This window comes from Lytechinus variegatus, chromosome 1 (genome assembly GCF_018143015.1).
Source record: "Lytechinus variegatus isolate NC3 chromosome 1, Lvar_3.0, whole genome shotgun sequence".
NCBI classification, from domain to species: domain Eukaryota; kingdom Metazoa; phylum Echinodermata; class Echinoidea; order Temnopleuroida; family Toxopneustidae; genus Lytechinus; species Lytechinus variegatus.
In genome coordinates this window covers 26,247,699-26,319,787 of record NC_054740.1, presented here as the reverse complement: position 1 = coordinate 26,319,787, position 72,089 = coordinate 26,247,699, and the positions used below count along the sequence as shown (strand labels likewise).

General features: G+C 36.1%; 4 protein-coding genes across 5 annotated transcripts; 2 read left to right on the top strand and 2 right to left on the bottom strand.

Annotated features, from left to right (window-relative positions):
* Positions 1-1,952: 1,952 nt before the first annotated feature.
* LOC121406352 (coelenterazine h 2-monooxygenase-like) lies at positions 1,953-9,170 on the bottom strand. Its single transcript, XM_041597389.1, has 3 exons — positions 8,568-9,170; positions 7,832-7,907; positions 1,953-2,997 (listed from the first exon to the last, which is right to left on the bottom strand). Exons 1-3 carry the CDS (start codon positions 8,997-8,999, stop codon positions 2,483-2,485), a joined length of 1,023 nt encoding a protein of 340 aa, XP_041453323.1. The 5' UTR covers positions 9,000-9,170; the 3' UTR covers positions 1,953-2,482.
* Positions 9,171-10,568: 1,398 nt separating this feature from the next.
* Positions 10,569-14,210, top strand: LOC121410240 (coelenterazine h 2-monooxygenase-like). The gene is made up of 3 exons (XM_041602183.1): positions 10,569-11,235; positions 11,818-11,893; positions 12,816-14,210. Exons 1-3 carry the CDS (start codon positions 10,774-10,776, stop codon positions 13,328-13,330), a joined length of 1,053 nt encoding a protein of 350 aa, XP_041458117.1. The 5' UTR covers positions 10,569-10,773; the 3' UTR covers positions 13,331-14,210.
* Positions 14,211-18,234: 4,024 nt separating this feature from the next.
* On the bottom strand, positions 18,235-51,965 carry LOC121410226 (ATP-dependent DNA helicase DDX11-like). Of its 2 annotated transcripts, none has more exons than XM_041602168.1 (22): positions 51,868-51,965; positions 44,722-44,982; positions 42,923-43,041; positions 41,586-41,676; positions 40,138-40,224; positions 39,459-39,665; positions 38,290-38,488; positions 34,978-35,183; positions 32,653-32,805; positions 31,879-31,925; positions 30,852-31,047; positions 29,878-29,916; positions 28,743-28,887; positions 28,209-28,325; positions 27,152-27,337; positions 25,789-25,892; positions 22,778-22,996; positions 22,292-22,398; positions 21,421-21,505; positions 20,223-20,298; positions 19,095-19,249; positions 18,235-18,298 (listed from the first exon to the last, which is right to left on the bottom strand). In XM_041602168.1, exons 2-22 carry the CDS (start codon positions 44,944-44,946, stop codon positions 18,263-18,265), a joined length of 2,799 nt encoding a protein of 932 aa, XP_041458102.1. In that variant the 5' UTR covers positions 44,947-44,982; positions 51,868-51,965; the 3' UTR covers positions 18,235-18,262. The 2 variants fall into 2 exon arrangements, with proteins under 2 accessions (XP_041458102.1, XP_041458107.1); XM_041602173.1 differs by having other exon boundaries at positions 41,586-41,673.
* A 4,044-nt stretch (positions 51,966-56,009) lies between these two features.
* LOC121410218 (inhibitor of growth protein 1-like) lies at positions 56,010-59,555 on the top strand. Its single transcript, XM_041602157.1, has 2 exons — positions 56,010-56,278; positions 58,726-59,555. The coding sequence occupies exons 1-2, from the start codon at positions 56,146-56,148 to the stop codon at positions 59,355-59,357; spliced, it is 765 nt and encodes a 254-aa protein (XP_041458091.1). The 5' UTR covers positions 56,010-56,145; the 3' UTR covers positions 59,358-59,555.
* Positions 59,556-72,089: the final 12,534 nt, after the last annotated feature.

Genomic DNA, 72,089 nt, shown 5'->3' with positions numbered 1-72,089 from the left:
TCCAGCTATTATTGTTATTATCATTATCATTATTAGTCTAATGAATAAAAACATCTTGGCAAGATACCTACTGTAAATATTTTCCTCGGGTGGAATCTATGTAGACAAATCAAGTCCAAGCAAAACAAATGCACCCTTATGTATTATAAGCCAGAAATACGGAGATAATACAGTCCAGTTCATGTCAATTTGGCAGAGCTCCCAATAATTATTGAATTTTTTTGTGTCAAGCTTAGCAGGATGTGTACCTGGAGAGAAGAGAAGTGATATTGCAGACAAGGGCATTGAGGTTGCAGAAGAAATCGCAACGGATATTTTTTTTTCTTTCTTTCTTTCTTTATTTATTCCTTTTTCTTGTCTTTTCGATCCCTCTCCTTTCTTCCATTGTCTCCTTTTCTCGTTTCTCTTTTCTATCCCTTTTCATTTCGAATAAGTATAACAGAGCATTTAGGACTGATTGGCAGTGAATAGATTTTTTTTATTTAATAGGCCTATATTTATGTTTGGATATAAAATTTGTTGAAGTGCAACTGCTTATGTCTTATTAAAATGCATTTCAAAAAAGCTGAAAATGTTCAAAAACATATGCTAGTAATTTAAAAATTACAAAAACAGCACTTGGGATAAATTCCACACTGTTATGTCACTGGGTCAGAGATGACTCGGAATGGCGTTAGCTGGTGCACGTGTCAGCTCTTATTTGCAGAGGTAAAATGACGGCTAAAATGAATATGACTAGAAATGATCAATTGAGAATGAGTATATACAGTCAAAGTAAATAGGAAATATATCACTCTGACTCAGAATCGAGTTGATTCTTATCTCTGACGCTATGCAGAGTCAAATATCTGGGATCGACAATAATATTTCATATTTTGACATTAAAAAAACGCAAATATATTACAGTTTATGCCAAACTTGCATCGACAAGTATTCTGCAAATCATTCTTTTCAAATTAAACTGAGAACTTTGATTTTACATGCGATATTGATTTCTTATAAAATGCGTGTAAGTCTTTCTCCTCTCTTTCTAAAAGAGTAATGTCATCAATACCTCAGTCCCTTGTTGTTCAAATCAAAAATATATGTGCATGACTAGACTCGTCCTATATGTCAAAAACTTACATAGTTACGGCTTGTGTGCTAGGCACTTTATAGAAAATAAAAACGAGATACCAAAACCTTGTAGATATAAGGAATCAAATACATCAATGAAAAAAGTTCTTTGGAATATCTACTAGAAGATGCCCCCGTAAATTCCACTTCAGATTCATTATGTTTAGTTCACATAATTATGTTAAAGTTACAAGAGATTCTGTCTAACACGTCGAAGTCGGTTTTTCACAAGTCGAATAATCGCCGAACTTTAAGCAATATTTGAGAATAGATTATTAAAAAAAAATGTGTTGCCGCATCTTCTAAAGTAAAATATGCCATAATCGAAAGATTATATATATATATATATATATATATATATATATATATATATATATATATATATATATATATATATATATATATATACAGATATATATAAGTAGCTGGACCACTCGGCAGAACAGTTGTGCTGCCGTGGTGCCAACGAGATTCGACTTAGGAGTCGCCAGTCCAACATGGGGAACCAGATTCTCACGATATTGCTTTGCATGTGTTTAAGATTCTTTATCAATTTGACTTGGAATATGATCAATTTCGTTCCGCAAGTAAAAAGTTTTGTTCTAGGTGTATCTAAATTCAATTACGTCTCCGACACTACGAAAGGGGAGATGGGATTGATCTATCAAGGTAATGTGTTTGAATCATACCACCTCAGTATGCATACATATTAGAAGCTTGCATGACATCTAGCTAGCTGAACATTTTCATACAGAGGAAATTATTTTTATATACACTGTAGAAAATTTATCCTTAAAATAAAAGAAGTTCCTGCAGCAGTGTCTCGAGAACACCTGTAATCATACCAGATTGCGTAATCTTACAGGAAATTGGTATTTGGTGTATGGAACCTTACAAATTTCCTGTAAGAAAACATTCTTTTCCCACTTTTTAACAAACCTGTTCAGGTAAATTGCAGAAAAATTCCTGTTTTATGAATTTACAGAATGATTCTGTTTAATATTGCTTTCTGCAAAATCTTTTTTTCCCTGTAAAATCAGGGTTTCTTTGAACAGTGTAGCTGGAATCATGGTTCAGAAAAAAAGAAGAGTTTCATAGGCTATATGAGGCGACATCTACATAGTCTTTTCTTAGATTGAACAAACTTCAAAAATTGTTTTATGCTATGTACAGTCCCACCGACGAACCTACTCCAAACCGACTGATGGCATGCCATTGGAAATTACGCAATTTAGCATAGTCGGTCTGGAGTCGATATTATTGGTATGGTGGTAGCGTTATCAAGCATAGATATAAAATAGCCCAGTTTTTAGGGGGGATGTATGTAAGTTTGCTACATTCTATAATTCATTTCCAAGCTATAAATCTATTCATAAATTTCTGATAAGAATTCCTTGATGTGATCCCCTATCTGGATGGGAGAGTCTTCTTGGAGGAAATGGTGGCCCTCGCACCTGACCTTCTTCTGGTTGGGCCAATCTTCGGTGATCCTTTCGATCCAGTCACTGAAGAATCCAGGAGTGGCCAGGATGCAGAGTTTGGGTAGATCCGCCGAGTCCTTGAGGAAAGCGTTGTAGGCCGTAGCTCTGACGATCATTTCGTCCGGGCCATCACCCAAGATGGGGATCTCGCGAGGCCATGTCAGGGTCGGACGTCGGTCCTCCCCGGGGTTCTTGAAGGGCTGGCGGTAGGCATCCATCTCCTCAACCCGCAGCTTCCGGATGACGGCGAAAGGGAGGAGCTGTTCCACAAACATGTTCTGCTTCAGGACCATCTCTTCACCGGCCTCGGAGCGGATACCCTGGAAGGTTTCCCGCAAGCTGTCGTCGAAGAGCTCCCACCCTGGAAGGGCTTGTATGAGACTCTCCATATGCACCAGACCTAAAGGAAAGGACAATGTTCACAATTACAATCGGATATTACTACTCATAGTTTGGCGGTGACTTTGCTCAAAGACAACCCCTCGATCCCTGGATATAATAAAGTCCATCAGAATAATTGTTATAGAAATAATGTATGTTCTGACATAATTGACTAAATGTAGTGTCCATAAAACTTCATTAAAATGTCCGTTATTCACATGTTATTTTATTTCATTTTTTATTTAATATAAATTTATGTTAATAAAGTTGGTTGTGAACCCGGGCTGTAAATTCATATTTTGACTCTTGGTGGTTAATATACGCACTTGGTACCCAAAACAAATGTGAAAAGTTATATTTTTAAAATAAAAAATGTTCACAAATCTCACCAAAATTGTGTACTAAATTCTTCAACTCCCTTAAAAAATTAAAAAGTGTTCCAATGACAAACTCAGTTTGTTCGCTCCCTCAATTTAGAGTTTCTTTTAAAAAAAGTTACACGTCTCCCCCCCCCCATCCTCTAAAAAAAGATCTGCATATACGGCCATGAGTAAATTATCTTTTTATGTGAATCTCTCTCCTGCATTCTTCCTCCGCTAAGGTCGGAGATCAACGGCGCTGTTCGAAGGGCCGCTATTCATTTAAGGCTCTCATTGATGCAATCATGAAGTACTGAGTAAGTTTTGACGAGTTGTGTGGAGGTTGCGTAAGAAGTATAGAATAAGCGTATGTAATTGGGCTTTTGTGTTGCTGCTAATACGCTCCGGAGGTAGAAAAAGGACCGAATCAAGAAATAAACATCCTCTTTTAGATATTTTAATTTGATATGGAACTTGAAAAGCCCATGTGTAACCCCCCCCCCCCCCCAGTGGCGGACCGTGACCCCGAGGAGACAAAGCATTGGGGGGGCACGGCATTGTTCACACACAATGCAGTGCCCCCCAATGCTTTGTCTCCTCCGGGTCACGGTCCGCTACTGCCCTCCCCCCCCCTCCCGGGAAACCAGACGTCCACCACAGTCTGGCGACTGGCTAACCCTTTTTCTGTTCGAGATGTGACCAGGATATTACGTTATATATTGCCATTCAGCAAAAAGGGATTTCCCCGCAATTGAGAAGTTGTATATTTGTATTAGAGAGAGTGCCGTGTATTTTTGCGAATTATCTCCCCAATAAAGTGCCAAGAATCGCCGGCGGAACAAACTGGTCGTGTTTTGAAGCCCGGTTAACTTAGGTCATGGTCTAACTCTGTGCTGAAATTATAGACAGCCAAGAATGTCATAACTTTGTTTTTAAAAAAAACTGTGCATTTCATTTTTTGGTTGCAATCCTTTATGTTTGGATTTGAAATCAATAAAAATAAACTTGAAACTTGAAACTTTTGTCTATTTCCAAACAGTGGCGAAACTGTGGGAGGGGGACGGGGTACGTGCCCCCCATCGACTTGCAAAAAAAAACGGGAGAAAAGGGGGAAAGAGGGAGAAAGAAAGAGAAACGTAGTGGGGAAGAAAAAATTATTGCATAATTTGTTATTATATTACATAAGAGATATTTTTTCATAACTTTATGACAAATAATTTGCTTAGGGCTTATGTGTTTACACTCCTGGTGCTCGCATTGTCTGTTAAATGAGATAAATAATCATGTTCAAGGGGATAGAATGGCACTAAAACATCCCGTTTTCACACTTCTAGCTTATTATTAAATGTAGTTGCATATGCTTTTTTATGACCACGTAAAGTGGTTGCCTCCATTTTAGGTATGAATGTAAAACATTTCCAGTCCGTGCTTACGTTTGCAGCAGTGAATTGCTGAGATATTTATGCTCTTCATGAATTCTTGAATAAAACAGTTTTCAGGGGCCGCGGGAGCGGGGGGGAGTTGGCTTCAGACCCCCCCCCCTTTCAAATTTTTTTTCAAAAAACGTATAAATGACCATATGATTGTGATTTTTACATGGTCAGCCCCCCCCCCCCAATTTGAAAACCGTTCCGCGGCCCTGGTTCTTAAAGTGTCCCCTTTTCGGGTCTGAATATCAACAATTTTCAGCTCGCGCTTCGCTCTCGCATCATTTCGGTTAATAAAATACGTGTGGTCTTCATGAATTTCAAAAACAAGCATTAGAATGCATCTCTTCATGTCTGAATATCAAAATAAAATGTTAAGCTCACTTCAATGTCTTAGTGAGATGCGTATCATGTTCATGGCTACAAAAAGTTCTTCATGTGTTAATGTGTATTCTAATATATATATATATATATATATATATATATATATATATATATATATATATATATATATATATATATATCCGCACGCGATTAAAACTCGCATTAGATGACTATGGTGAAAAATGAACTCGCATGCTCGTCATGAATTCCGAAAAATAGTCCTTACAATGTTCGTTTGGGGTGGTGTCTTTATTCATTTCATTTATTCAATTTAATTAATTTCATTTATTTATTTATTTATTCATTTATCCAACAAAATTTATAATGCAATAATTACAATAAATAAAACATAACATCAGAAATATAAATGACGTAAATATTCAAATGAATCAAATATAAAGAATATACCTCTGATACAGAAGACGATATTTCCAATTTTATAATAACAATATGCAAGATATGTTGGGAAAATGGACTGGCCCACTGAAAAGCAAAGCTTGTAAAGTGTGGACCGCTCAAGAAGAAAAAAAAGTATATCACTTAATCTATATGGGCCAAAGGAAGCAGCAATACAAAATAGATAATGAAATAAAGATATAAAAAATTATTACAGTAAAGGAAATTAATATTAAAAGGTGAGCAGAGACAAAAAAGACACGAAGACAAAACAAAACAACAACAACAACAAAAATAAGACACACAAAACAACAGAGTAAAAATAAACAAACATTGCTGCACAAACTGCTAAAATCAGAAAAAAGGAGAAATGGAGAAAGAGAAAGGCAAAGAGAGTGAGTGAGAGAGAGAGGGAGAGAGAGGATGAGAGAAGTGTAGTCAATCTAACACAATCACCGAGGGTAATCTGTAAACAGGTAAACATTAAATGAACAAACAAATTTTAGAGGTAAAGGAATCAATGTGAGGTGGTAAGACTGTAACAAAATGAATTCTAATTTTCTTTTAAATGAATTAAGAGAAGAAAAACTTGATATCTGGGTGAAGAGAGTTCAAAAATGTTGGGCCCCTATATATAAATGTATTTTGAGCGAACAGCGTTCTAAGCATAGGCAAATAAAGATCATCGCGACGTCTAATAGAGTAATTGTGTGAGGAGCTGTTTTTTAAGAACCTGTCATGAAAAATAAGAGGAAGCATATTATTATTGTATTGGTACATAAATTGCCCAAGCTGGAGTAGGTAAAGATCACCGATCTTCAAAATTTTGTTTTCGTAAAAAATAGGATCAGTGTGGAAACACACATGGGAAGAAAAAACAAGTCGAAGTGCTTTCTTTTGCAGCAATAAAATCCTGGTAAGTAAAGTTTGATGAGTGTTTCCCAATATAAGAAGACCGTAAAGAAGATATGGTAATACTAAAGAAGAGTATAGTGTGAGTAAGAAAGCTAGTCGACAGGAGGAACATTCTTAATTTATTCATGACACAATATTACGAGAAATTGTTTTGCAAATATTGTCAATATGACACTTCCAAGAAAGTTTATTGTCTACAGTGACACCTAAAAATCAATATTCGATACACATTCCCATTGAAAATTATCAAACTTAATACTATTAGGTAATGAATTTAAGATGTTACTATACAACATGTATTTTGTTTTTTTCTTCAATATTAAGAGAAAGTTTGTTACTTCTAATTCATTCGAGTAATTTTAGGCAGTTCTTGATTGATTGTTTGAACAAGAGAGTGTGGGTCTTTATCAGAAAAAAATAAATCGGTGTCATCAGCAAAGATTATGAAAGACAACATATCAGATGATCTGCAAAAATCGTTATTATATATTGGGAAAAAATAGGTCCCAAAAGGCTTCCTTGTGGCACACCGCAATTAATGTCCTATAAGTTGGAAGAATGGTCATTTAGTGAAACAATTTGTTTTCGATTGGAAAGGTAATTCCTGAACCACTCCAAAGCCTTGCCACGTATACCATAATGAAAAAGTTTGCTAAGTAATATTTCGTGGTTGATTGTATCAAAGGCCTTGGATAGGTCAAGGAATATACCAACCATATGAGAAGATTTATCTAAGACATGAGCTACCTTTTAAATGAATGACAAAAGAGCATGAACGGTACTGTGTTTTTCTTTAAAGCCGAATTGAAAATTTGAGAATATATCATGTTCTTTTAAGAAAGTGAAAGTTCGAACATATGTGATTTTTCTAAAATTTTTGAAAAACACGGTAGTAAAAAGAGATTGGACGATAATTATTAACACTCAGCCTGTCCCCCTTTTTATACAATGGGATAACTTTAGCGATTTTCATAGAATCAGGAACTTGCCCGTTAGTTAAATATGAATTAAAAATATGAACTAGGGGAATAACAATGAATGGAATAATTGCTTTTACTATAATATTATTAATATCGTCATATCCAGAGCTTTTCTTGTTGCCTAAGTTAGAAATAATGTCCATAACTCCATGAATATGCGTTGGATTTAAAAAGAGCTATAAAAAAGCTTTAGCTATACATTAGGCACTTTACAGTTTTATGATTATATGTTGGGTCCCCATGCCTCTGTATTTAGGGGCACCTAAACCATTTATTATAATGATAGATATTTTAAAATATGTATTTGTGAAGTGATTTGTAATTAATTCACTAAGAAAGAATTTTAATTAAATTGAATTGTATAGAATTGAAAATAAGTGTAATTTGCTGACCTTCTAGTCTATTCCTGTGTTCATTGGACCAGTGAAATCCCAGGCCTGAACCCCAGTCATGGCACACTATGCTTACCTGAAAAAAGAAAGATTAATGATTTTATATAGGTGAACTACTCTCGTTTTTTTTTTTTGATTGCCAACAATTGGTGTCATAAACTTTTCGTAGGCGAGTGCTAAAACTTTCCCCCATGTTCATTAGTCATAAAAGTTGTGTTATATAATTATTTGCATGTTTTAAATAAAATCATCAAAAACAGCAATCATGGCAATTAGTTTCCCCGTCACATAATCTACAGAAAATCGACAACATCGGCTTAAATGTTAGTGTAGCATCCATATCAGAAAATATAAACATAAGAGTTGCATTTTTATACCATTATATTTAATTCAGCGTGCAAAGGGAGCGAAGGGAGCGAAGTGCATGTACTATTGACCTTTTGTACTTCCTTCCTTTAAGGAAACTCATTACTCGTTTAAATGACAGTTCAAACGCATGCGGTCATTTTAGCAACTGTATGAATAGAGTAAATTAGATAAATAGTAAAAGGAAGATAGTTATGTACTTATTTGTTAAAAACAACATTTTAATCTTGTAATAGCAATGGTATATTGTCCCCACAGTCCCCTTTGTTTTTTAAATTTATGAGGACAAAACTATTTCTTCCCCACCCCTATTTCTTAAAGCCATAGCAGGGTGTTAAATCTACCCCCTTTAAAAAGTCGCGTGAAGTACCTTTTCTGGTAAGTTGACGGTATCAAACCAAGCAGATAGATATCGGTAGTGATCAACAAAACGGTAGGAATGGTTGGCGAGCTTGTTCGAGCGTCCCTGACCAATAAGATCAGGCGCAAGACACCGAGCGACGGGTTCCACGCGAGGTATAATATTCCTCCACAGGTATGAAGACGTCGGGTTACCATGAAGGAATATAACTGCGTGTTTATTGCCACTGGTTTTTACAGCATCCGAGTCGTAATACGACATCTTCTCACCCAAGACCTCGGCTGTCTGACATTTTCCCCACCACTCGTCGGCCGTTACAAGCGGTGGTAAGGTGGACTGAGACCGTGATGAGACAACTGTGGCAACTCTCTTTACCCTGGTAGCCACATTCTTGTATCCAAACAAGGTTTGCAGACGACTTACTGCACAACGGACCGCCATCTTAGCAATTTAATCAAGAACAGATCATACTTCTTTCCCGGCGTCAAGGGTATTGGGACCTTTAGACCTAGCTTTCTAGTATGTTTGGTATATAAATATTATCATATGGGACGTGAATGTTGCTGTATCAATATTTGCATCTATTGTAGAATAAAACGGTATAGCTGAGGTAATCGGGAAAGTGGCAATGATGTATAATGACATGTTTATATTTCAATGACAGTATTACGAGAGGGAGCTCGAGATTGCGCGTTGGGGCGATGTATTCAAGAGAGGTGGCTACGGGGGTGGCTACCAAGAGAAGGGTGTTTAGGTGAGAGGGCGGATGGAGGTAGCTTGATAACATCGAATAATTCTATCTTAATAACCTATTCTAGTTAGGGAGGGAGCAAGGGGCGGCGGAGCGAATTTAGAAGTGAGGGTGGGCAGAGAGGAAAAAGGGCATTTTTTATTTCGAAAAGGACACTATCTTAAAAAAAGAAAAACAGTAGTGAACCGAAATTTTTGAGGAGGCTAGATGAGTCATACACGTAAAATTATAAGAAGCTGCGAGCGAGCAAAAATGTTGACATTCTTAAAACGAAAATGCAATTTTAAAAATATCATATTTCACCCTTCTCTCCTTCCTTTTCTTCCTTTTTTTTTGGGGGGGGGTCGTAATTTTTTTTCGGGGGGGGGGGGCTATAGCCCCCCATCAGTATGTCACTGCCGCTTACAGCTACCCCACTCACATGACTAATGAAACTTAAGGCACGTAGGATTATTTGTACAAGTTTTTTTTTTTCTTGATAAGTTGTAATTACTAAAAATATGTGTTTCTTGTTTCCAAGGGATACTGTTAACACGTAACCGGTCCTTAAAGGGGGCACAGAACACGTTCGTAATAGGCACATTCCCTGGCTAAAAAGGGGCACTGATTCGAGAAGGAGCACTAGAGGTAAGAGAGCAATTATTTCTCACACATTAAACGGGTCCTCCTCAACCACCCCCCCCCCCCCTCAGGTTCGCCGCCCCTGGAGGGAGCGTAATCAAAGTTTATAATTCATTTAGAACATACTTCCGTAGCAATTTTCGGCCAGTGGCAGTACCGAGGGAGGAGGGGGTTGGGGGCCCGGTTTAAAGAGGGAATACTGCAAAAGTACAAATGCCTCTCTGATCAGATCCATCCCAAATTGCCTCACCCCCCCCCCACTTGCTCCAACCCCCTATTTTTTTTTTAATTCCTGCACCGCGCTTGCACCAGCTGTTTCCTGCCAAGCGAAAAGAGGGTCAAAATGCAAGAAATATATATATATATATATAGGTGGGAGGGGGCAGCAGGTACGTACGGATTTGGGAAAAAAATGAAGTATATAGCTATAGTGGGCTGATCGAACCCCCCCCCCCCCCCCCCCCCCCCCCCCCCCCCCCGATCACAGATTTGATCATAGGTATTCGTACGATGATTTAGAACATTACACAGTAAGATATTCCAATAGTCTCAATATTAGCATCAAATTCTACTACATTTTATTCTGAAATCGGGTCGCAGACCAGTCGTAAGGTGTTGTGGGTCGCCTTTATTCTTGCTGAAGTCCGGACAGTCGCTCTGTATTTTGCCTTTTATTTTAAGCTCCAAGATACCTTACAATTTGGACATTGACCTGCATGTAAACAACGAAGTACGATTCGATGGGGAATTGATCAATTGTTGATTTAATTCGGGGACAGTGCTTGGCTAGACTTATACCCTGGATATCCAGATATAGACGTGATATTATATTGCTGCTGAATCATGCTTAGAAAAATGGCGTTCAGTTCTATAGGAAGACTGCAGACCGACGTTGGCCATTTCAAACTCGTGCAGCAGACGTCGACCAGTACCAGCGGACAGCTCGTCGCAAGGCCCGCCGCAGCTATGGCGTCGCGCAACCAGTCAACGATACCCCTGGTTACAGCAGATGATTGGTGGGGAAAGTGCACGAAAGTCGACGTTTTAGGGGAAAAGATGTCATATTATGATTCGGATCCCCAAAATAGCAACAACAAGCATGCATTAGTCTTCCTTCATGGCAACCCGACGTCGTCATATTTGTGGAGAAATGTTATTCCTCGCGTGGAACCCATCGCTCGATGTCTTGCACTAGATCTTATTGGTCAGGGACGCTCCAACAAGCTCACTAACCATTCTTATCGTTTTGTTGATCACTACCGTTATCTATCTGCTTGGTTTGATTCTGTCAACTTACCAGAAAAGGTATAGAAATGAAAGAAACCTGCCAGCTGTGATAAGAGTTTTGTTTAAATAATGACTCTTTAACCATGAATTATTAATATAAATTTAATTTCATTCCATTTGATTTTTCAAGTACCTTTTGCTGTATATACCCAGTTGTTGTGTCCAGAGGATCAATTTAAGAAAGTCATTAGAAAAAAATTACAAGCGATCTTTCATCAATTATTAGTCAAAATGTTAGGAAATAGAACAAAATACAAGATGATTACAACTAATTCATATCTTAGTGTAATCCAAAGACCCTAAAGAGAAGGCTTCAAAAATATGAAATGTCCAAACACCAGACCCCCATCCTAACTTAAGAATAACTTTTCCAGTTAGATCATTTGCAATAACAAATAAAAAATTGATGAGAAATACAAGTTGAAGTAAATGAATACTGCTAAATGATGACTTCATATTCATGTAACTCTGAATCTATTAAATGGAAATGATTACATAGTCATAGGCAGATTTTTTTACACATTTTTAATATCTTTTTTGATTTGATGATTCAAATGATACATTTAGTAAAGAAATTCCATATGTCATTTTGTTGGGCAGGTTGGCATAGTAGGTCATGATTGGGGCTCTGCACTAGGATTCCATTGGTGTAAGGAACACAGAGAAAGAGTTGAAGGTAAGTTGATTAGTATTGGAGTTCACTTTGAAAATAATTCAATTTTTAAAAAATTGAAGGTTTGATTAAATTCCATAGTCCTGAATTTTTAGAAAGTAAAGTTTTGATTTTTTTATGTCATAGACAAGTAGCTCCTCCATTTGTTGTGTGATACTAATCATCCCTGAGCATTTTCTAAAAAAGTTAAGAGTAATTTCATTTGGGGACATATACATAGGACATAATACCCCCCCTTCTATACAAAACCTACATGTATATTTACTGACATGTGTCATGTACCATTGATATATAGATTAATTTGTATGACATGACACATGGAAGCTACTCTTACATGACCTCTTTAAAAATTCTATGATATATTTTCATTAACACTTAAATATTTTTCTCTTCTGTTCTGCTCTTATCAAAACCAACTTATTGTCAGGATGAATTTCCCCCTTCAAAATCACTCTGAGAATGGGCTTGCTAAGACAAAATCTGCAGTTTTAAAATCTTTTGCCAAGGATGAGTATTGCAGCTGCCCTAAATTTTTTGTTCATTGTGATTTTTCTTAATAAGGAAACAAATTGTGATTTTGCCATTGTCATTGTCTTAAGTGTAACAAATCATTTTTTTACTATTTTATTATTTTTTTTTTTTTGGGGGGGGGCTCATACCAAATCTGATGCTTTGGATTGAAATTCAAATCAAAATAATAAAATGGACTTTGGTATGTTGGAAAAGGGAATGAAAGTATTTTCTTTCCACCAGGTAGATGTTAGATTATCATTAGTACGTAAACTTTCCTTGTAGGAATTACTAGTTTTTAATATGCCGAAACTTATTATCTATATCTGCTCTAGATTCTGTTGATGTTGTCCATTTACATAGTAAGCATTTCATTGTTTTTGGCAAGGCTTTTTCATTATTATTTTTTCTGTAGGTCTAGTCCATATGGAGAGCGTGGTGGGCCCTGTCCCGGGATGGGATCGATTCCCAGATATGGCCCGAGACTTCTTCCAGGCTCTGCGCTCAGAGGCTGGCGAGGACTTGGTGCTGCAAAAGAACTACTTTGTGGAGCTTCTCCTGCCCAGGGCTATCATGCGCGAGCTACGTCCCGAGGAGATGGATGCATACCGCGAGCCGTTCAAGAACCCTGGTGAAGATCGGCGCCCCACCCTCACCTGGCCACGGCAGATTCCAATCATTGGCGATGGCCCGGATGATGTGATTGAGATAGCTAAAGCGTACAACTCCTGGCTCAGGGAGTCTGCCGATTTGCCCAAGCTCTTCATCAGTGCAGTTCCAGGATTCTTTAGCGAAGGGATCAAGAAGGGAACTGCTAAATGGCCAAACCAAAAGACTGTTGAAGCCGAGGGTTTGCATTTCCTACAAGAGGATTCACCTATCCAGATCGGAGATCATGTCAAAGATTTCTTGTCTAGTATTTATAATTGAAACTCCATTCTTGGGATTTCTTAATTCTACAACTCTCTTCAAAATATCAATTGCCTGTATTCTGACTTTGCTTTATGGTATAAACCTTTATACAATTATGGATCATACATGTACCATGAGAAATCGGCTATTATTTATTCATATACTGTTTAAAAATTCAAACTTTTATTTCCATGATTCAATCATCTTGATTTGTTTCAGATTACCTTCAAGTCCATGTGTATAAACTTGGAGACTGATACATCTCCTATAATTAGCATATGGTTCAGCTTCCTTAGGAAACCAAGCACTGCAGATACAAGAAACCTGTACATGCTCAGCTGTGCATGAATACATACTTTTTTTATCCATTTTGCAGCTGATCTTTTTCTGTGATTGGATGATTTAAAAGCAGATTTTCTTTCATGAAATATATGTACAGAGTCAAAAGAGGCCTAAGCTTTCGATCCTAGCAGAATCTTCTTCGGAGGCAAAATGACCAATGAAATATATGTACTTGTGAATGTGAGTCTTACTATTCATCTAGTAAGATTCTAATATATAAGACTTAGAGATATTTTTTTTCTGTCATCATCATGTTAAAATATTAAATCATTTGAGTATTTTGTTTTTATAAATGTGCATATTATTGATTGCTCATTCACCATTCCTTTTAGTTTGGAAAGTCATAACCGAGGAATCTGTGTAGAAGGTTGTAAATCCTACTCTCAGGGCAAGATGACCAATACTTCCAGAAACACTTTTCAGTTGAAAAAAAAGTATACAAGCTGATATAAAAATCCTCCCAAATGAGAGGGGGTACATATTTTCACTCTCTCTGTTTTTATATGCATGCGCTATTTGTAATTTTGGCAAAACAATAAGTTACTTATATCTTTTTCTTCTTAAAAACAAACTTAGCTTCAAGCAGGATACATGTATTTTCTTGTGTTCCAAATAATTCTGAAACATTTTGTTCTGAAGAAAAAAAAAGTTAACTTGTATCTATTTTGTCCTATTCTAGTATTTTTAAATAGAAAATATGGATCAGTTGAATCAGATTGCCATTAAAATGCCTTTTTAATAAATGTGATTATGTAAATGTAATAATTTTGATTCACCTGTATTTTTTGTTTTCTGTTTCACTTCATTTTTTTTAGATCGATAATATGGTATCCCCCCCCCCTTTTTTAAAATAGAAAGCCCATCAGCCTTTATCAAAGAAATACACACACCAAAATTAGCCATGTTGTGTTATTGATAAACAGTTAATTAATTATTGAACAAATTTTGTTGAGAAACACATAGGTTATCAGCTCCCAGCTCTTGACCTTTACCTTTGAAAATAAACACTTCAAATTTGTATTAAGTTGGTATGCCAATGATTACTTATCTTTTAATTCATTGTTAGACACAGGAAAGGATTTTATTTTGAAATATATCATAACGATATAATTATTCAAAACCGAAGAATATTTGCCAATTAGTGTCCATTATTGAATTTTATACATGTACCTTCTAGCTTCTCAGCTATTTTATTCTTGCTTAATATTTTCCCCACTTCTCAAATGCATAAGGGCGTACAATCTGTGTAATGCACTATAAACAAATCAAGGCTTGTAATAAATTACGGTATGTGCTATTATCACCATCATCATCATTATTGTAAAATGCATGATTAGATACCTAATTAATAGAAAAGTCAATTAAAAATAATTGAAAATGAGTGAAACGCCTCTGGCTGTCTAGCCTGCATTACGTGATTCCATATAGCAGCAGTGCTGACTTTGAAAGCAGCTATCTAATAATTATTCCCAAAAGAAAACACTCATAATAAAATACTATGTCCATTGACCCAACTTGACCTTTGACTATGATCATGTGACCTAAAGATGTGTGCAAAACAATCAAACTTGATTACCCTTATATCTATGTTTCATGAACCACATGTGTAGATCCATAAACTTTTAAAGTTCTGATGCCAATTCAACAGATACCCCCAACTCAGCCAAAGTTCATTGACCTTTGTCTTTGTGATGACATTTCAAAGTTGGAAGTTGCAATAAGAATAATCCTAATGGATGAAGTGATGTCAACATTTGAAAGTCAGCAAGTCATATTTTTGTCCTACTTCAAAAGGAGAGAGATATATTCCGCAAGGTTTTCCTGACAATGTTAATATTCCGCATTTATATAGCTCTTAATACATCGGAACAACGTCTCTAAGCGCTTTACAGACATATTATTACCCCGGTCATCCGATCCTTGCATGCCCGCATACAGTGTATGCACCTTCTCCACTCCCTGGGGAGCATTCCAACAAGAGTTCAAAGACTCAATTGCTAGGCATACTACATGGGCTTTCGCATCCTACCGGGTACCCATTTAACACCTGGATGGAGAGTGGCAAAGTGTGGATTAACGCCTTGCCAAAGGCCATGGTGGGATTCGAACACACGTTCCTCTGATTACAAGGCGAGAGTCAGAACCTCTAAACCACGACACTTCTATGTTGGTTGTTAACATAAAATCTGAACCTAGTCAGCTTTTTGTAATGTCCTTTTAACTTCGATAAGGATATTTCACAACATTCAAAATATGAAGCATCATTCATTGATCAATTTGGCAAGGATTTCAGGTCACATAAGGTCAAAGTCCATTTAAGGTCAATGAACTTTGACCATGCATCATTAACAAAAACTTGCCAAAAAGTTTCAGATTTTTTTCTTTTTACAGTTAAGAGACCTTATTTAGTTAATAAGAGCAAATTTCTTATTTCATGCACAACTTAGCATAATTAATTAGTAATGATATTTTTTGAAGAATTTGATCATACAGTATTGTATATTATACCATGGCAATTGCGCATTGGACAGCCGAAAATCTTCTGCGTGGCAGCTCTGGAATAGGGCACTATATTACAGCACACATTGGAAAAATAAAGCGTAAAGGCATTCGAAAATATATAAGGTCTATGAAAGAAGCATGAAGGCCAGTCAACATGGCATCCAAGAGACCGTGGTTTTCATGGGATCATACCTGGATTTCCCATGAATCGTGGTATGGATTCCATTTCCATTTCAATCTTTTACTTCTTATTTCATCAAATATATCTCATGAAAAAAAACAATACTTTTACATTATAAATGGAATACATCATACAGCAATAGCAGCATGAATATAGAAAATCAACATTGATACACATCTATACACTGCTTTACAGAAAACACATGTTCTTTAATAGGTGCAATAATAAACAGACTTTCACAAGTTGCTAAGTCACTTTGCAAGTTTTTTCTATCACTATCTCTCTTTCAATCTCTTTTCTTCTCTCATTTTCTTTTTTAATATCACTCCATTTTATCCTCCCTTCCATACCATCTTTCTTTCTCTTCAACTTTCCATTTTTAATCCTTCTTCACTATGATCATTCAGGGAAGAATTTCATGTAACATGATTTTCACTTAATTTGTTACAAGTTACTGAAATCCTTGCATCTGACTGGTGGCTCAGAGCAAAATTGTCAATGAAATACTCCACTGTGTATATCATTTGCTCCATATTTATCAACTTGTGTCTTTAATCAGCAAGCCATGTTTTTGTACTCAAATGAATTTTATGAATTTTATAAGAGACTCTCTTGAACATATCCAAACAAGTAAACATTTTGGAAAAAGCCAGGAAGACACTTATTCAAAATATTTATTATTTATAGTTTAATTCTTTCATTTTCAATAGAATCACATAATCATGTTGAAATAAATAAAAATACCTGCTCTACATTTACATATATTCATTGCTTCCAGCAATCAGAAATACAAGATGAAAACATTTTTTTCTTTCCAAAATACATGTAGAGGAAAGCTTATTACAAAGACATTTGATGTCAGTTTACAAAATAAAGATAATACACGTATACTGCAATACAGTTCTCGTAACAAATTTGGTATACCTTATCACTGAGCTACATGCAGTTATATCCCAGGTAGATAGCTTCATTATCACTTTATTAAACTGTCAGTAATGTTGAATAAAAAAAACTGTGGAAATCACCCTTTCACCCCACCCATCTTACAAATTTTTGGGTGATCCTACACTGAATCCCCAACAAAAACTTAGAACTTTCCTGAACTATGGCAAGAAAAAAAAGACACCCCAATAATTAACTCTGTTTAGGAATAATTTGCATATTAGATACGACTCAATATGAAAACATATTGGGAGGTAACAGCCAACTTTTACTTAGCGTTCAGTCAACCCATTCTTTAATAATAAATTATTACATTTATGCAGCAAAAAGTGGTCCAATAGATTGGTTACCATTTCTTCATACCTCAACATATTCACTATTACGATACTCATCACACATTGCGCTACTCTCCAAACATTGCAACATTCAAACCATGCGCTGCATAACCCCCCCCCCCTCCCTCCACTGATTAGGTCACAAATGAACAAGAAAAGAAATCAGTCTGAGACTGCATGTTACTTGAATGATTGACATGGAGAATAAAATTAAAGGATTACATGTATACTTCAAATGCACCAACAATAAATGCCTACTTTTCCCAAAATGGCGCAGGCCACAAGTGAGAACAGGAAAAAAAAGTATTACACTAAGAAGAAGGAATCCCAAGTGGAGGACCAGGGTTCGAAGGACTAAGGTTCGAAATCCCTTTGGATAGGATAGTATCACAGTGAATCCCTGATCAAGAACTATTCAGTATTTTAAAGGCTGAAAATCAGTATTCTGGTAAGAAAATCAGTATTTTCACAGAAATACCATAGGACAACACATAAACTGAAACTTTAGAAATCAGTACTTTGCATGAATTACTGAAAGCTAGTACTACTTCACATCTCTGTATCACCTGTGTCTAAACACAATAGACACAAGAGCTAAAGTTTTTCTCTGGCCTGTCCCAATTTGAAACACCGGTACTCCAGTCTGTATTATTCCTGCTTGTCTGGTCTCTTGTCCACAAAGAACTATTAGAAATATAAACACAAGAAAAAAAAAATATTTCAGACGAACAGTACAAAGAGAGCGTATGAAAATACCACCTGTCCATGTACACCACCAATTTGGTTTCCTTTGAATAATATTCCCCCATTAAAACATTCTATCAAACAAGCTTTTGTGAAAACCTGTATAGAAGGACCACCTAGTCACGAAGACCACCTTTCTTCTCTCCCTTGGGTGTTCTTGAAAAAATGTATGGACGTCTATGGGAAGATTACGAAATTCTCTCAACCCTGTTGATAGATGCAAAGGCAGCACCAAAGCATAATTACTTTAATTTTTCAATGAAGGAAAATAAACATATGTATAATCTCTACTTCTTCTGTTCATTGGGGCAATGGCAGGGCCAAATCATAATCACTCTTTTCAAAATATAGGAAAATGAATAGAAAATGTATCATTGTTGTCAATCTGAGAATCCAAGGAGATCAAGAAAGTTGCGTAGAATAAAAAAATTATCCCCATCCTGTTGATAGAGGCAAAGGCAGGACCAGAGCATGATTACTTTTTCAATGAGAAAAATGAATATAAAAATTATAATTGTTGCCAATTTGAGGGTTAAAAATTCTTGACCTCATGAAATCTTTGTGGGCCCTGTATCTGTATGGGTAGAGTAATAAAAAATCTCTGTAGGCCTACCCTGTTGCTAGATGGGCAGGCAGGATTAAAGTTTAATTAATTTACTTTTCCATTGTAGGTTAATCAATAAAAATACAATGACTGTTGTCAATTTGAGGATCAAGAAATAGGAATTCTCCTCACCCTGTTGATGGAGGCAAAGGCAGGACCGAAGCGAGGGGCGATCTGTAGCCTCTCCGAGATCCATCCAGGGAGCTTGGAGCATATGGAGGGTCTGGTGTAGCGATGGTCCAAGAGCAGGATCGTGGCATAGTCTCCCTTGTGGCGTATAGCTCGACCTGGAGTAGGGTTGGGTGATGATGGCAGTGATTAGGTCTTGCTTTTGCCATTGGTCTGATAGAGACCTCCATACATGTATGTACACACTTTGGTTCATGTTCCTGATTAATCTTCATTTTTCTTTTTCTTTTGCAGTTTCCCATTTGAATAGCTCATGTCTCATGAATGTCAGGTTTATTTTTCTTATTGAAACTTACTTCTGTACTTTTCGGTGTTATTTGAAGTATGGGAGTTTGATTTTTTATATCAAATATTAACATTTTTTATCAAATAATAACAACACAGTGCAATGCATTATTGGTAACTAGGTGTGCACTTGTTTATAAAAAAAATCTTTACATTTTAAAATACCTTTTTTAAAACATTTGTTGATGTTGCTGTAAGGAGTACATACATTTATCTTCCCTTTTTGCTTCAATGTTAAAATATCCTTTGGGCAGTTTGAAACATTATCACCACTCCTGCCTGGGAGCTCCCCCCCCCCCTTTAGAGCTATTGCTCAAAGCATCAAGCGAAAGCCCCGCCACCGTCCCTGGGCCTTGTTAAGGTTAAAGTGATTGGTTAACATTGGTTTGACTTTTAAAAAATCTGAGCTAGAAGGTCACACTTGTCACCTGTGTCTGTGATATGTTACAAAAATGATGCCCAGAAAAAATGCATTCGAAAATAATTATTAAGTGCTTCAAAAATTGAAATATAAAGTGACCGGAAACACCATCTTGATTTCATCCCATACACTTATGTGTACTATTTAGGTGTCTATAAGACGCCTATTTACAAAATTGGGGTTTGCCTTGTAGTTTTAGCTTTTCATTCCCAATAATGGTTGTTTTCAGGGTTTATTAGTTCTAATACATGCACTTGTACACATGTTTCATCTTGGTTTGAGAATTTTTTAAATCGGCTGCTCACAAAGTTAAACAATACCTTTAACTTTCAGTCACTTCTTCATGTAACCTATACTATACCCACCTATAGACTGGTTGACGGCTTTCATACAGAGGTTATCATAGTGGACCTGGCCAGCACTCCGACCATTGATTTGTGGCTGTAAAAAAAATAAAAAAATAAACTATCAATAAAAGAACTTCAAGTTATGTAATAATAATATAGCATTTATGAGGCACCGGTTTTCTAGTTGCCTATTTTACGGTGCACCATGTGCAAGCTCTGGCATGCACATTACTCTTGTGATATTTGAACCACAGATTTTTCACAACCAGTAATCAGTGCTCGTCAGAACCATAAATCACTTTACTAACCAGCATTGAATAAAGTATAGCAACAACCCATCTACTTGTGCTGATTTTTTTCCAACTAGTATGAAAATAATTTTCCAAATGTTCACGTTCTGAGAACCTGGGTTTTTTATCCCCCTGAATCCCTGCAGAAAGGTGTTTGGTACTAAAATTTCTACCCCCCTAATACAAACAAATATGATTAAATGGCATGTTTCTGTAATAATGTGTAATGCAGTCTGCATACCCAGACTAGTAGTCCCCTAGTAACAAGCCGACATTCCATCTCTGTGAGATGCCCCATCATATACCAGTATGCCTTATATTATGCAGAGCTGCCAACCTGAATATGATCATTTCAGTATTATAAAAGCTGATAATCAGTATTTTGGTGAGGAAATCAGTACTTTTAAAGAAATACCTTAGAGCACTACATAAAACTGGAACTTTAGAAATCAGTATTTTGCATGAAACCATCAGTATTTTTCTCATTTTTCAGTACTAAATACGGAAAATCAGTACTACTTGGCAGCTCTGATTATGTAACATGCCTCTGTGAGGAACCACGGTAAACCCCTCACAACTTAAACAATAGGATGCCTGTATTCCATGAGATGCTGAATCATCAACCCACTTGCTACTGAGAGTTGAGTGAATAAACATCTAAATTACAAACCTCTTGTCTCTCGTTTCATTTGTAATCTGCCTGTATACAAGAACCCAAAAATATCACAGTTTCTTTTCCCCAATGTAGGAATATTCCTATTTAGAAACAGTTGGCAGGGAGGGTTTCTAACATAAAACTGTAATTTTAGCAGTTGGGGAACACAAAAATCCATGATTTCTGAATGCCTTTTCCATGTTCTCAAGTTTCAAACATCCATATGTCTGAATGCAGAATTTACATGTAGAAGAATGACCCTAAATCTTACCATATTTGCATTGAGATAGTCCATTTTCTCTTTCAGTTCTGGGGACTTGATGTTAGCATAAGGAAGACCCACCATCACGATGCATCTGGAAAATGTTAAAAGATTAGAGCATTTAATTCACAACAAAGCTGAATTTTCATCACAATTACTGTTTTGTGCTGTATGAATTTGATTTGCTTTGTAGCAGTGTCCTGTCTTTGCTTTTTACAGTAAATACTTAGTTCTAGGTGACCAATTACGACATCTCTTTCAATTGTGCTTGAATTCAACATCATGAATTATCATCTATATAGAGTGTTCTAGCGATGCATCAAAAACACGTTATTTGGTCTGCATCAATTGCCTGTGCAGTATCAGAACGTATCCCTGAAAAGGACCAAAATCCAACGAAAATCCCATTGGCTCCTGTACAAAGTTTGCTATTGAATATGAGAACTTATTCAACAGTTTACTGCTCATGCGTGAAATATACAACGCGTACAGCAATGAAAGTAATGGGCTGCACAGCATAGAGCACAACTATGCTTAAAATGAGCTATACAGAAAATCGCATATGTCGACACCAATCCTATAAAGTGATGATGGCATAATGTGATAAGTGATCTATGACTTGTTCAATCAAACTGCTCCCTCTTTTTGTTTGGGGGAGGGGGTGGGATAGATGACAATACTTATATTGGATGGCTTTATTTCATGAAATACCACAAATATTCCACTCATTACGGCCAATATTCCAGTCATCTGTGAATCGTGGAATATTTTCCAGAACTCTTGGAATATTTTGGGTATTGCATTCTGAGTAAGCCCTCCAATATCATATAATCATCTTGGATTAAACCTTTAAATGAGTGACAAAACTAGCCAATCTCACCTTCCTAGATTGTCAGAGAAATTAATGCCCTCGCTCATCTTTCCACCGACGACACAGAATAAAATTGCTCCGTTCAGGCCTGATAGTGTACATCCACTACAAGCTTTCTGTAGTACAAATAAAAACAGGGAGAAATGAATAAATGGAACGAAAAGAATAAAGGGAATGGACACACAAAAAAAGCAAGATATGTGGACAGAATTGAGAGCAGACAAGGAAAATAGAGTACTGTCCCAGGAACTGGGGCCCGTTGAAGAAAGAGTTGCAATCAATCGCAACTCTAAAAATCTTGATTTTCAACCAATCAACAGCGCGCATTTGGGACTTGCGATTGATTTTTTGGTTTGCGTTTAAAGAAAACTCTTTCTGCAACGGGCCCCTGGTCCAACTGATTAGCCTTCCTTAGTACTGTTATCACTGTAATCAATCACAAATATCAACCCTGAGATCAAATGCAACAATTGTGTAACAGGGCCCTAATTGTACCTGGATGGTTGCAGAGTACTGTCCCAGGACCTGGTCCACCTGATTAGCCTTCCTTGGTTCCCTGAAGATCTTCTTACGATGGCCTAGCCTGGTCAGGACACCCTGGGATTCCCAGTACTGGTAGATCTGCTTCTCGTAGTCGTAGGAAGGGAAGAAACAGACCACACCCCCTGGTGTGATGTTGGAGATGTTGACCAGGACACGCCCTACTTCATCCATCTGGCGGGTGAGAAAGACGGGGAGACAAGGAGAGAGAGAGAGAATAATAGAGAGAAGATTGATAAGTTAAGGCTCCGTTACATCAACAGGGTCTCAGAACCCTGGGAATGATTTTTTTCACTAGGGGTGCTGATGTAAATATGAAAAAAAGGGGGTTTCATTATTCACTAAAAAATAGGCGTCATTTTCATTCCCCTTTTTCCAATTTTTGCACACCTTCCATTTGGTGCCTATGGAGAATAATACACACAGCACCCCCGCTTCCCAGGGCCATGCAGGGTCTTTGCTTTGTGTGTGATTTGCTATCTACAGGTCACCCGCATTGAAAGTAGCACGCATCTTGCACGAGGTTGGCTCCAGGAGTGCTTGCAAGTCTAATTTGCCCCGTAGAAAAGTTTGAACATGCTCAAAACACTTGTGATGAGCTGCAGGCGACTGCTCATTACTCACCCGCAAGGCTTGCATGGAACAGTGAGACAGGGTCTAAGCACATGTTTCTTCATTACCATAGAACTGGCAGTTCATCTAAACAAGAATTCACATTACATTTTAATTTGACCAAATATAATGTAATTCCATCAAAAAATAATATAAATGAATACCAATACTGAGAAATAATTCTTCTGTAGGAGAATTATCATTTTGTGAGCTTAGTTCTATCCACACAGAACAGTAGTTCAAAGCACTTACATCGTTGTATAAACTTTTTTAACACCATGATTCAATTTCAATTTCGATTAATTTGCTCATACAAAAACACTACTTAATACAAAGTATCATATTCACAAAATAGAAAAACAATAACAACAAATACAAATAAACACTGGATTGAATATGAGAGGGACAGCAAGAAAGGAACAAGCCTTGTGATTAGCTGACCCTATAACATAAAAGAATTATACAAAGACTTCAATAACGATAGAAAAAAAATCACTAAACTACAGCGTAAAGGGGGGGGGGGTGATCACACAAATACATAGGAGTATTACCTTTGCAGATTCACACAATTATAAATGAGTCAATTACACATTTGTGTGCCAGCTCATAGCAAGCTCCAATCAATCGTGTGCACTCTTGTTTACACTGGTTAATATCTCCTACATTAGAAACAACAGAGTATATTCACACATTTATTTTTGAACTAGTTATTTGAAAATAATCTTCTATTTTCCTTCACTCTCTCCTTGTCATTACATCACTCCACATTTCCTTCAATGCCAACCCAGGCTCTTCCAACATGCCAATCAATTTCAAACACTCTCTCAAATAAAACGGACTGACAAATATATTCATATTGTTTACATTCACATTTCATAATGGTTAAATATCTCAGTTGTATTGGAATATTTCAAATAATTCTTTTTTTTCCAGAGAGGGGAGGGAATGATTCATCAGCTGTAATCTGACAACAGGCAACATACACAACGAAAACATCAAGATGTTTAGGAATATAATGCAGCCCGCATATGCCTGTACTTGCATGTCTGATGTGCATAACAGTGAAACTCTACATGTACAATATCAAAGAATAAAGACAATCAACAAGTCATCTTATTTCTATGGCTGTCGTATTGCAACAAAAGAAAAAAAAACACCAACACATCCTTGTGATGTTCCAAATTCCTTGCAAAGCAAAATGTTGACAATGACCTGGGTCCCGTCTTACAAAGAGTTACGATTGATCCGATCAAACTCAATTCCATGAATATCCATCATTTTCATAATATCTTATACAAGAAATTTGAACAATGTCCTTTGCTAACAAAGATTACCAAACTGAATTTTCAATAAAACTATTAGATAATGAATGTATGAATATACATCATAGTATTTTAAACAAACATGCATAATAAATGTTGATATTGCTGGCTTTCCATAGTTGTGGTTGGTTGGATCAATCGCAACTCTTCGTAAGATGAGGCCCTGGGATATCAAAGTGGAGATGATTCCATTGTTTAGGTTGATTGATGGGATGCTTTGATGTCTCTTCCCTTTTGACCTTTTTTTCCTCAACAAACCATAGACATTCTAAGCTTTTCTTTGTTAATATGAATGTATGGGGTATCAAACTAATGCTTATAACTAATATCTTTCTAATGGTTTTGGTTTGAAGATAATTCTTTACTGGTAAATAAGACAATTTAGAGGGGAAAAAACATTGCAATATGAAAATCAAACAATATGTATTATTGTAGTCAATGCAATCAATCATAGCAAAATGTTCTGCAATCATTGGTAAGCTTTGTGTTACAGGCCCCTGAAAATGTTCAAGTATATTTCACAGTATTTCCATTCATTTCCTGATTCCTATTTCCTCAAAACTTATTGAGGTGGTATTTAAAAAGCTGCCAACCTGAACATGAACATTTCAGTATTTTTAAAGCAGAAAACCAGTATTTTGGCGAGGAAATCAGTATTTTCAAAGAAATACCATAGGACAACACATATAAATGAAACTTGAGAAATCAGTATTTTGCATGAAACCATCAGTATTCTTCTCATTTCTCAGTACTAAATACAGAAAATCAGTACTACTTGGCAGCTCTGTATTTATCACTATTTTCAGGTCTTTACCACTAGTATTTTTAACTACGGACAACCCTGAAAATGTATATCCATAAAATAAAATAGCACAGGCATTTTTTTTAAGTGGCACATAAAAAGAGTTAATAAAACATACATTTATGTAACAAGTTTAACATTTTACCTTGGTCATGCTGAGAACCAACAATATCATCAAACCAACAAAACTTGTAAAGAAATTTTTGAAAAAGACTTGTCCTGAAGCTTACCATCTGAGGTTGGTCTCTATGCTGATATGTGAAGTCTAATTCTAACCCTGTTGGTCCTTTGGATAGGGAGATTGGTAATAGGTGATCAGGAGGGATCACATGACCTGGAAAATAAAGATACAATACATGTAGCTATTTCTGGTTCATTCCTATGAGATGTAATTTTTATGAGATACAAGTATTTTATTTGTCCATGAAGGTAGGTTCTCTATAAATGGCTATAACACTTACATTTTTGTCTTCAAAAAGTGAAAATTAACTTATCTAATAGAGTATTTCTTCTTTGTCATACTGCCAAAATTTAAAGTTAAATTAAAGTAGTGTTGTTATTTGTAAGAAAATTCTTTGTCGATATATCGCTAAAAATATCTTAACGATATCGATAACTATCGAAAAAAAGAATATAATCAATACGCATTTTTAATACATTGATTAAATAATAGCAATGTAACAATACTTGTGTTGGTCAAAATTAGTATCTGCCACTGTACCAAGAACGTTTTAAAATCTTCGTTCATCGAATGTTAACAATTACATATCTTTTTTTAACAAACATATTTAGCACAAATACATCCTCACCTTTCACATTATTAGCATTATTTTAGGGTTGCATGAAGTTTTATTAATTATTTTGGAGATTTTTGGACCTCGTTCTGAGCAGTCAACGACTTTCGCCTATCCACCATTTCGAAATCGTGCTACACATCTTTGAACTTAGAGGGCAGCAATACACGGCCAAGTGCTGCTTTCTATGTTAGTTGGTACTTGTTTTTGGTTGATACGATCGAGAGGAGTCCCAATGTTTGGATTGTCATGATTATAGCAAAGTGAGATCGGGTTTGCGGCTAGGAAGTACTCGTATTTTGAGGTTTTGGAATAAATTCTGTAGCTGTTCCGTGCATTTTGAGGAAAAATATGTTTTTCATGATTTCCCTTATCAAAAGCCACTTTAAAAAAGAAGTTTCCATGAATTCCATCCGATTTCTGCAATCGCAAAAAATCACTGTCATGTCCGTACATAATAGCAGGTATTATTGACAATGAGAGAGAGAGGTCATCGATATCACTCAGTAGCAAAAAAAAAAACAATTATCAACAAGACTACCGATAAAAAAGTGATTCACAACAATACTACATAAAATAAAACTCAAGATACAAGTTTGATTTTTGTGCAAAAATCTGATCTGAAGTTATAAGTGACTCTTGCAGGTACATGTAAATATTAACATTTCTGACAAATGACGACTGACGATAGACAGATGCCATTTGGAACCATTAGTCTCCCTTATATCTAAGAATGGCAAGACAAAATAAAAAAGAAAACCTGTTTTCACAGCAGAGAGGTGGTTAACGAGAAACTTACCGCATGAGAATTCTAAGATTCTTTCCGGTTGGACCCCTGCACAGACAAGAAGCTGATGTTTGAATTCTTCTACAGGTTGCATGGTTCCTCCGGCAACGATAATGGCCCTAGCCTCCTTCACCACATCGGTGAAGTGAACGGCAGGGTTGAGCAGCTGAAACCTCAAGCTGCACTGGCTCAGGAGTTCTAGAGAGAGAGCAATAGACGGGAAGGTGCGACAAGAACATGAAAGAAGCCAAAGATGAGTGGAATGTGGTAAAAAAAAATATTTATACTACTACTACTACTACTACTACTACTGCTACTAATGCTACTACTACTACTACTACTACTACTACTACTACTACTACTACTACTACTGCTACTACTACTACTACTACTACTACTACTACTACTACTACTACTACTACTACTACTACTACTGCTGCTGCTGCTGCTGGTGCTACTACTACTACTACTAAAACTACAAATTATAATATCAATACTGATATCCCGTACTACTAATAATAATCATGATAATATTACTACTACTTCTAATAATAATGGCAATCAAAATATTTCACACTTGTATAACACAATTCACATTGATATATTCATATCATCTGAAAATGAAAACAATTCATACAGTAATGATGGTGATTCTGATGATAGTGATGAAATTTAGGATGATGTCATGAATGATGAAAATATGACAATAATGATGGTACTCCTGACAGCGATGTCAACAATAATGATGAGTACATTTCACAGCAATGATTTGATTATAATGATGAAACCAGAGTTGAGAAATGATGACGACGATGGTGAGGATGATGATGAAGATGATGATGGTGGTGGTGACATGATGATGATGATGATACTGATGAGGATGATGAGGTAATAATGATGATGATGATAATGAAAAAGATAATCTGGAGAGCGTTTCATCAACATTTCGGTCTGACATCTTGTCCAATCTGATATTTTTTTCATTTAGATTTAAAAGCACAGTTCCTATGGTCAGATGATGATATGGGTAAAGTGGTTATGCCTGCTGGTAGAACTCAATATATAATACCTTTTTTGTGCACAACGATTCGTCCATCCTTATTTGCATTGGTTAGGGCTAGTAAGAACCCCTCTATGTGCATCAGCGGCGAAGAAAAAACATGGTTCTCCTCATCACCTGACTTTTCTGGAAAGAAAAACATTGAAAAAAAAACAGAATCACTTCCAATTATACATGTACTAAGAAAAATGATATGATAGACATGATTATCTGCACCACCTGACTTAATGCAAGGAGCATTGAAAAAACAAGTACATACACAAAAAACTCCACTGCCTAAATCTTTAATGTTTGACTTGGGATCAACACCAAAAGTCAACAAGATTTTCAAAAAATTAACATGTACGTATTTGGGTCTTGAGCTTGATTTTTTCTTAGTTGCATTTACATGTAAGCGCAAAAGCGTTCTGTGCCTCTTTTGATTTCGTAATGTCATACACTGCTATCATTATACACATTCATACTGTAGCAACTAATTGAGCATGGAATACAAAAAAACACATGAATTAGAGATACCATTTTCAACCAATGATTGTTAAATACCTGGAGTAGTTTGCTTATTTTGGGTTGGAGCCTGTCCTCTTTGGCTAATCTGATGTAGAAACTGCGTCATGCCTGACCCCTTTGGTTTCTCAGCTTGATGAACTTTGACAGATGAAGGCTGGTATCGCTCCACAAAGCCATTTAACTAAAGAGAAAACAGTTATATACATGTTCGTAACCATCATCGATCATCATCTTTTACATGTACTTCATTTAGAATTTTTCACTCTTATGAAGGGTTAATAGCTCTCACGCCATGATGACATTACCTCCTTCCACTTCTTTCTGTCTTGAGCATCTTCCTCGTTCAGACAGAGCTGCTAACCTGAACAAGAACATTTCAGTAATGTATTTTTAAAGCTGGAAATCAGTATTTTGGTGAGGAAATCAGTATTTCCAAGGAAATAGCATAGGACAACACATAAACTGAAACTTAAGAAATCAGTATTTTGCATGAAACCATCAGTATTCTTCTCCTTTTTCAGTACTAAATACTGAAAATCAGTACTACTTGGCAGCTCTGTTCATACCTTATGTACCTTACTATTTTCCTTCTTTACCATATCTTTCCACGTAATCTGAAGTCTCCCTTTACCCCTTACATGTACTTCATCCACTTCCAGATCTTTTCACAGGTTCATCATCTTCCCTTCTCAACAGAAGGTCCATCCATCTCAAACAAGTTCAGAGGCCCGAATTCACAAAGGTGGTTTTGAAAACCCATGGTTGAGTCCATGGTTTATGCAGATTTCCTGTACAAATTAGGCTTAATTTAGCGCGTATCGGGCACATGTATAAAACATGTCCAATGCTGATGCGCACTTTTGTCACAGTGCGCTGTATTGACGCCCGTTACCATGGTTAGATACACTATTTCATTAATGAGTCCACTGTTTGAAGAGTGGACTCATGAATAAAAACAGTGGACTCATGAATAAAATAGCGTGGATCTTCATAATAATGATATGGGAGCTGTTCATACATGTACCTGACATCTTCAAAAATCCCTTACTTTATACTAATCACAGAAGGGTTTTGAACAAACCTTAAGTTTTTCTCTAATTTTCTCTCATCACGCAGGACCATCCTCCCATTTAACTGACAATTTGACAGGATACTGAAATGAGAAACTCACCTTTCTGGATATTTGACTCTTTTGGCAATACCTTTGCAGCTATGGAATAAATGACAAAACAAAATGAAACAGAAATAATTAGATATCCTGAAAGCTCATTTGTTACATTGTTATCAATTATTCCTTCTAAAAATCCAGCAGTATTCATGATTGTTGTTTTTTTTACATTCCACAATTTAATTATTTCTTAAGCTGGTGTAGGTTTTTAAGGTCTATTTTCTCATGAAAATCTTTTACTTTGATTTCAAGCACATTGTATAATCTCATCCACTACATGTATATTGATGGAGAAAAATGAATCAAAGTTCACATAAATATAAGGGAAGAATAATGTAAGAGAATTATAATCCCAAAAGAACAGGGGTAAAACAAACTTCACATGTCAAAAATACCCTTTCTTTTTATCTTCAGCTTTACGTTGGGCTTAAACACCCTGCCCAATGATTACAAGGTGACAGTCAGAACCAATTCATCACAACTCTTCCACAGTCAAACATGACGTACAAGACCTGTACAAGATCCTGAAAAAGATTTCCACGATCAAAACTTGTACAAGATTAAGTACAATTGCCAAACTCGAGGCATTATTTCAGACTAGTGGGTCCTGTAACACAAAGGTTAGCGATTGATCGTACACTTGATTTTCATGATTGATGGTACATTGTAGTCATTGGAATAAGTAGTAGAAAATTGCTGTATGATCATTGCTAAGCTTTGTGTTATGGGGCCCAGGGTCCTATTGCAAAGAGATATGTTATAGTCTACAAATACAAAATTTCTTTCAGACGTTTACTTACTTTTTCAGCTCTATACTTACTTTTTTTAATCAGACTCAAGCATTTCAATAGCTATAAAAGGTTATTGCAAGTTTGTTATTATAACACGTTTCATGAGAAGGGCCCAAAGAATATATAAAACCTATGTTAATAAGATCTTCTGATTATCCAAGAGAATGGACTTGCAAAATAACCAACCTTGAAGAGATTGATGTTATCCATCTGAGTCTCAAAGAGAAAGTTATTGATGGTGAAGAGGGAGGTGGAGCCAGATCCACTCATTTTCTGGGAGTCTGGAGACGAGTCTACTCTCCCTCCAAGACGGCGGACCCAGCTGGAGAGGATCTGAAGGAGCTGCTTGATGTACATCAGGTTCTTAGCCAGGAGCCGGCTCCTGTAGAGATAGGATAGGAAGGTGATTCTGTTCAATTTAAGGTGAATTCTTATCCAAGTATGTGGATCGTGTAGTAGGCGCCCTGACATAGGCGCATTACTTTGATAGTCTTGAAGCAAACATTTAGTACATACACAACACTGTAAAGGGACAAGGTGAACTACATTTTGTTTAAGGGAAATTTTTACAAATATCAACCCAGCATACACAGTTCTAATAAATTGAATATCATTTGGGAGGGACAGTATAGCCTTTGCTTTGTGCCAGGTGGGCGTTTCATGAAGCTGTTCGTAATGTTACACTTGACTTCACACACGACTGGAACATGTTCTTATATAGGGATATATTATTTGGCTCAAGAAAGGGCCATAGTCTTGCATACATGTGTTTTCATGACTTATGAACAGCTTTATGAAACACCCACCAGGGGCCAGTAACACAAAGCTTAGCAATCAACCATAGAACATTTTTCTACGATTGATTGCATTGACTTCAATGTACAATCAATCATGAAAATCAAGTGTACGATTAAACGGTAACCTTCGTGTTACGCGACCCTGGCTGCAAATTTTACCAGTCATGGAGTAAGAATCATTGTGAGAAAATGCATATTTTAAGACGTTTGTGTGGTCATTTATTAGTACTACCAAATGTTTCAATGATCATGAATTATTTCTTATTTTTTCCTTGACATGAGACGACACGCTGCAGTTTGATATATACGAGTTCAAGCACTTCACTTGGTATCACCCATTTTGCAAAACAATTTTAAAATACATGCACAAAGCGCCCCCATTTTAGAAAAGTGAAATAAGAAAAAAAAATACTTACTTAAACTTCTGCATGTATTGACTCAATTGTGAATGAGCTCGGCAAAGCTATAATTGGGGAGAGAGAAAAGTAGACAATGAAATGAAATTTGAAAGAAATGTAAGTGTCTGCTATCATTCTCCCCCTCCCCCCCCCCAAAGAAAAAAAACACTTTCACTCTCCAATTCTCTCCCTCTCTGTCTCTCACATCTTCAATCAATCTGCAGATAATCTATCCATCTCTTTCTCCACTCTCTTTACCTCAACATTCTACACAAAATGTTGCTGATCTCTGTTGGTAAATTTTCATGCAGAGTTTTCTTGCACCATGTCAGACAACAAATAAAATAATGATAATATATAATATACAAACATGATAATAATAATACAAGTAGCTGGATTTATAAAGCACTTTTTACCTGAGGATACAAAGCAATGCTATTGTTAACCAGGCACTCAAGCATTCAAGGAATTTCTTTCTACCGGGTACCCATTTACCTCACCTGCGTTGAGTGCATCACAATGTAGGTAAATTTCTTGAAGTAAAAAAAAATTCCATGGATGTGAATCGAACCCACATCCCTCAGATTGAAAGGCAAGAGTCCTAACCACTAGAACACAATGCCCCCACATGTCATCTCATAACATTTCTGATTCTCCATGCATCATTTTTTAATGTGCTCTTTGTTTCCTGAACATGTAGGCATGTTCTGTATCCCGAATTATGACAATGATGGATTTCCAGAATTGATAGGATCTAACACGAGTCTTTGTGGGACAGGTCCCAGGACTCACCTGTGCCCCTGTAACTTCTATACTATGGACATTGCAGATGGTTTCTATCAAGTTGTGAGCTTCATCGACGATAACAATGTTGCCTTTGAGGTTGATACGGCATGCCTCTCTTGTTGACTTGTGCAAGAGGATGTTGTAAGGCAGGACAACCAACTGTTCAAATATTAATGACAAAAGATGGGCAATTACAAAAAAGGCAATGCAATGCAGATATCAAGAGTTTAGATAATAATAAACAAGTGGAACGCCTCTGGCAGTCTCTCCTGCATTCCACCTTTGATATAGCAGTGCAGTGCTGACTTCGAAAAAAAATCTATTGAATAATCATTCACCAAAATACACCATATGGTAATGAAATACTACATGTCCATTTACCTAAAACGAGTTTTGATCATGTGACCTACAACATATGCAAAGCAATCATTCGTACTTGATTATCCTTATGTCTGTTTCATGAACGATATCCATAAACTTTAAAGTTATGATGACAATTCCACAAATACCCCCAACATTACCAAAGTTTGACCCTAAATGACCTTTGACCTTGGCCATGTGACCTGAATCTCACCCAGGATGTTCATGAACTAACTCAATAAAATATATAAGTTATGATGACAATTCAAGAAATAACCCCAGAATTGCCAGTTCATTGACGCTAAGTGACCTTTGACATTGATCATGTGACCAGAAATTCAGGCAGGATCTTCAATGATACACCATTACCCTTACATCTTAGTTTCAAGAACTAGGTCCATATACTTTCTAAGGTATTTCAAAAACTTAACCTTGGTTAAGCTTTCGATATTGATTCCCCCAACATGGTCTAAGTACATTGAGCCTAAATGACCTTTGACCTTGGTCATGTGATCTAAAACTCAGACAGGATCTTCACTTGCTTACCCTTATGTCCAAGTTTCATGAACTAGGTAAATTTACTTTTCTTAAGCTATGATGACATTTCAAAAACTTAACCTCGGAAAAGCAGCGCATATAAAGTATAGTCTCACTTTGCTATACAGGAAGGACAAAAAGTAGACTTTAGGCAAGTAGGCTACCATAGGTAGCCTACTTGTTCATTTTTGTTCAAGGTATTTATCGTTACCTCCTCAACAATGGAAATGTTAATAAATGACATGAGGTAACGTACTAGTAAATGATTTCAAATGCCTGATATCAACATGAAAACAATTTGTTCATCATACATTCCACCTGTCAATCAAATTTTGAAATCTACTCTTAGGACGAAACAGGCAAAAGAAATTATTTCTGAGAGAGTTTTTGAAATGCATATTAAAGCTGTCAACATAAAGGAATCCAGTCCATAGTTTGGCCTTTGTATTGACTACCCTGCTCAACACACCAAAGTAGGCCAATTTAGGTTGTGAGTTTTCAATAGTTTGAAAAATCAGTTTCATGTAACCATGTTTAGCTAACCGGAAAGAGCAATTCTTCTGCTTTATACTGACAAACTTTGAAGTTTGTAAACAATTATATAAGCCTTGATACAATATTACTTTTTACAGACTGCATGGAAGTTTCAATGAGATTACACAGTATGCTCGTCTCATGCTTGAATGAACCCCTACTTCTTCGAACACTATTTGGTCATTATTGTTTTATACAGCTCTCAATGAATACCTTCAACATTCATTCAAATACTAGAGTGGGATATTATTCATCAATTTGTCAAGTTACATAATTATCCTTTTAAAATCAAGGATGGGCCTTTTCAAGCTCAGTACAAACTTTGAAATTCATTTTGGGTGACTTAATGTTGGTGTTGGGATGACAGGTCACAAATTCTGAAATCAAATCTTGCATTTCATGGAATAAATTATGTCAGAATAGACCAGTTCGTAGTTACTTCAGGACAATTTTGGTCAAATGACCTTTCATTTCTTTCATTATGATAGGCAGATTTCAAAACAAGATATTACGTATGCATGCCTTACATAGCAGGATGAAGAAATTGAATAGACCAGGTGACTAGAAAAGCACACCAATGAACACTTTTTGAAGGTATCTGGTGCATTCCTACCGTGATTGCATATCATAGCATGCTGCACAATGTACTTGGCAAACTGTGAAATACCAGTCGTTTGTGGACGCATTGTTGTTTTTGTGGATGTAAATGAAAACCACTATTCAAACGAATTTATGAATAATCAAGACATCAAAGTTGGTGCTTATCTCATTAGATTTTAAACCACCATGTCACTTTAGTATAAATGACTTTCCTCTGATCATGCTTAGAATATTTTGATCATGCGCAGAAAGGAACTACGAACTGGCATATTCCTAGATGACAAGGAGAATCACACAGACCTGAGCACTTGGGACGGCATAACGGGTACCATAGTAGGGACAGGCCTTCAATTCCTTCCCGACCTCCACCAACTGTTCCATGTCCATGACCTCAATGGCCACCCTGTCCTTGTAGAGACTTAGCGGACCTTGGCTGAAGTGAGGGCAGGCTTTGGACTGCTTGGAGCGTTTACGTTTGGGTTGGGTGGAATCGGCATCCTTTTTGCCTGCAGCGGGGGATGGCAATGAGAATAAAAATAGATTAAAAAACCTTGCATGTTTCAAGATACAATCATGCAAACAAACAAAAGTCGAGTCTTTTGTGCGTATTATGATAAGGAAGCGTGATAGCTCAGTCAGTAGAGCTGGCTTTCAGATTACGGAGACCCGAGTTTGATTCCAACTTGGTGCACTAGTGCCCTTTGGTAAGGCATTAATCTTTATTACCAGGTCCCTTGGAGAGAACCTTAAGCCGTCGGTACTCTGGTTGCTTGCTTACAAGCATTCATGCTTTCTTAATAGTAATTCTTTGAACATGGATGCACATATTTCGTCTACCTGCAAAAGTGCTTTCTATCACTTGAGATATCATAGCAAAGATTCGCAGATTCCTCTCTGAACCAGATGCTGCAAAAGTCATCCATGCCCTTGTCACGTCGTGAGTGGACTACTGTAATGCCCTGCTTGCTGGTCTACCACATTGCTTCGGCCTCAAGACTACAAAGAATACTCAACAACGCTGCCCGAGTTTTTAAAGGAGTGGGCAAATACGAACATATTACTCCAACCCTAAAAGAACTCCACTGGCTTCCTGTGTCGAGAAGAATTGAAAACAAGATCCTGACATTAGTGTTCAAAGCTCTTCACGATGCAGCACCTACCTACATTAAGGATCTTCTTGTCGTCAAGCAGTGCCACTATTCTTTACGATCTTCCACATCTACCACCCTTGTGATTCCGCGTAGCAGGACCAAGCATTATGGAGATCGGGCTTTTAGCTATGTGGCCCCAGTTATGTGGAATAGACTGCCAAGTACTATCAGGAATATGAACACTCTTAAGACATTCCAATCAAGAGTCAAATATTACCTATTTTTACAATCATATTAGTGAAGGCCATGTCTTTTCCTCATATGAATGTTATGTTTGATGATTTTAATTGTGATTATTTCCAATGTTTTTGTTTGTTTAATATGTAGCGCCTTGAGTAATGATCCATTAGAAAGTGCGCATTAGAAATACTTATTATTATTATAATATAATCAGGTAATAACACCATTTTACCACCAATGCGAAAAAAGTAAAATGATAAACCATCCTCATCTCAAAATTATGGCCAGTCAAAATAACAAGTCATGAGTACCAGACATTAGCAAATTTTCCTGTTGGCTAGCTATAAAAGTAAATGACTGGTCAAGTAATAGATTTCAGCTAATCATATCACCATTTTCTGATTAGCTTCAAAGCTGAATTCGGGTTCTGGTATAGAAATCAAAATTCGATAGCAAATGAATGGAAGCAATCCTAAAGTGTTTATCATATGCAAGAATGCTTTAAACATCAAAACTTGAATTTAAATAGCCCAGGCTTGCTTGAATGAAATAACATTCATTTTGTTACCACATGCTTTTTCTCATGTAGCTAGCACAGAAAACAATATGTGGGACCACACTATAAACCAAGGCTCCACATTAACTTTTTTTGGTGGTGGCCCGTTCGGGCCACCAAAACCTTCAAATAATTTTTTTTGGTGGCCCACTAATAAGGTTTGGTGGCCCGAAAAATATAAAGAAAAACATTAATTAAAAATGAATAAAACACCAGGTTGTGTAGATTTTTAATCTTCGTATAGACACATACTCATAATGGTAAAGTAAATAAATAGTGCATATACATGTATCAAACTCAGATAGATTTACAAAACAATGATTTTTCCTTTCTTCCTTTTTGATTGTAAAACCTAGATTATGCAGGCCCCAAATCCAGTTTATTTTCTCTTTTCCAGCATATTATAGCAGGAGAAAATCACATGCTGCAGAATTAGAACAATGTGTAAAAGGGGGAAATAAACAAAAATAATTTTAGAATAGTATATTGAAAAAAGAAAACAAAAATTGTAAAAATGAATATGGTAAGTGAAATAAACAGAAGAAAAAATGAAGAAAGAAAAAACAAAGAACAGGTCATAAAAAAATTTGAGAAAAAACAAAAGAAAATTTAAGAAAAATAAATAAAACAAAATTATCAAAAATGGGGAAAATTATTATTATTCAGTAGAAACATGTTCTTTAATCAGGCATTTTCAATGGGAAGGGGTATAAATGGTTTAATCACTGAAAAAAATGAAAGAAAAAAATAAAATGGCAAAAGTTATCTGGAAAAAACAGTGAGAAAATTCCTTCCCTATATTTGACAAAATGATGGAAAAAAAATCACATGTCATATCAATGAAATGCCTTCCCAAAGTATTTACTTCCTTAAGAGTGGTTTAAGAAGTCATTTGTAAACAAGAAAGAAAGAGCGGCCTATTTATTTTTGGCTCAAAGAGACACAGCTTCGAAATAAACCAAATATCAACATACATACAAATGTGTTTTATGTGTATTAATGCATTTGGAAATCGGTCTTTTTGAGTCAAAAGAGAGGTCATAATTCCTCCTTTTAATGCTTGCAATTAATCAGGTTTCAGTAATATGGACTGTAGAAGGGCATTTCATTGGTGTAAAATGTGACTTTGACGTAGATTTCCAAAGCTCTGGGGAAGATTTCTTAGCAGTAACATTTCGTATCGCAGCTCCCTGGGTCTGAATAGTCTGCTCGTGCACAGCTAGCTGCATTGGTTTCATGCATGCAAAGCTCAGCCAGACAGCCGGCGTGGCCGGCTGAATAATAGTTACTGTATGCTAGCGGTAGGCCTACATACTGTCATGACTATGCAATCTTTGTGTGTGTGTATTTGTGTGTAGATTAACAAAAAAGGCGCATGACGAATTGGCTTGCAATTTTAACTGTAGAAGGTTGATAAATGCATGCAAAATCGGGAGAAAAATTGCGCTACTTTGAAAATTATTGGTTGCCCGATTCGGGCCACCAAAACTTAACATTTTTTCAATAATGGTTGCCCGAGATGATTTATTGGTGGCCCGGGCCACCGCTAATGTCGAGCCTTGTATAAACAGATGTGAATTTTTTCCTAAAAATTTAATTTGCTCAATATACTGTCATTATTCATCATTTTCCTGAAAATTCTTTGGGAAGATATAATTAATTTTTAGTTTTTATGACTCTGAGAACATTTCATTTTCGGTCATTACAATTACCAGACAATTATACCTGATTTTTTCTTGGACTGCATCTCCAGACAGCGATCATTGATGAGCGTCATGGAGCGAAGCTTCTTCACAGCTTCATTGATGCACAGATTCTGTCTTGACCCTAAGGTCACGACCTTAACATCATCTTGGTAAGGGCTCTTCTGAACCTCATGGACAAACTGACTCAGCTGAGAGTGTGTTCTGCTGCAGTAGAAAATCTGTAATAATAAATTACAGCCCGTTTTTAGCTTTCGGTCATTGCTTCCACTCTTCCTAAAATCCAGGAAATTCCGAGAAGTTTTGCTATTTTCCAAGATAATTTCAAGACGCATTTACTTACGATTATTTTGGATGTTCTATTTGTTATTTTCTTATGTAATTTGTTTGTCTGTTAGTGAAAATGAAGGGACTACCCTGTAAAAATAAATGAATGAATGAATAAAAAAAATAAATAAAGTGAGAAATTCCAGAAAGCCATCACTTCCGACAATATTATTTTCTGAATACTATGCTCGCTTGCTTTGCTCGCTTGCCATGCTTTTGCGCGCTATATGTCTTTGGTCATGATTTCGCTCCTCAAAATGGCTCATTACCGTACTGGGCCCCTATATTTCATCCTTTTCAGTCGGAACAGATGTGTGTAGAAGAGAAGTATAACATCTTATAAAAGACTGGAGAACATTTGTAAAATTCTGAGATATTTAGTAAAATTCCAGGTTTTGTTTTGAAAAGTGGAAGCACTGGCTTTGGTACATACCCAAAATCTGTCTATCACTATGCAATTCTTTTTTTTTTGCAGAATAAATTTTGCAAGTTTACATGAAAATTTGTTTTGATCCAGTGAGACAAAATAGTACTTTTGTTTTCAAGAAATAAAATTTAAGAATATTAGCTTATCTGAAAGAATAATTATTCATTATAATGTCAAAATTTCAAGTTAGAAAACAAGCTACAAGTGAGGGCTATTCTTCATCAATTTTAACCGGTTATATCATTTCAAAGCTTGGGATAAGTTTTGGTTCAAACTCAATAGAAATTTTACAATGTATTTTGGACAACTTATTAATGGTTTTGAAGAGTCTGGCCCCTAGTAGCAACAAAATATACCTCAAAAAAATTTCATGATTAAATCCATATTTAACATAAAATCTGCAAAAAGAATAGTTTGAGGTCTGTACAACAGTGCACCTTCGTTAACTCTTCAGGCTCCTCATTCTCATCTTTGTCTTCATCTTCCGATTCAGTATTATCCACGTCACTCTGGTAGTCAGCCACCAAATGATCGTCGACATCGTCCTCTTCCCCAGGAGATGCTTCCTTGATGCCTTGTCGTGCAGGATCTTGTCCGTCTGGGTCTTTGTCTGGTCCCAAGGAGTCATCGGTGGTTGATAATCTCTAACATTAATGCATTCATGGAAGAGGATAAGATAAGATTTTATTCAACTCTGTCGACCCCGATCAGGAGTATGAGAGTCTCAACAAGAAAATATTTACAATAATGAATATGCATATAAAAATGAACACATTTACAAAAATGAATTTGCATATAAAAAGAAAATAAGTGTCGTGGCATGATGCCGACTCCAATATACGATGATGATAAATGATGACTGGTGGAAGAATATCAAACTTTGAATTTGAAAAATGTTCAGATTTGGGCCATTGTCGATAAATGTAAATCCATAATGAGTACATTTGATTGCAGATTTCTTAAAAACATGAAAGTGAACTGGAAGTTTGTCTATTCTTAGTTTCAACACTGTACGTGTACCATGGCCTTACAATGTACATTATTGTTTGAAGCACAAAATTCAAACAGGCCGTATCCACTGAGGGGAAGGGGGAAGGAAGGGATTATAAGTCTTACCTTGCGTTTGAATGAAGCTCGTTGACGAAGTTCACTCTTTAATTTATCCAGTTTTGCCTCCCTTTTCAGTTTCTTTTCTCTCTCTTCCTATTTAAGATTGGTTGGAACACAATACAAAAGAGAAACTGTATTTCATTGTTTTAGCAGTCCACCAGCCTCCGCCAAAAAATTCTCAGGCGGTCATACACCTGTACATCAAAAAACAATCTGTAATGATTCACCCCTAGTTCTAGCACAAATAAACATTTTCAATTGTGACTTGTACAGATATATATAAACAGACATTGTACAACTCTATTCATCTTTCCAATGGAACCAAATATCTTTAATTTATTCAATTTTATGCATGAAACTAGTAGTATTGTGATAGAAAAGTACTAAAACTTCATTTGATTGCTATTATTTTGGTGCTTCAATTGAGAAAAAGGGTACAGTACAAAACCGGAAACACAAATGGAAATTATAAATGCCAGGATAGATTTACCCTCCAATCTTTGGGATAATTTTTCTGTGACTACACATCTTTTCTTGCTGAAGATACATTTTGTTTAAATCTACATAATATCCTCTAACTGGTTTATGACATCAAGGCCTAGTCTCACAAAGAGTTGTAATTGATTGGCCTATTATTATTATTATCAACTACAAGTATGGGGAGCCAGCAATCCCAACATCTAAAATGCACACGTCTGTCCAAAATGTCTTTCAAACTATTATCTATATTCATGCATGCATAATTTTCTTTGAGACAATTCAATATTGCATATTTGCATGACAATGTTAAACATTGATGGATTTCACAGTAAAGTTTGATTGGATCAAATCACATATTATTGCAAGGAGAGACCCTGAAGGGTGTTTCAACAACATTTGTCATCCAACAAAGTGTCGGTACTGAAACTTTTGTATAGTATCCTCATTGAGTTACCTGAATCTAAACTGAAATGTGGCGGTGGGGGGGGGTAATTCTTGTAACTGTATTTGAATTTCCTCTTATTGCAATGCTGATTGATATCTAGATGAATTAACATTAATACCTACATTGTACTCGTGTACCATCATCTCTTTTATTCTACATATTTACTTATGATTATTTTGGATGTTCTGTTTGTTATTTCCTTATGTAATTTGTTTGTTTATTATATTGTCAATTATTGTTTACTGGGCCCCCTGGAAAACAGTTCAAGACTACTGATGGGACTACATGTACCCTGTATAAATAAAACGAAATAAATAAATGTATAAATGAATGAATGAATGAATGAATAAATAAATAAATAAACAAATAAATAAATATGACAACCTCTGATTGTCTAAGTAGCAGTTACTTTGCTACCTATCAAATGAAACGTGCTTCATCTAATAATACACCTGACAAGTCCTTCCATTAACTGCCCCCTGTACTGTTTCAGAGTTTCATAAAATAAAGCAAATAATGCAGGTACTACCATGAGCTTGGTTGTTTTCTCCATCTGCTCTCGCTTCGAATCAAACTCCATCACCCAGTCAGGGGCTCCAGATGACTGCTTTCTATTGCTGCTTTGGAGAGGATGTGGGAAAAGGGAGAAAGCGAGAAAAGAATGAGAAATAGAGAGGTAATCATGCATGTACTTGGTTTCTCATGAACATTGCTGATTGGCCTACAAACACGTTGTCTACTACCACTTTGTCTTCAGCCAGTTGTCTGGGGTCAAGTTCGTCTAACCATTTTGTCTAATTGCTACTTGGTCTTGTTACCAGTTTCACCCGATTCCCATTGATGCTACATGTACAACCACTTGCACAAACACCAATTAGTCTGTATGATTAAGAGGGTTTATGAACCAAATTTTTCATTTGACAAAGTAAAAATGGTAGACAAGTCGAAATTACATGTAGACCAGGTTCAGGTAGGTTTTAGATCAAGCGAGGACCAAGTGCAGTCCAGACAAAATGATGACTCTTAATCCATGACTATTACGTTAAACACCATGATTACCTGGCTAACCCTGCTCTTTTGCAGGGTAGGAGAGTTCTGTAAGTACTATTGGTGGGGTTAGCCTACTTTGCAAAAGTGTTGTGAGCACAGTAAAAGGACAAAACTTCATCCCAAACTAAAGATGGGGCGGCCATGGGGCTCATCTATAGTAAGAACTCAAAGAATAAGAACAAAGACAGTTTGAGAAAAATCAGACAAATAATGAGAAAGTTATGAGCATTTGAATATTGCAATCACTAATGCAATGGAGATCATTCTATTGGCAATGCGACAAGGATGTGTGATGTCACATGTGAACAACTTTCCATTTGATGGACTCTAAAATACCCTCAAAATGTCTCTTTTTGCTTGTTCGTATGATGATACTAACTCTTTATCCATGATATATTCTTTAAAAATCTGTATTACATGCCCTCCTATAGAAAGAACACATGATTTATTGCTAGATGTGATAAAAGAGGCAATTTAAATGAAATATATACTGAATTAATGCGGAAAGTTGTTCACAAGTGACATCACACATCTTTGCCGCATTGCCATTTTGAGGATCTCCATAGCATTAGTGATCACAATATTCAAATGCTCATAATTTTCCCATTATTTGTCCGATTTTTCTCAAACTTTCGTTGATCTGTTTCTTTGATTTTTCTTTTTTCACACAATCTATCTTGTTCCAAAGGTTTCATTCTCCTTTAAGGAAAGTGTGACTCGTGAGAAAAAGGTAGTTGTATCTCAATAGATGTGCTATTAAAATCCCTATCATCATCGTTTTTATTATCACAATCAAAGGGGGGGGGGGGGATTCACCTTTCTTCGGGCATTTCAATCTCCTGCTGTTCCATCAGTTCTTCCAGCTCCCTCTGTTTTTGTTTCTCATGATCCATCAGCCATTTCAGTGCTCCACAAATAAGGCTCAGTGACTTTCCCTATAAAAGGTACATAGAACACAGGGGTGTGACCACAGATGGAAATAGCTGAAAATTCAAAAATAGGACACACAGAAAAAAACAAGTGGAATGCCTCTGGCCGTCTCACCTGCATCACGCGGTTCAATATAGCAGCAGTGCTGACTTTGCATACTACTCTAACTCACACAAGATGTTCAGTGATACATGGTTACTCTTATGTCCTCTTTTTATGAACTAGACCAATAAACTTACAGAGATATGATGGTTATTCAACAAAAAACCCCAACATGGCCAAAGTTCATTGACCTTACATGACCTTTGACCTTGATCATGTGACCTGAAACTGGAACAGGATGTTCAGTGATACTTGATTACTCTTATGTACAAGTTTCATGAATCAGATCCATAAACTTTCAAAGTTATGATGGTAATTCAACAGATACACCCAATTCGGCTAAAGTTCATTGACCTTTGACCTTGGACATGTGACCTGAAACACGCACAGGATGTTCAGTGATACTTGGTTACTCTAATGTCCAAGTTTAACGAACTAGACCAATAAACTTTCAAAGTTATGATGGTAATTCAACAGATACCCCCGATTCGGCCAAAGTTCATTGACCCTAAATGACCTTTGACCTTAATCATGAGACCTGAAACTTGCACAAAATGTTCAGTGATGCTTGATTACTATTATGTCCAAGTTTCATGAATCAGATCCATAAACTTTCAAAGTTATGATGGGAATTCAACAGATATCCCCAATTCGGCCAAAGTTCATTGACCCTAAATGACCTTTGACCTTGATCATGTGACCTGAAACTTGCACAAAATGTTCAGTGATGCTTGATTACTATTATGTCCAAGTTTCATGAATCAGATCCATAAACTTTCAAAGTTATGATGGGAATTCAACAGATATCCCCAATTCGTCCAAAGTTCATTGACCCTAAATGACCTTTGACCTTGGTCATGTGACATGAAACTCATGCAGGATGTTCATTGATACTTGATTAACCTTATGTCCAAGTTTCATGAACTAGGTCCATATATTTTCTAAGTTATGATGACATTTCAAAAACTTAACCTCAGGTTAAGATTTCGATGTTGATTCCTCCAACATGGTCTAAGTTCATTGACCCTAAATGACCTTTGACCTTGGTCATGTGACATGAAACTCTAATAGGATGTTCAGTAATACTTGATTAACCTTATGGCCAAGTTTTATTAACTAGGTCCATATACTTTCTAAGTTATGATGTCATTTCAAAAACTTAACCTCAGGTTAAGATTTGATGTTGACGCCGCCGCCGTCGCCGTCGGAAAAGCGGCGCCTATAGTCTCACTTTGCTTCGCAGGTGAGACAAAAACTGAAAAAATCAGCTGAATCCTACTTTGTTAATTCCTCTACTTCACAATTAGTTATATTTATTGATTTTTCTTAGATAAATGGAAAGCTGTCTTTTACCACTTGTCAGAATTGAATCATAAAGATGCCAATTTGAGAGTCTTTATCTCATTTTTTAAACATCCACAATTGTCTTATTCTTTGTCTGATTTCTTGAATAAAATATTACCAAATACCGTAGTTTGTTTTGTTTTTTGTTCTTACTTTAATTTTATTACTTTCCTGCTCTCATACAATTTATAACCAAAGTAGGATTCCCCTCTAAGAGTTAAGGACCAATTTCAGCTTACAGTTCCAGTAGGACTTTCGAAGATACCAATCTTGCCACCATCTAGGGCCTCATACAGGTGCTTCATGAAGTCCTCTTGTATTGGGTAAGGTGGAAAAGGAAATGGAAAGGCAATTCCATCTTCTCTGCCATCCTGCCCTTCCCTTTCTTGGGCAGGATTCACTTCTTGGTCAAACTTCAGTTCTGGTACAGACTTTATTTCTGAATGTGATGATTCATCCATCATCTGTTAGTATCAAACAATATCATCCAGATGATAGATCTGTGTCAGAAAATAAAATAAGGAGTGTCAATACTTGGAATTGACTAGTGACAGGGGAGTCCCCCTGGAAAATAATAAGAATTCAGAAGAAAATGACAAACACATTCAAATAGTTTACTTAAAGTGTTGATACAAACCAGAATGTACTTAGCACAGCTTGCATAGCAGTCCTTTCTTTGTCAAAGTGAGAAAATGTTATTTTACATCACTATTTTCACTAGTAGATCTAGATAGTTTAATAAAAACAACTGATCTGAAACTATGTAAAAAAAATATATTATAAAACACAGAGCTACCAAGTCTCATGCATTGTGCGTGAGACTCACGCATTCAGGGTCCGTCTCACGATCTCACGCATGGCACCCATTTTCCTCACGCATCGGGTCCCAACAGAAAAAAAAGAGAAAAAATAGCATTATTCGCCAGATTAAACGACTGGCCGACCGCCTTCGCGTCTAGCTAGCCCGGCACGTGAGACGAATCGAGAGTGCAGTCAGCGCACAGCTATACTTGATACGATGAATCGCGTGCGTGCATCGCTTGGTTTTGAAGCCCATATCTCATGCGCGCCCGCCTTTTCGCAACGTACGAGTGTAAGTACTGGCCGCGCGCGCACGGAGACGTCGAGTCATGAAAATCTCACGCATAACATTTTTTTGAACTTGGCATCTCTGAAAACACTAGTTAGGTCTAGAACAAGGACTAGGTCTCCCTAAGTTAAAGTTTTTAATTCGTTCAATTTAAGAGACCTACTACCACTTCCAGTTTACATCAAATTTACCAAATTCTAAACAACTGATTTTACAGATGCATGCATCCATAACGTTGGCAAAGAGAAACAAGATGGCGGCGTAAACATCGAGCAAGTCTATAGGCCTATATGAATGAATGAATGAATTTATCATCCAATGCAATGATAATACCAATTTTACAAGTTTACAGACGATAATTTAGGAATACATAGAAAAGCAAGGATAATAGGAACCAGAAAATAGCATGAATGCTAGTCAAGTCTGGCCCCTTCTAGTCTAGATAGATAGAAACATGTTTTTAAGAATGAAAATCGTGAGTCTACTAATACACGCTAGCAATGACTACATAACAATTTAACAAAAATATTTAACAGTATTTACATATGAAAGATATCTAGATGATAAAAAATATAGATGGTATCAAAATTCATTTTTCCAACAGATGTTCAACAATAGCTTTACGAAAACTTGATCTTGATGGTTTCTTTCTAATTTTGGTTGGGAGCTCATTCCAAGAAGTTGTGCCTACATAAGATAAACACTCCTTTCCCAAGCTTGTCCTAACCTTTGGTACATACAGGTTATCGTCTTCCTTTTGCCTTGTATTATATCTATGTTTAATCAGTGAACAATATTGCAGCAGTGAATGTGGCAAATTTGTATTAATTAGATCGTACATAAAACTACAGATAGATAATCTATACAGTTGGTAAATGTCAAGTATCTTAAGAACCCTGAATAATGGTGCTGATCTTGTCATATATGTACTGAATGTTATCGCACGCACTGCCATTTTTTGAATTAATAATAGAATCTAGATAACTTTTTCTAGCTCCACCCCAGACTTCAATACCATATGTGATGTGGGGCTGTATGAATGTCTTGTACAGCAGAATCAAAATACTTCGTGGTACGAAGTGTCTCAGTCGATATAGAATACCAACCTTCTTGCGTATGCATAATTTAATTTTTGCAATATGATTTTTCCATGTCAAATGTTTATCAATGTCTACTCCAATAAATGTTGTAACATCTACTTCATGCACCTCTGTGTCCATGAGATGAATTTTCTCTCTTACCTTAATTGCCTAATTGCTAAATCGCTAAATCCTGTATAGCACACACTTTAAAAAATCATTAAAATATCACTTTTGTGACCAAAATTACTAATTTCCATACAGTTGCAATCTATGTTTCATTTATAGTAACTTGGGAATAATTTTTGTATTCACCAGAGTGCTCAAAAACTAAAATTTTGGGCATATTTTTGTGTATGCCCTCTAATGGTGGAAAGTATCAAAATTCATGGCAAGAAAAAATTTCATTTGTCATTTTATATTTTGAATTAAGAAAGAAATGATTTAAAGAATCGAATTTACATTAGAGGCAAGTCATATAATGAATAACGGTATTGGAAACTAATAGTGTAAGAAAATCAAGCATTTGTCCCATAGAAAAAGAGAAAATAATCCAAACATTGTCAACCTTATTTTGCCACACGATGGACATGTAACTGAGAACACGGATGGTTATATCATAACCACTCATTCAAATGAACAAGGTTATGATATAACCTTGCTCTCAGTTACATCTCCATGACCATGTGTGGCAAAATAAGGGTGGCAATGTTTGGCTTATTTTCTTTTTTTCTATGGGACAAATGCCTGATTTTCTTATACTGTCAGTTTTCATTACTGGCATATTCATCATATAACTTGGCTCTTGTCAATTTATTTTTTACATTATTTTTTCTTAATTGAAAATAGAGATTGAAAAATGAAAATTTTCTTGCCATATAACTTTCCACCAATAGAGGGCGTACACAAAAATATGCCCCAAATTCAAGTTTTTGAGCGCTCTGGTCAATACAAAAATTATTTTAAGTCACTAATGAATATTGAATTGCAACTGTAGTACAGAAATTAGTAATTTTGGTCACAAAAGTGATATTTCAATGATTTTTTAAAGTGTGTGATATGTACAGCATTAGCATTCCATAGTGACAGTCCTACCTGTAGATTCCCCACAGGCGCTGGTTGCAGTGAACAAGTGATCATAACCTTGTTCATTGTTGAAAGAGTATACTGTACTCACGTATGTTCATCACCCATAGGCTATGTATCAACCCAGCGGAGTTCGCCATTAAAGGCCTTTGCACAGTTTCAACGTTGGTGTCGTGATATTTTTCAATAAAGAAAATGCGTGTCGTACCCATGACAATATGTATTGTTGCTGGAATTTCCAGGAATTTAAAATGGATATGGTGTGATCAAACTATGAAAATTTATAACCCATATGTCAATGGTCATATCATGACTTTAGTTAAGAACATCGTGCACAAATAAAGGCAGATCAACCTAATTTCATATCATTGTCTAATACGTAATAGATCGAGTGTGATGGGGGAGGGGGGTAAAAAATTCAACATTTTATTTCCATTATTCTACCATGTTCTCAATTTTTTTGATACTTTCTTTCTATAGTATGTCATTTTGTTGTTATTTTATTGTATAGTTGTGTTGAGTTTGACAACTCTCCAGTTTTTTTTTTATTGTAAGCTAGATGAATAATCAGTGAATCTTATAGGGCTATATGGCAATTGAAATCACGTACATGTAGGTCAAGTGGCGTTATCATCTGATCGGGGGAGGGGGGGGGGGGGTGAGAGCAATATACAAGTATTGAGCTGCAAATTAAAAAAAAGTGGTACCCCCCTTCCATAAAGAGCTGTTAGTAGACGGGGATATATAAAATGTGTGTGAAGGGGGTGGGGGTCAAAGCAATATATTGAGCTGAAAATTCAACAAAAATATTTCAGGGTACCACCCTCGGCCCGTCAAGAGCTATCAATAGACAAGGGCGGATCCAGCCTTTGCCAATGGGGGGGGGGGGCGATTTTTTTCAGCCAAATTTTCCCGATCGGCCGCTTGAAGTTGATTTTTGTTTGTATCTTTGAAGGGGTCTTACAAGTCTTTTCTAAGCTTCATATAATCTCATATATAAGGATTATTTAAAAAGTGCGAGTGCAAAGAGCGAGCTATTTCTTTCAAGTATTTGTCCTAAAATTTAATATTCTGGGCAATGTTTGTGATCCTAAATGTGTATCCACCAACTAAATAATTACTTCCAGCGCGGAGCGCGAACAGTCAATTTTAACATATGTATATTTATCTATCAAAAAGGGATTAAAATACTTGATATTCCGATCTGTAAAAGGGACAATTTAAGTTCTGTATCACGCACTTTGTAGGAAAATTGTTATGGGTGGATATCAGTTTAAAAAATAAACTGATATATGTTTCAATATTATTAGTTTGAGCTTTGACATAGGAGCGGGACATCCTAAGAAGATTGTCATCAAATGAAAATGATGACTATCATATTTCTCTTCCTAAACGCGAAATAGAAATTGTCAATATTCCATTGTGAAAAAAATGACATAGTGATTATTAAATTGACATCTTATCTATTAATGTAATAGGCCTAATGAGACCGCGAAAATCTTTCAATATTATGGCTTGAAAACTGCATGGACATTAAACGCACTTTTGTAATATGATACACGAGTTAATTTTAACAGTCAATGCGAGCGCAAATCGCTAGCCGATTTTTGGCTTGAATTGTCATAAAATGGGGATTTCAAGAAGTTTGTTATAGAATTAATATTGAGCTATATATACATAACTCACGATGTTTATATGAAAGAGAGGGGGAAAGGAACACCCCCTTCTCCCGATCCGCCTGAGACAACATTATAACTTCTAATTTCTTCTTCTTTCTCTGTTTATTAAAAATATATTTCGTGTACATGTCATCTTTTCAATTTTGATAGTAATTCCTAGTTTTTTTTAAAGTGTAAACAGATTTTATCCTTTATGATTACAATAGTCTGCTGGGCAAACCCTTCACTCGAAATAAGGGTCTGAATGTGCAGCCTACTCAATCCTTGTGTACTGAAGGCTCTCTCGCTCTGTATTGGAACAGCACGTTTTGTATGTGCTAGTCTTTGCGTGGAGGCACACTTGTTGATCAACTGAAAGTTCCAATGAGGGTCTGTGCCTGCAGACTAAATTCTATACGTGTTGAGGACCCCACTGGAAATACGTTTTTCGAACTATTCTGTTAATGATTACCGATTTTTATATTTTAATTGATTTAATTTCATTTATTATTTTCATTTATTTATTTATTCATCTTTTCATTTATATTATTAATTTATCAATTTATTCTTGAGGTTATGTAAATGAAATACTAAAATATTAAATTAAGAGGGAAGGATTAAGACAGTAATTTTACAGCTACAACTAGTAAAGTATATTCATTTGCGAAAAAAAAATATTTCTTTTTTTTATCTTAAGACCGATTCGGGGACATTCATAACGTAGTTTACAGTCAAAGAAGTAAATTGTGTCAGGAACTCGTTGGCTGCAGTAAATAAATATTGTTTTTAAAAATGGATAACCGTTATCAATTAAGTATTGCCGGAATGAGCTCTTTGGTTTAAACACCGCTTGCAAACCAATTATGCACATTGAAGACTAAACGCTGACTATATAAACAAAAGAAAATTATAAACTGATTGAAATTGCCATTGCATACAATGGCATGTAAATGCAGTATTTTGTTTGTTTTATACAAAGAATGCTCAGACTATGACGCCCATCATGATTTTTTCATACAATATGATTCTATTTACATCACAATTTATATAATTATAGACACCGCCCCCCCCCCCACACACACATATACAGTTATGCGCTATATACAGTCAATGTATGTTACATATGCAATCTTGACCTAAATTTGCCTTTTGGTAATTCAGGAAAGAAATAATAATTCTCGAAAATGAAATCATTCATGTATCAGGTTTATTCCGAGCATTTTCCAAAATCGTTAACCATCAATTTTCACAGATTAAGTGTCAAAATTAAGCACTAAAGTGCAAAGTGATCATTGCAAGGGGAAAAGGTACGTAGAAAATATCACCTTACATCAGTATGGGACTAGATATCCATCCCCGCAGACACGGCGATCAGCCCGTGTGCGCACGCTAAAATTTATCATTCTGCGGCTCGCTTGCTGGGAATGAACTTGATTTTTCTCTCAATTACGAAACTCATCGTGGAAAAGGTTATCCAACATGCATTGATATACTCGTAAAATTTATCGTCATGTATCATTTACACACAAAAAATAGAATATAACCCTTCTTTCGGAGAACTATTAGTAAGTTGTTCGAATCTAACGATTTTCTTTTGAAAACATAACAAAAAATTACCTGATTTCAAATGCCTGTCTTTTCCTTAAAAAAACTGGAGAACAAAATCCACCGCCGTTATTATTTATGAAAAATACTAAAAAGTGTACTTAGATGCTTTTGAAGAAAATGAAAATTTAAGGGGATTCGAAAATAAGGATTTTGCAATGTTATATCAAATTTCTGTTATATTTTCATCAATTTTGGGATTGCATCGAAATGACTGATCATTCGAAGTCTTACCGACATTTGCTTGTAAATTTGGTATATGTTGGTACACTGATAGTCAACGTAAATGATAAACATTCATAGCCTCACTAAAATTTAACAATTCCATTGTTTTTATGATATTAATGTCGCAGACATTTTAGAGAGTGAAAAAAGTGATGCTCACGAACGTCAATAACAATACGGCTAAGCGAGAAGGCCTTTCATGGCGCGCTCCACTGATTTGAGGCCGTGAACATACGTCTACTGTAGGCAGGATGGGTAGCAGTGAATAAGAGAGTGGAGCCAAAGCAGTTCAGCGGAACAACCAAAATACAGAGACTGAACTTGAAGCTTTCGGTCTAACCTACTCCTATTCCTATACCAAATTAAAAGCTTCGGTCCCTGTTGGTTGTCCCGCTGAACTCCGTTGGCTCCACTCAAAAAAATGTTTAAATAAAAATAAAAATTAAAAAAACTCCTCGAAACAGACGGCTGCCAGCTGTCTAACCATTGAATTAAATACGTATCTAACCTACTACGGTACTACGGTACAGTTCGTCCTACTATAGGGCTAGCTAGACACGAATAAAAACAGTGTTACTATACTGGAATGATACTAACTGCAAGAAAATAAAGGAAGAAGAAAAAAGGGTGAACACAACTTGCCTTCCAGGAGTAAACAGCGGGTCGACTCGTCTAGATCTAGTCGCTCTTGCTATCTTGCGAATTGCGTGAATTGCCGGCAGGCTAGGCAGACAGGACGTGTGGCCTCGGCCTCAGTGTGGCCAGCGCTCAAAATGAAATTATGCTAGGGAGGACCGCAAAATTATGCTAAAATTATGCCAAATGAAATAACAACATGGAGCAGCAAAAAATACTAAATTACGCTAAAATTTATGCAAAAATGGGTGAAATGACTTAACAATTTTTTTGAAATCAAATTAAATAAATAAATATGATAAATAAAATAAAAACTATTAATAAAACAAAAAATTGAAAAATAAAATTTGATTTTTTTTTTGAAAATTATAAAATCAAATATAAAAAAATAATAAAAAAATTTGACAATTTAATTACAATAATCAATTTGCTAAGTAGATGCAAAAATGCAATGACTTGCACGGTTCTCATGCACTGGGAGAAGCCTGAAAGAAGGGGCGGGGGGTATGAAAACCTGTATGTATCTTGTCCAGATTGTGAAGACTAAAAAAAACCAAAAACAAAATATTGGCCTGAGCCCCCCTCCCCCCCCCCCCCACACACAAAATGCATCCAGCCTTGCATCGCCACTCACACCCTGCCTGTCCTTATTCTAATCTTTAATAAACAAAATAGTCAAGCTTGCTGAAAAGGGGTATAGTTCTATATTCAAAATAATTTTTTTAGATCCTGCATGGGAATACTTGGTTGACATAGTAACCGAGGGGGAAACTTTCTTTCGTAAGCATGTAAAATTCATGTTATATCTTTTTTTCAGTATGATGCTGCAGGAATTGCTTCAAATCTATAAAAGACGATTAACAACATTATTGAATATTTCTGTCTCAAATTTTGTGACTGCTTAAAATAAAATTTAAAAATGGTATATTTTTTTTCTCAACCAATTTGTTCTTTAACTGCAATTATGACATCATGAATCAACATCTGTCATGCGCTATGCACAACTGAATTACAACCAGAGAGAGAACAACACAAAATGACGTATATAGATGTCTGGTATAATTATTGGCATCTGCAGCTTATTTGTGAGGTATTTTCACAGAGACCCTGAGTCAACATAAGTATTTTGATATAATCTATAATGTGTGCATGCACAAAATGAAATACCTCAGACTTCTGACCTTTAAACTCATGACTTGATATCAAATCTATATACAAGCATAACAATGCATCTACCAACATGTATAACAATTACATAGCTACCAAAATTCAGAAGCAGATAACAGTCTTACTTCATGAAAACAGGAGTACACATGTACTTGCCAACTGCATACATTTTACATGGGAATTGACCGACATATAAGCTAGATTCTGCAATTCGCACACTAACGGGAGGGAGTACCTCTTTTTGGTTTTGAATAGAATTGGTTGTAAGGCTATGCAGTTACTTAATAAGGTATAACAAGGCATGTATATTTGTTAGTTGTCAAAGTTTGCAAAGCATATGAAAATATCTACAAAAGTAAAGTTTGAGGTATAACAAGTCATCAAGTTTGAGGTATGGCAAGGCATCTCATAGTAAAATTCAAGTGTAATGTATAAAAAAGACAAGTGGAAAGACAGCAGCAAGTTTCATGTATGTACCCGGTATATCAAGGTATCTGAACACACGAGTTTCAAGTTTAATGTATTAAAAGGCATGTGGAAAGTGAAAACACAGAAGTCAAGTCAAAGGTCCAAGGCATCTGATGACACATGTACCTAAACCATTCAAGTTTATAAGGTATATCAAGGCATCTGAAAACACCTACAACATTCAAGTTAAAGGTTTAACAAGACATCTGGAAAAAAAGTTTAAACAAATTTCGAACATCAATTCTAAAAACAGATAATTAGACTTGCCAGTGGCGTACCGTGGGTCACGGCATTGGGGGGGGGGGGGGCACCAGCAAAAATTTCGGGTCACTTAGGGAGCGCGCGAAGCGCGCTCAGTTGTCAGGTATACTGACCTACATGTAATAGAGATATTTTAAGGACATGCAGTGCCATCAAACGAATATGTATCTCTCTGATTAAATAATGCGAGCGTGAGCTGAAAATTTTTGATATTGAGGGCTAAAAATTGACATTATAAGCGAATTGTTTTGTAATCATGATACTTAACTGTCTCGTTAAACAAACAATGCGAGCGCGAAGCGCGAGCTAACATTTTTGTATATACTGACCCTAAACAAGGAAATTTTAAGGATTATATGTTAGAATCCATTAAGAGTATAAATATCTCACCATAGTCATCTAATGCTATAGTGCCATCCTTTGCTGATTTAAATTGTTAGAATTACATCTAAACACAGTCATGAAGCACCTTTTGTAGTCATGTAATCATGATTATCATACGTATCATACTAATCAAATACTGCAAGCGCGAAAGTGCGAGCTGAAAATTTAGGAAATATGGACCTGGAGAGGGGCATTCTAAGGGTTGTTTGTAGGAATTCTCTAAGACCCTACGTATTTGACTAACCAAATGATGCGAGCGCGAAGCGCGAGCTGAAATTTTTGTATATACTGACCCTAAACAAGGAAATTTTAAGGATTATATGTTAGAATCCATTAAGAGTATAAATATCTCACCATAGTCATCTAATGCTATAGTGCCATCCTTTGCTGATTTAAATTGTTAGAATTACATCTAAACACAGTCATGAAGCACCTTTTGTAGTCATGTAATCATGATTATCATACGTATCATACTAATCAAATACTGCAAGCGCGAAAGTGCGAGCTGAAAATTTAGGAAATATAGACCTGGAGAGGGGCATTCTAAGGGTTGTTTGTAGGAATTCTCTAAGACCCTACGTATTTGACTAACCAAATGATGCGAGCGCGAAGCGCGAGCTGAAATTTTTGTATATATTGACCCCAAACATGGATATTTTAAGGACTATAGTTACGAATCCATTTAGTCAGAGTATACATATCTCACCATAGTAATCTAATGCAAGTGCCAAGCGCTTGCTGATTTTGTTAGAATTATATCTAAACACATGGAGCACTTTTTCAAGTCATTGTAATCATGATTATCATACACATCTCACTAATGAAATACTGCGAGCGCGAAGCGCGAGCTAAAATTTTTTGATATTCAGATCAGAAAAATCGACATTTAAGGACTGATTTTAGGAGTTCATGAAGAGCAGAAATCTCACCAATCCACTAATGCGAACGTTAGCACGGACAGAAAATGTTTTATATTAAGACCTTAAAATAGGGCAATAACTTTCAGTAGTCATAAAAAAGAATATATTACTACTTAAAACAATAATAACTCTATTTGAGAGGAAATGTATTATTTTGTTGTACATTGATTTGAAAACGGGAGGCTTTAGTACAGCAGTTTTATAATTATATCTCGTTAAAAAGTCTATGTGAGCGCCAGGAACAATGAAGACACAATTAAGCAAAACAGTAAAGTTGTGAAAAAATGCTTCTTATGTTACATAACATAATATAATACTATGATAAACAATTTCTTCTTTCCCCCACTACGTTTCTCTTCCTTTTTCCCTCTTTTTCTCCTTTTCCCCGTTTTTTTTTGGCCAGCCGATTGGGGGGGGGGCACGTGCCCCCACATGTCCCCACATGGTTTCACCAAAAAAGTCCAAATTATGCTAAAATTATGCTAAATTTTGTCAAATTATGCCAAGCATAATGCCAGATGCTGAAGCGGTCCAAATTATGCCAAAAAGCATAATTATGCCAACTCTGGCAACTATGCTCGGCCTCCCGTACAGCGGGATCGCATGCAGAGCATGCACGAGCTATAAATGCCCCGGCAGTTCCGGCTGGCCTCCCAACGTTGGGTCGGTAGAGCTGTTCCGTAATTCCCGCGACTCTTACTTCCGGGTAAGAATATTCCATTCGGCAAAAATGAAAGTAGATATAGTGCGATGATGATAATTTCTTTTTGAAAATATTCTCGAACTTTTTTCATCTTTTCCGAGTTTAATAAGCTTTATAATATAGAAATTTTATACTGAGGAAGAAAAATCATCAAAATTCGATTATCTTAAAGCTTTGAACTTTTTAATAAAAATATAGTTTACCTTCGTGAAATGGCACGGTCAAAGATTGACCTTTCAACTTTATCTAATTACGCATGCGTTGCAGTATTTTAATGTTTGATTCTGCTCAATCAACGTCGTCGGAGCTATGACATTTTGAAAACTACGTTTTCGAATTTTCATATTATTTCGTTAATCCTGGACTGAATCTGTAATCAAGATGAGTCATTCGGCTGCAAATATGTACCAGACCACTAGTTATGTAGAAGACTACTTGGATTGCATCGAGTCGCTTCCAAATGATCTGCAAAGGAGCGTGTCTCAAATTCGTGAGATCGACAATACGTATCAGAGTAAGTACTATTTCACACCAACGGGAATGTAAGCTGCGCGTCCCCCGGCCTATCGGCTAGCAAGACAAGGCATTCCGCTGATTAACTTCCAATCGCCGCTCCAGATGAAGTCGTCAATCTTGTCCCAACCGTGGATGCATTGTTTGGCACTCATTGTCTTTTTGTAGGGAATATAACACCAAAAGTTTATCCATATGTCAAAATGAAATACCGGTATTATTTGTGCTTCTCTTTTAATCTCAGTCTTGTCTTCACAGTCTTGCCTTGGGCTTGGGCACTCATTCAATGAACAAGGTTATGATATAACCTTGTTCTCAGTTATATCTCCATGTGTGGCAAAATAAGGGTGGCAATGTTGGGCTAATTTTCTCTTTTTGTTTGGGGCAAATGATTGATGTTTTTACACTGACAGTTTCCATTACACCTATTATTCATACAACTTGGCTCTTATTTAAATTTGATACTTTAAATCATTTTTTTCTTATTTAAAAATACAGATCAAAAAATGAAAATTTTCTTGCCATATTAATTTCCACCAATAGAGGGCATACACAAAAATATGCCCAAAATTCAAGTTTTTGAGCTTTCTGGTGAATACAAAAATTATTTTCAAGTTACTATTGAAAAATAAATTGCAACTGTATGGAAATTAGTAATTTTGGTCACAAAAGTGATATTTTAATGTCTTTTTAAAGTGTGTGCTCTGGACAACATTAGCATACCATAGTCCTACCTGTAGATTCCCCACAGGCAGGGTGGTAGCAGTGAACAAGTGGGCTTGGGCATGTTTGTTGGGCCCTACACTAGTCATGCTACTCCATGACCATGATGATGTCTTTTTAAATCCTTTTCTTTGACATACTTCATCATTGGACATATACCTCTTCATCATAGTCTTGAGGACTCCATAATGATGATCATAGCCTTGAGGACTTGATTATTTGTCTTTTTTAATCCTTTGGCATATTCTTCATCATTGGATCCAATAGAAGTAGATTGCCTAGATCTATAAACTCTCAAAGGATTTAAAAAAAAGACATCATCATGGAGTCCTCAAGACTACATTGTAGTTGGGCCCTTGGCTTGGGTCAAATTGTAATTGTATCTAGTCTTGTTCTAATCTAGACGGCTGGCTGGCAGCCGTCTGTTTCGAGGAGTTTTTTAACATAATTTTTTTTCCTCGTACACAGATGGCTCACTTTCGTACAGCCACCATTATTTAGGGGGTTAACAATGCAAAATTCCCCCGACGGGGCTCATTGATTTTTGTCTTTATTTTATAAAAATATATAAAAAGAGCTTGTCCAAACTAAAGATTATTTTTCTGTTTTGGCCTGAAATGCACCAAAAAGGGGGAAAATAAACTCAGAAGGGGGAAAAACAGTGACTTCCGCTGTCGCGCAACTCCCACTTCCTGGTTTATCCGAACTTATACACATATGGCCGAGCATTGAGTCCCTGTACAGATCGAGTTAGAACTTCGGTCTCAGTATTTGGTGAGTGGAGCCAACAGAGTTCAGCGAAACAACCATCAGAGAGACTAAAGCTTTTGGTCTAGTCTTGTTCATGAATGAGTCAGTGGTTCCACTGTCTCAGTGTCTGTGACATGTGACTCCGAGGCTGAAAATTTGTGTTCTACTGATGAAACAATTAAGTGACGCCGACAGCACCACACAATACATGTTATTAAAATGATCCAACCCTTTGGTAAAACTAAAAGAATGCTCAGCTCAATAGTCCGACTAGGCCTCGAGCTATTGCCTATTTTCCTTTTAATTTGTGGCTTTCTTGTCCCGTCATTTAATGGACAAATTCATTCATGATCATGATGCCCAGCCATGGTAAAATGTGACGAGAAAATATTTCATGTTTCTTGTTTTTTTTTTTAATATTGAAATCTAATATTAGGAAGCTCAAAGTATGTGCTGTTCGGATGAAACAACTAAGTGACAGCACCACACAACTCATGATAAATTTGTTTAGTCTTTTTGTTAGTTTAGTGATTTTGATAGCATTTTGGTGACAAAAATATATATTTTGTTACAGTAGTAAATTTAACAGAATAAAATTTGTTATTCCCATATGGTGCAACATTTCTAATGGGCCACAAAAACAAATTTGGTGGCTTTAAAAATACGATAAAAAAATCAGGAAAGCAAGTTGCCAAAGTTAGGTGACGTTTTGGGGGAATTTCTGCTCAGGCTTTGTTTTCTTAGGATAAAATTAAAACTGATGGTTGGGATGAATTTATTTTATTACTTTGGAAGTTTAAATTGTTCTATGATAAAGGGTATCCATTATTCAGTTAAAGCCTTATGCACTGATTTAAATATCTGACTAACACCAATATCAACACTAAAAGTAGGCCTAGATCTACACCAAACTTGAAAGAACTTACAGTGTAAAATAATCTAGCACTTGTAATTATTTTGTTTTGTCCTCTTCAGGTGTTTTGAGAGAAATCAAGCAGCTCTACGAGACTCTGGTGACCAAGGATCTGGACAATCACAACAAACGGCGAACCCTCATCCACCTCCATCGATGTCTCATCCAGAGTCAGGAGCTTGGAGACGAGAAGCTGCAGTTTGCATCTCAGATATCGGAGATCGTGGAGAACCGCCTCCGCCAGATGAACATGAATCGCACCCACCTCGAGATCATGGAGAAGCCCGAGCATCCTCCTGACCCCCCTCCAAAGACGAAGAAGGCTGCCCCAGCAGTCATAGAGCAGGAAGCACCTGCGGAGAAAGCAAGCAAGCGTTTGAGACGGGGCCGCAACAGCGATGTCAAGGAGAAAGACAATCACAGAATGCCGCAGCAGAACGACAACAACCCCAAGGCCAAGAAGAAGAAGCGTAATAAGGCTAAGGAGAGGGACATCTTGCCCATCGATCCTCCCATCGACCCCAACGAACCCACATACTGTCTTTGCCAGCAAGTCTCTTACGGAGATATGGTTGGATGTGACAATAAAGACTGTCCGTATGAATGGTTTCATTTTGGATGCGTTGGACTCTCATCAAAACCCAAAGGCAAGTGGTACTGTCCAAAATGCTTGCCGGAAGTCAAGAAAAAATGATCGCCACAGACTAAATTTTCAGAGCCTATTTTACTTTTCAAGCATTTTATTTAAATATGTCTAGCATTTTGCACAACATGCTACATGTAGATATTTGTATAAATATTGTATATACTGCATCGAGAGATGAACAATGTACTCGAGGCAATTATTATTTTGTATTTGTAACAACTTATAAAAGCCATGAATCATGCCCAGAAGAATCCTCATGCCTTGAGGTAAATGGATGTCCTAGCCTACTTGGGTGATTGCAGTATGTACAAAATACATTTGAAAACATAATTTTACTGAGCGTGGGAAGGGGGTGGTACAATACTGCGAAACTCGAGCTGCTATAGTGCGATGCACCATATTGAAAAGAAACGGATTGATTGCACACCCTCTTTTTTATTCAGTTAATACCAGATGTTTCAGTACAACCAAAGTCCTGTCATTCTTCCTCTCTGGGTACAGACCACCTACTGATGTATTATCATACATTACTATTGAGAATTTTTGAGGGACCAACAGGTGCAATACACCAGGTGAACACCCTACTGTTTGATGAATAGTATATTGAAGCTAAGTTAGTGAAACCTGATTTTCTACAATTACTTGCTAATTTGATCAATGCTATCATCAGTCATGCAAAGTAAAATCATAAAGGTCAACATTTTCTGTAAACAAGGAAATTCATCCTTCATTACATGTATCCATGTACTCTGTCTTCGGTTATGCAATACTGTGGTTTGTTGTATAAACTTGGATGGGCATCCATCAAATTATTTTTTTTCCCGAGAAATTTTATTTTTTGCCCAGGGAGGAATTACTGGGAAAAAACTTTGGAATGCGAGGGAAATACGGATGTACAGGGAGGTACTGAGAAATGCTAGAATATGCTTGAGAAATGCATGGGCAATTCCTGAAAATATCTAGGAAGCAAGTATCTTAGTATTTCCCTGCCATTTTAACTGAATTTATTTCCCATTCCCCCCCAAAAAAAAAATGATTGAGGCAATTACCGGTATTTTCCATTCCAGCCAGCCCTGGTGTCCTTGGATGTACTTTGGGCCACAAGAAGAGCATAACATAGAAATGGTGAATTTATGCAATTTCAATATTGCTCATACTACTTGCTTTTTTAACAAGGCAAAGCATCATAGCAGGTTATTTCCATTCTTTCAGGACAATGAATTATGTGAAGGCTATTTGATCAGCTTTTATCCTTTCAATCAGTTGGCAGCATTTCTAATTTCTATTTCTCTTTATTGCTACATTTTCTTAAAAAATTTATAGAGGTTGATCTGGAGAAAATCTTGACAAGATAATTTCAGGATTTTAGTAATTTTTTGTAATTTTGTTTGTTTATTATGTTGCCATTGAAAACAAGATATTCGTACATCGAAATGAACATGGTATGCAAATTGATACTAAAATGCATACTGTATCATACAGGCCAAATTCGAAGTTACGGTCTGCAGTTCTTGGTTTCCAAACAGTAGTTTCAAGATGCATTGTTGGGCATCTTTTTTATTTCTGATGTGTAATGATAATGCGCTTAAAGCGGTTTACAGCATATCATTACCCTGATCATCGATCCTTGCATGCCAGCATACAATGTATGCACCTTCTCCACTCCCTGGGGAGCATTCCTACAAGAGTTCCATGAATCGATTGCTAGGCATACTGATATCACACATTGGCTTTCGCATCCTACCGGGCATTTAGCTCATGGATCAAGAGTGCCAAAGTGTGGATTAACGCCTTGCCAAAGGATGCTAGACCGCAGTGGGATTCAAACGCATGACCCTTTGTTTTCAAGGTGAAAGTCAGAACCACAATACCATGGCTCTTCCACGATGTGTACTGTATTTAGATGACTATTTACAATATAATGCAGGAAGGGTCTCTTTAAATCTCAATTCCAGAACAAAGCTAACAATAGTAAAATGATTGACCAATTGAATGAAGTGAAGCAAGGACACCCTACATGTCATCCTGTGGGGACATCAAGTTTAGTGGAAACTAGTTTAACTGGTAACGGGAACGTGTGAAATAAAAAGAATTTGCTCTAATTATCTAAATCAGGCCCCCAATATGTAATCTTTTGAATCACAGACACTTTATAGGATTCTGATCAAATGTACTTAAAAAACAATATCACAATTATTTTCTTAGTTATTTTGTTGTTTCTTAATTTCTTATGTATTTCCTTTTTAAACTTTTTAATTTTTAGGTTTTTTTTTTGTTTTTGGAAATCTTCAGGGACTTTATTCTTACCATAGATTAATAAAAGAAAATAAAGAAATTAATTGAGTTTTGATCAATTATATGGCACAGTTGAGAATTTTGGCTAAAAACACTACTTGCCTTCGATTTCTACACAAATTTTCATTATGAGCTATTTTGGGTCTGCATTCACTTACAAAACGTTGCATGATTTCAGAACCATGTACCCAGAGGTCGCAAATTTGTTCTCAAAAGCGATTTATTGTGAAAAATCACTGAATCAGCCTCCCCCAGTCTTATTTATGGTTAAAGCTCATATGATGATGTTGATATGGAGTATGTCAATAAAGTATACGTTTAATGTAAACAATACTTGATACAAATTTGATAAATTTCTGTTAAGATACTGCTATTTTCATGGATGGAAACTCTTTTGTGTCAAGTAAATGTAAACATTAAAAAAAAATGATAGCTGGGTTCAGCTTCGAATAGGATTGGAGAGGGGTAACGAAGGCGATACAAGAGAGAGGGGGGGGCAGGCATCTTATTCTTGACAAAGTAAAGGTGTGAGAGAGGGAAAGAGAAAGTGTATTAAGATGGGTGTGTGTGAGAGATAGATAGATAAATAAAACGTATGAGAGAGTGTGGTGTGTGAGGGGTGAGCGAGTTAGGGGGTGGGGTGCGCATTCATGTCTGGGTGTGTGTGAGGGGCCGTGTGAAGGGACAAAAAGAGTAAGAAAGGCTAAGAAGAGAGAGGAAGGGACACCATTTAATCAACTTTAAATTTATTTAAAGTTGATTTGAATAAAAAAGAGAAAAATCCAATAAGCATAACACTGAAAATTTCATCAAAATCGGATGTAAAATATGACATTTTAAGTATCGCATAATTTCACAAAACAGTTACATGCACATCCTGGTCTGTATGCAAATGAAACTGATGTCATGAACTCACTACTACTTTTGTATTTTATTATATGAAATATGAGATAATCGAATTTTCTCCTATTCGTCAAGTGAAACAACAATTAATTCCTCCCTGAACATGTGGAATTACCATTGCTATTGTCAAATCTGAAAAATATGAAATATTGTATAACTCAAACAATAAAAAACAAAAGAAATTTTGAGTAAAGGACATCATCGTCTGTCTCATTTGCATGTCACTGAGTAGTACATATCGCTGTTTTGTGAAAAATAAGCAAAAAACCTTGAAATGTAATATGTAATTTCTTATTCTACATCCGATTTTGATGAAATTTTCAGTGTTACGCTAGTTTGATTTTTATTTATTTATTAAAATCAACATTTTTCTTGGGTGTACTTGACCTTTAAGGCCTATATGGGTACTAATAGTGATGATTTAGATACTTTTTTACAGGATGCAGGTTTTGGAACGGTCTTTTCCATGATGTGGTTCATAACGTACCTCTCTAGATATCTTCAAACGTGAATTGAAATTAAATTGATGTCTATTAATTAATTCTTATAATTTTCCTGTGGATGCTATATACTAAATATTACAAAAAATGTAAATACGCTTTATAATAATAACAATATTGTATTTATATAGCGCATAATATTCGTGATCTCTATGCGCTTAACAAAGAAATTATTTTTTACATAAGAAATCAAGCGAATTATTAATATGATTTTCATTAAATTAAAATATTATTCCACATTTAACTAAGTATTGTGCTACATTTTAACATACATTAAATTTACATTACACTGCATTCTATTTGCTAACACATGATAATATATTACATGACATATCACTACATGGTATCAATTTTGTACTGAACATATTGAATAAAACTATATTAAACTATATTACGCTATATCAATGAAATTTAGGGGGTGCTGCAAGAAAATATTTGCAATCAGTTGTCCAAGGGGGTACTTGTCATAAGGGTATGGATGTCCTGATACGGTCAGATTACACTCCTTTCAAGAAACAGATTAACAATCACAACTTTTTAATCAATTGCTAAACATAAAATTGATTTAGCGACCGAAAATAGGCTTGCAATTGATCGTAAATTTCTTCCGACACCCCGCTGGCTAAGTAATAGTGGCACAAATTATTTTATATGCGGTACACTCTTTAACCCTAAATCTCCCGGGGTATTTTGATTCTTGTCATTCAGGGGGGGGGGGCATTATGCCCCCCCCCCCGGGAGAATTAGGGTTCAACACAGACAACTCTAATATTTTGGCATTTTTTATGTAATGGATTTACTTAATCGTCCTCTTTAACATAATTTTAGACTTCATATTTTTGGGGATCCTGCAGGCTGAACAAGCGTTATGCAGCTAGGTTCCCTCATATTTCACCATATTTTTAATTGTCTTTGATTTTCAAATCGCTGTATTATTTAATATAAATGAATGCTGCCATGTCTGATTTATATACCATGTTCATTCCTCTGATGTTGTATTGTTATTGTATTTTGTTCATACACGAAATATGTAAAATAAAGTCAATAATTCATGATCAATCAATCAACCAATCTCAACTTCCTATATATGCAAGTGGGTCAGTCGGAGCGTTGCCTCTTCTGTCCCTTGGACCTTGTACTCTTTGAAATGCATTCAACATTTTTGCTATCACTTACAAATATATAGCTGAAGAATTAAGACAAAAAATGTATATATATATATATATATATATATATATATATATATATATATATATAAAAGTGGCATCAGGAAATGCCAACAAATTACACCGTATACACAACACAAGTGTTTTTAATGATAAGCTAAGGATATCTGTGAGAGAATAAAATGTTTAATCCATGATAAGCAAACTTCATGACGATTGACACTAACAGAATGTACATATTATAACCATGTATCAAAACTAAAGATCTGTGATCTTCTCCGTGATGGGTGGTATCCATACTGATATAGTGATGATAACTACTATGGTACAAGAAAAAAAGTGTACCATAGATGCATTAATCATGTACCATTATGGAATCCTAACTGAGACGACCTGATTTACCAGGGAATACTTCTTTACTATTTTAAGAGGCAATTTACTGGAATTAAAGTTAAGTATTTATTAACGTCAGATAAGTATTCCATCTTACATAATTTTTTTTTTTTTGATTTAGCAATAAAACCAAGTTTCAAAATCTGTCAATACTCGCCAAAACAAGTCTTCGTAATCAATGTTGGAATATTAAGCGTTTAAGGCATGGTCACACCGCCCGAGCGTTGTTGGAGCGGTCGTCACGGTGGAGCGGAGAGAACAAAATCATCACCGCTCGCTACCATTCACCATTTTATTGTTTTTTTTTTCGATTTTTGTTTTCGATTTTCCCCCAATTTTGAGAGCGAAATTCGACCCTCTTTCCCTACCGCTCTACGACCGCTCCAACAACGCTCGGGCGGTGTGACCAGCCTTAAAATTCGAATGTGCACATTCGAAATGAGGCAGAATAAACTGTTTTGTACAAGTGCTTCTGAAATATTAATCGATGGTTTTTTTTTAAAGAAAACCTTAATCAGACAAACAAAAAGAGCACTAATTACATTGAACAAGTTTTATACTTTTTCTTATCAGCTATAAATGCATTTTTGTGACAACGATTCCAACGTCTTTAAAGTTCAATATGAAAAAAAATCGAGAAAATTAAAGTACATGATGAATGTGCATATCGTGAGGTAAGATCCTTGCATGAGCGGAATAAGAGAAACATTAATTGAATAGTAACACAGTTTTGGACTGACTTGACATGTAAAGTTGTAGAGCTTGACGTTGTAATATCAAGATCACCAATGTACCCTATAAGTCACGATCAAAAGAAGTAGTCGACGTATAGCACAAAACATTGGTTATGATTTGAAATATCACTGATGATATAATGGCATTCATCATTGATTGACGTGCTCAAATGCAGAATGTCTTTATTTTGTCAAAGATTTACCTTTCTTACATAAGTTATTATTTTTTCTAGCTATATACTTTATTTTTAATACTATTCTTCTCTTTTTATTTTCATGTATGGTTTTTTTTCAGGATAAGGAATACAAACATGACAATAGGTCTAAGGTAATACATAAAGAGTAGTAATAATTGAAGATATGACTAGGAAGACCACTTGTTTGTAATTAATTGGTGAACAGCAGATCTCTGGAAAATTGACATTTCGCATGAACAATATCACAAAAAGTGAAGCCTCAATAAACGGGTATTATGGCATACCGTTATAACTTGCAGAAGTATTATTCAGTTTCAACATTACAGGATGACTAATCTTTCCATTTTAAATTTTGTTTCAAGTAATACCATAATGAGTGACTCAATTTTTTTTATACATGTATTGGTGCATTTTCACTTTGCATGACGTGCAGTTATCATTTTCACCGTAGCTGAATTTACAACTTTTAAGCATTTAATCTTGAAATTATATTTCAAATGTTTCGTTTTCGTTTTTTGTATGATGCATCACATAGTTCGCACTGTTTAAGAATGGTGATAATGTATTTCTCATACATGTTACTGCTTCGTTCATATGAACACAAAAAAATAAATAAAACATTGTCTGTAACCATTTCATCATCACATCTGATTTTATTCGGTTTGTTACTCACACAAAATTGAAGAGGATGCCACCAGCCTGTCGCCATTTACCAGAGCAGAATCTGAGTTTCGTTCCTTTACTGTATAGTTCTTGAACTTGTTTGATCCATTTCTTTCTCTCTTCCAGATCTGTTGGTGTGAGGTCATCTGTCATGAAATATGTTTCATCTTTCAGGGTCTCGCGGGCACGACGCATGACATCTATTTTCTCTCTGTAAATGACAGGAACTTCAAGAGGATGTGTCTTGGAAGACCATCCACTTTCTTACCATCACGATGGGCTCTTTCTACTTCCGTTTTCCCCTTGAATTTGGAATGAAGAATTTCCTCTACCATGGTGACGGGAAGCTTCCCGTTCCCCTTGTCGTGCTTCCGGGATACCAACCGTGAATCTAACATTATTTCTACTCAAAGTGGAGAATCTTTCATTCTTATTTACGTCTACCTTATTGCGCTGGATTTCTAAGCGGAGCTCACTGATTTCCTTTTCCAAGTTTTCCATTTTGCTCTTCATTCTATTTTGATTTTCCGTCAGGTCATCCACTCGCTTACGCTCAAACTCAAACTTCGATGCTGCTATCTTTACTTCCAATTGCTGCAACTTTCCAACAAAGCTATCCACTGCATTCGTTATCATCTTCTCGAATCTTGCCGTTGTTTTCGTAAAATAATCATCCAAAGCAGAAGATAATCCAGCGTCGGCATGGGGAGTGTGCAAAGTAGAAGGCTGATCGGTCCCAGAAATGGCGCCACGCGCCATGGTGATGACGTCATCCCTGTGATTCTCCGTCACTGTTTTCTGGCGTTGAGGCCGAGGCTGCGCTGCATGCACTTCTCACCGGACTTGTCGGCCGTGTTAGACATGTTAGAGTTTGAAATTGGCGGGGTGTTCCGTGTGGAAACTGATTGGCCCTTACGGGTAGATTGTACTTACGTTTATTGCTTTGTAGCAGCTTGTCTTTGAGGCCTTTTACCCTGTGGCGGATCTATATCTGATCTTGGCATTATCGTGATATTGGGAACCGCCGTTCACCTCAGCGCTTTATTCAGTCACACGCACGGTTCCCTATTTCCACCTCCATTCACTTTGTACACAAGTGCGCGTACACAAAACTACGAGTGGTTCCCAAAACCACGATTTGGCCCTGATCTGAAAGTCACGATGCTGATGAAATAATTTAAACTTGGTTATGAAGTCCCAAAATTAAAAAAAAATGGTGACGATTTGAGACCAACATTGAAAGTGGATGTTTCTATTCCATAGCGCCCTCTCTCTATCAATTCAAGTTCAATCCCTTTTTGGTAATAATCATTTTATTCTTTGCATCAGGAATGATCCATGCATTCTCCCAGTCCATCATCTGGTAATAAGCCTAATAACCAGTGGCGGCGCCAGATCACGATAGGCTTGTTTTGATAGGGATAGTGGGTACCGTCATTTATTTTGTTTTCCTCAATAGACTTTTCCGTTTTTCTTTATTCCATCCCCCCCCCCTCGTTGTTCCTATATCACTCTAGTTCACCCAATCCTCCCTGGTAGGTTTCCTCACCTCTCCCATCCTATTTGTATACTAAGCCATCCCCCTCCCCTCTCTGTATCTATCATGGACACACCCTTGTTCCCAACCACTTCAAATCCCCCTTCACTCAACCATTTTGCAGATTGAAACCTAGTCCAGATCTTTGAGACATGCTGTATGAGCAGTGGCGGCAGCGCCGCCACGACAGGCTTATTTATAAGGTACCGGGAATATTGTCATGAACTTTGTATCCATCAATAATTATATAGAGGCATTAGTTTTATATACTCCATCGTTCTTTATTTTTTCCTCGTTTTGCATGTTCTTAGCTCCACACTTCACTCACTCCTCCCAATTCCCCCCCCCCCCCCTCTCTGAATTCTTCATCTGCTCATATTGGCACACACATTTTTTTTCTTTTTGTCCCCCATCCACTTCAATTCCCTCGCTCTCCTCTTTGAACCTCATTGTTGCCGATTGAAAACCATATCGAAAGTATTAATAGCGCCTACCCGTTTTACCAACTCTTCTTGACGAGGATCAGCATATGAATATAAGCAATCAAAACAACGTAGCGTTAGTCTTGCAAGTTGTTGTATTCGTGAACAGATTTATATTTTTATGGATTGTAGGAGTATGTTCACATTTTAAATTTGGGATTGGATACGAAAATTCTGAGAGTAACAGCAAGACTTTTTGATGCCTCACATTGTATGCAACAGTGGGACTTTTCTGATGAAACCAGAAGTAAATTTAAGCTCAAGCTAAAAGTGAAGGTCTTTTGCTTACCCAGGACCAAAATCCAATTGAAACCAGTTGGATTTCCAACTGGTTTCAATTGGTTTCAACTGGTTTCAATTGGTTTTAACTGGAATTGAACAATTTCCAGTTGAAAACCAATTGAAACCAGTTGGGCAACTGGAAATCCTAACTGGAACCAGTTGGGTAACTGGATATGACTTCCAACTGGAAATGATTTCTAACTGGATCCAGTTGGGTAACTGGAAATCCTAACTGGAACCAGTTGGGCAACTGGAAATCCTAACTGGAACCAGTTGGGTAACTGGAAATGACTTCCAACTGGAAATGATTTCTAACTGGATCCAGTTGGGTAAATGGAAATCCTAACTGGAACCAGTTGGGCAACTGGAAATCCTAACTGGAAGCAGAGGATAACTGGAAATGATTTCTAACTGGAAATTATTTCTAACTGGAACAAGTTGGGTAACTGGAAATCCTAACTGGATCCAGTTGGGTAACTGGAAATGATTTCCAATTGGTTTCCAATTGGAAATTTTCCAGTTACCCAACTGGATCCAATTGAAACCAGTTAATTTGCATATTTTCTGCCAGTGTGCACGGATTAATGTTTTATGAGATTCATCATAATTTACAATGTATCTATTTTTTTTCAATTTGAAGTACCACACTTTTTTCAGATAAGTGTTTAGAATACTTAGCAGTGAAGGCCATGTTCATAAATTTTATAGATTATAATTAAAACAGATTCAAAGATAATTAGTACACCATTAACTGTTACCAAATTACATCAAATAAAAATACATATATTTGAAGATCTCCCATATAAATATATACATATGAAAGTCTCTATGTTATCAATGCCCTTTACATTGGTATTAATAGACAAATAACACTGCTTCTGTGTTGGCATGAGCAATAGTTAGTGCAAATGCTAATTAATTTGTAACTAATTAAGTTCATTCCAACTGGAAGTTCCAATTGGATCCAGTTGGAAACCAATTGGTTTCAACTGGTTCCAGTTGAAACCAGTTGCCTCCAATTGGTTTCAACTGGAACCAATTGAAACCAGTTGCCTCCAACTGGTTTCAATAGGGAAATTGGAACAACTGGAACCAATTGAAACCAATTGCCAACTGGTTCCAGTTGCCCAATTGGTTTTAACTGGAACCAATTGGCAACTGGTTTTCAATTGGAACCAGTTGTTCCAATTTCCCTATTGAAACCAGTTGGCCAACTGGTTTCAATTGGTTTTGCTCTAATTGGTTTTAACTGGATTTTGGTCCTGGGAACTTGTTGCTTTTGGTTTGAACATTATCAGTCACTGCGCGGCGGTTCGAAAATATTAAGCCTTGTTTTGCTTTGAAGTAAATCATCGTTGCAGCTTATAATTTCATAAACCAATTTTCTTATAAACTTGAATGTAGATTGAAAATATATAGATTTCTCAAATTGGTTTTGTGGTTTTCAAATGCAATACTCCAAGACATTACAAGCAAGAGCTCACGATCGCATTACCTAACTTGAAAACGTATGCAAATTCGGGTTTTATGTATCTTCGACGAATACTGGAAAAAATATATAATTTGCGACCTGTTGAGGTAATATTAATTGCGAAACGTAAAAGGTCTTGCTTGTAAGTCGCTCTCTCAATTTCAAAAGCACCTACTGCATTCAAAATCTCACCATGCACTTTAATGAAAGAAATGTACAAACCATTTTAATTATAGCATATTTTATAGCAAATATTGTCAATGTTCAAATAATATAATTTCGAAGTAGTAAAAGAAAATCTTGAAAGAATAATTTCAAAATGAGTAAGATAATAAATATACATTATGTTACAAAAATGATACAAAGTATACACAAATACACATTAATGAAATCCGCTTGGAAGTTTGCAGAAGAGATGACAATCTGCAGATAGGGAATACAAAGAGAGGAAGAGAAAAAAAAACTATTTTAAGCCATGTTTATAATACATGAAGATATTCATTGTTTGTATCACGACTAATGAAACAAGACATGTCCAACAGCACGAGTCTATATTAATAATAGTAATAATAATAATTCAATATTTATAGAGCGCCTAACAAAATGCGCTTTACATCGCAAAAACGTAACTACTTAACTTAATAAACTAAACTCACTTATTTAACTTAACTACCTTACATAACTAAACATCCAACGTAATACATATCTAAAATACTAACTTAACCACGGACATATTAACTATAAAAATCATATTACATGGAATCATATAGTAACAGTAGAGCATAAAAAAATGAAACCTTTGGATCAAGTGCGCATGTGTGAAAAACATTCAACGAATAAGATCTATAGGTTTGAGAAAAATCGTACAAATATTGAGAAAGTTCTGAGCATTTGAATATATTGAGATCATGCACTAATGCTATATGGAGATCCTCCCGTTTGTAATGGACAAAGATGTGCGATGTCACATGTGAACAATTACCTTCCCTTTATTATTGGACTATATAAAATACCCTCAAAATATTTCAATATTTGTTCGGCAAATTGTCAGATCTTGCAACTTTTCTTGATCGAGAATTTGTAGGATTAAACGTCCAACATGTCCTTTTATGAAACGCTTCCCAGGTCTTGCTTATATTAATATTTCAATTAAAGGACAAGTCCACCCCTCATAAAAGTTTATTTGAATAAAAGGAGAAGAATCAACAAGCATAAAAATGAATCTTTTTTATCAAAATCGGATGTAAAATAAGAAAGTTTGACATTTCAAAGTTTGGCTTAATTTCACAAAACAATTATGTTCACCATGTTCGGTATGAAATGAGGGGACTGATGACGTCATCCACTCACTATCTATTTTGTATTTTATTATATGAAATATTTTAATTTTCTCCTCATTGTTCTGTGAAATAAACGTTTTATTCCTTCTGAACATGTGGTATTTCCATTGTTTTAACGTTTTCATGTTTCAGTCGAAGTTGGTCCTTAATGTCAAATCTGTAAAATTGAAATATTGTATAATTCAAACAACAAAAAACAAAAGAAATAGTGAGTGATGGACATCGTAGACTCTTCATTTGCACGTCACTGAGTTCTTAATAATATTTGTGATAAATAATCGAAACTATGAAATGTCATAATTTTCTTAGTAAACACCCGACTTTTATGAAATTTTCAGTGTTATGCTTGTTTGGTTAAACTCTTTTTATTCAAATCAACATTTTTCTGGGGTAGACTTGACCTTTAAAACCACACTCGTATATGATCACTCACCTCGAAATGGTCTTGATGATCTAGCACGTACAGTTTCCCATAGTACAGGCACAGGCGCCTTCACATTTGCAGCCATCGGCACACTTGCATGCAGCATCTGGAAAAAAGGTATGAAAAAAAATCACTTTAGATGAATACCATCGCTTGGAGAAGTGTCTGATAATGAAAATGCGGTTAACGGAACACACAACTTTTGGCATGAAATCGATCATCACTTCTATATCGTACAGATAAAAAAGGGTGAATTTTCGGGATATAAAAGCTATTTTCAAGAGTAGCAATCTATGGCAACTTATTAAAGATCTTTTGTCACATCCTGGTAGTATAAAAAAAAAACACATGCCGGTGACAAAGCATAATGATCTTATGCCACTTTTTATATTT

Excerpts from the sequence above, each read along its gene's own strand:
- LOC121406352 (XM_041597389.1), bottom strand. The coding sequence starts at position 8,999 with ATGGCGGTCCGTTGTGCAGTAAGTCGTCTGCAAACCTTGTTTGGATAC. Across the intron at positions 7,908-8,567 it reads CCGTCAACTTACCAGAAAAG|GTAAGCATAGTGTGCCATGA; the intron begins GTACTTCACGCG and ends TTCTTTTTTCAG. Across the intron at positions 2,998-7,831 it reads ACACAGGAATAGACTAGAAG|GTCTGGTGCATATGGAGAGT; the intron begins GTCAGCAAATTA and ends CCTTTCCTTTAG.
- LOC121410240 (XM_041602183.1), top strand. The coding sequence starts at position 10,774 with ATGCTTAGAAAAATGGCGTTCAGTTCTATAGGAAGACTGCAGACCGAC. Across the intron at positions 11,236-11,817 it reads CTGTCAACTTACCAGAAAAG|GTTGGCATAGTAGGTCATGA; the intron begins GTATAGAAATGA and ends TTTGTTGGGCAG. Across the intron at positions 11,894-12,815 it reads ACACAGAGAAAGAGTTGAAG|GTCTAGTCCATATGGAGAGC; the intron begins GTAAGTTGATTA and ends TTTTTTCTGTAG.
- LOC121410226 (XM_041602168.1), bottom strand. The coding sequence starts at position 44,946 with ATGATGGATGAATCATCACATTCAGAAATAAAGTCTGTACCAGAACTG. Across the intron at positions 41,677-42,922 it reads ATTGAAATGCCCGAAGAAAG|CAGCAATAGAAAGCAGTCAT; the intron begins GTGAATCCCCCC and ends TCCTCTCCAAAG. Across the intron at positions 39,666-40,137 it reads GAGCTTCATTCAAACGCAAG|AGATTATCAACCACCGATGA; the intron begins GTAAGACTTATA and ends CATTAATGTTAG.
- LOC121410218 (XM_041602157.1), top strand. The coding sequence starts at position 56,146 with ATGAGTCATTCGGCTGCAAATATGTACCAGACCACTAGTTATGTAGAA. Across the intron at positions 56,279-58,725 it reads GATCGACAATACGTATCAGA|GTGTTTTGAGAGAAATCAAG; the intron begins GTAAGTACTATT and ends TGTCCTCTTCAG.